Genomic DNA, 72,089 nt, shown 5'->3' with positions numbered 1-72,089 from the left:
AGTCAGGTTTTCAAGATCTCTCCAGATTCCTTGGATTGTCTGTCCCACTGTTTGACTGTCCTCAAGAGTCTTACCTCCAGACGGAATCTCTTCTGATTCAGTTTATGGTATCACTCACCCTTCCACCATACACAGCTACAAAGGCCACTGTTATATCTTCTTGATGACCCTCCCATAGACCCTGTGAAGCTGCTGTCCTGTCCCCTGAAAGTCAGCTCTTCTCCAAACTGAACAAGCCCCAGTTCCTCAGCTGCTCTCACAGGACACTGCTCCAGCCCCACAACCACCCAGTGATCACTGGCCTGTTGGTAAAATAGTATTTGAATATTTGTACCTGCTTAGACAACAAAACAAGCTGTAGGTGAACAAAGTTCCAAGTAGTTTAGATATTCTAGGCCATTCAGATTTCCAAACTCATTGAAGAAGGTTGTTGATGTCAAAATTTGCTCTGATGCCTCTACTGTATAACTATAGCATCAGCTGGACAAAAATAGGGATTCAGGAAGAGGCTTACTAATCCTAGTGTTCTGAAATCTATCCTTTCTTAAATGTTTTATCTTAAGGGAAAAATCTTTCAACATATATAGAAAAAAACACATTTCACAATATGCTGGGTTTTTTTTTTAATGAACGAGATTTTCTGCTTTATAGTCAGGTCTACCTATAAATATTGCTACATTGTTTTGATTGCTTTAGCTCCTCAATTCCCCCTGTTTCCCAGATTGCCTGCCGAAATGATGTGGTATGTGTACCACAGAACAGAAAATAATTGATATAATCTGATTGATATTGTTTTAGCTGATTTTGAAAATCAGCACATATTAATTTACTGTGATTATTTCTAGTAAAATAGATTAAATAGATTAATCTCTTTTCCCCTAACACTTAATTTCCCTGAAGAGACCATCTGGGACTGAGAAAATAATTTAACATATTTAAAGAGATGTTCAAATGACTATATTATTTATTTCTCCTCCATTGTGCTAATGAACTATTTCTTATGTAAATGTAAGATGCTGGAGCTTCATTGGAAACCCTCTAAATCTTTGTCTTTCCTTTGGATGGAGGGTATGAGGGATTTTGCTATTTCTTCAGAGATTTGGTTCATGGATTTTTGAAATGCAAGACAGACAGCGATCTTCACTCTGGTGCAAATGCACATAGCTCCTGCCAAGGCTTAATACAACATTGCTTTCTGAGAGTTTTACAAGTTGCAAGCTGCTGGACTTGAGGGAGAAAGAGAAGTCTGATGGAAATACGCATGAGAGGTGAAATTCTGTACCAATCACAAGTCCTCCTATGCTGACTGAGGAACTCTGCATAGAAATATGCCAGCACCCACTTTTAATCCAGCAAAATGTAGGGCTACTTGTACTAACAAACCCATGGGTCTGATCTCAGCTAACAGGAAATGTTTAAGAAATACCCTCAGAGAAGTATTTGGAGATTATGATTGTGATTTGAATTTACAAAGTGGTCAATATTGCAAATAGCTGGAAATAGCTGGAAAACTAAATAACCTAAAATAGAAACCTAATTTTTAAATTACTGAAGGTGCTTGAGCAACTCATAGCCGTATCTCTTTTCTACCCATATAAACATCTGCTGAGCCATGAACAGCACAACTTGTGGCGAGCTTAAACCTATTTTTAATTGAAATTAGATATGATTTTTAGAGATTACCGTTTGTTAATTGGACTTTACGAATTCTCCTAAGACTCTCTCCTTTTTTTTTTTTTCTTCCCCAAGGTACAACCAGAGGAATGGCACTGCCATGATGACCTTGACTTTACACCATGCTCATCATGACACACTGTATTAGCTTGCATGGTAGAATTAATGCAACATGACCTTACGCCATACTGAATGTCACAGAAATATCTTTTTGTCCCCTTTCATTCTGGGAATAACTGTCAGAAATAATTTTTTATTGTGTCAACTACTCAAACACTTACATCCACAATGGTTTGCTTTATAAACCACCTTATCTTCAAACAGTCTGGCACTTGACTCCAGGAGTATTTTCTCTAACCTTTAGATGCTTGCAGTGTTTTCCCAAATGGCTGTATTTTATTTACCTCACTAAGTTGCAACATTCAGTGCCAGTAACAAGCTCCCCTGATTATTTAACCAATCTTTATAATACAATAGACTTCTGTGTTGTGCTTTCAGTTTTTTCCTGGCCAGTCCAGAGATTCAGAATACTGTTTTCAGGCAGATCATGATTTCAGAGTGCTTGTTCTCCAGATCAAGAGAATGTTTAAAAGCAAATTTCTTTTTCAGTATCCATATGGCTGATTTGCTTTAGCATGTAGGAAATTGTTGACAATTCTATGAGATTCTAAATGGCTAAGAAGAGCAGTACATGGACTCGAGAGCAATCCTACAGGTCTCCAAGGAGAATTTGAATGAAACATGATTAAAGGAAGGAAAAAAGCCTGCCATTTAAAAGTAAACCTTTCACTGAAAGAAGTTTTGTGGATTTTTTGTCAGATATCAGTATGAAATACTACAGTCAGTGAAATGTCAGTGGTTTTCTGTCCCCCTGTCCTGCTGTACTGTGCTCAAGCAAACTGCTCACATGAATATTAGACAACTGATGATTACCTAATTTTTGTGTTGCAAATAATTTCTTTTCCAGCAACTGATTTGTTAAATACTTGCAGCAAATATTTAGCTTTTGTCACTCCACTGAAATAATGTCCCTCACTGCAAAAATATTCCTACTTTGGGACCCACTGCAACTCCCATTAGAGCCACCTATTGAATTAGAGGAGAAGTTAAGTAATATCCTCATGGTGACCTTTTGCTCTGGAGTACACTGAGCTTATGTCTGTCACTTCAATTAATTTACTACTAAGATGGTCCTATTGAGTTTGCTTCAGTGTTTTTAGCATAAAAGAGCTTGCAGCTTACTCAAGAATTAGTCCATTCAGAGTATAAGAAATTATCCCTTCATTGTATAAGTGAAAGAGTTTGGGAAGCTTAAGAACATATTTGGTTCATTTTTGAACTAGGAAAGAAAAAAAAATCAATTTTTCGTAATTAAAATGATGAAGATTGATGTTAACAAGTTCATCTTTGATATAAAGAAAGGTGAAGGGATTTTACCATGCTGCCCAGCTTTGGAAACCTTGAATTATTTTCCTTAGTTAAGACAAGAGTCTTCTCAGTCTTTCTGGATAGTCACAGGAGAAAGATGGATTCCCCCTTAAGTATGATGACTTGTGAATTATTATTTTCCATGTTTTCAGTCAGCCTTTGGATGAACCCTTTTTCTTTTTCTCTTGACACTGCTAATAACCCCATAAAAAAGAAAAAAAAAAAAAAAGAAGAAGAAAGAAAAAAAATGTATAAGAAATACTGGAGGCAGTCCAGCTCCTTGCAGTAGCATATAAGGTAGTTGCTGAAGTGGATTTTCAGTGTGTCCCACTAAAAGAGTCTGAAATAGTTATAGACATTGGTTTTGCTTTCCTATTTATTTATTTATTTATATTAGCTTTTTTAGTGTTGGTTTATTCTTTAAGAAATATTGTGTAGAGGGCTCAGGATGCAGCTGCACACAGTGTAAATACAAAGTTTTCTGTTTTGCTCACAATTTCTTTGTTAAAAATTTCTTAACTTTATACTTCCTTTTTGACTTCTGTTAAGCAGGCATTTCCTTAAGAAGTATCTACAACGACTCCAGAAATCTATCCTCTAACTGATAACAGCTAATTTAGAACCTATCATTCTATATAGTTTTCTCCATGTTTATTACTTTGCATTTTTCAACACTGACTCTTTTATATCTTTTATTACTCATTCACTCCTGTAACTCTGTAATCAGCATTAGCATTGACTTTTTTCCTCTATGATTTTATTTTTGTTGTTTTCTTGAAATAATTTTCTTATTTTAAACACTTACTTATCTGTAAGTCAAGCCTATTTCTGACCAATGATAATTCATTTTTCTAAGAACCTTTTTTATGAAGTATGTTGTGAGAAGCTTATAAGAACCTTGTGTATAAAAGTCTGAATGGTCTGAATGGATCACCTATGTCATGTGGTCTTTCACTTCACCACAAACTTAATAGCTCTGTGAGGCACAGCTTCCTCTGGAAGAAAAATATCGAATTATTGATATTGAACTCTGTATGTCATATTTATCCATATATATATTTTCTTAGTTTTTCAACTGTCTGACTCTGTAGCAGCCCACAAACCTTTTCTTAAAGGTATTTTTTTCATTCTATTACCAAATTCAGCTACCAGCAAGTAATAGTTACCAATCACCATTAAAACTTCACATGTCTAAATATGAAGTATGTAATCATAATTAAGTTAATTTAGAACTCTTGAGTGATTCCATGTGGCCCTTGAAACTTGTTTATCTTCAATTTATTAATTGATTCTGAATTCAGCTCTACATTCATTTTTGCCCACATATAAACAAACTCCAATCTGTCAAATTCTCTTAATTATTTTTAGTGTATACTGGTCTGAAAATATCTATATATTTAATTTTAGCAAAAGATCTAGTGAATGCTTTTTCTATTCTTGATCCCCTATTTGTGCTACAGACCCTATATCAGGCTTCATATTTTGTTATTAAATTCTAAGTAATTGATAGAATGCATCTCAAAATCTTTACATTATATTTTCCAAATTATACATTTTTTTTTAACATCAGACCCTAATTTAGGCAGTTATCTTCAGTTTCCTACATTGGGCTGAATAACTGCCATCTACAAAGTAATTAGAAGCCAGAAGCAGCAGGAGTGGATCCAAGTGCTTTGGATTGGACCAGCTCAGCAGAAGTAACTTTCTGTTTGCTCAAGGCAATCAGAATCATCAAGTGCATAAAGGCTTATGCACTGGTGTTATAAACACTAAATTTAGGATTCAGTTACAGCTGTATATGTTATTTCCTTGATCAAAAGTACAGTTTCTGCATTTTTTTGCACAATAGAAAAGTAGAAAATAAAGTTGTTGCTGAACTCAAACTCATTTACTAAAAGCAGGAAGCAAACACTTGGAAATCTTTCAGTGATGCTTCATAATCTGATTTTGAGGCCTCAGTGATCACAGCCTTGATCTATGAAATGTAATATTGACAGTGTCAAGTCAAATATTTCATACTGTGGAATTTATTTAGATCTTTGTTTAATAAGGGAAGGAAAAGTAATTTGCAGAACAATAGCTAAGACAAAGACAAATCTGTACTAACTGAGAAATCATAAGTAAAAAATGAAGAGAGTGTATTACAACTTTAAAGTCATTGTATGCAAGAATTATAATGCACTTATAATGAAATATATATACCTTCATGTGTACATAGCAGATAAAAATGGATCCCAAAACGATCTTTACAGTGCAGTTTCTTCTTATTTAAGTTAGGAAATTTCAACACTATCCAGGTGTAGAATGTTATTTTTTTTTTAACTCCAAATCCAACTTACTTATCCAACAACTTATTCTTTAAAAGGCCTTAAATAATCCTATTTTAAGTTTATTCAAGAATTTAAATGTGAGATCAAAATTGTGTTTATGGATGGCTAATATATTTCAGCAAATAAGGAAGAGGCTGCTATCATTGTGCTGTAATCAACATTTCTGATGTTTACTCAGGCAGAATAATTGTGATTTATTGTCTTGTTATTTCTGTCATGTCATCTCTTGAAAGTGAAAATAATGTGTCTGGTGCCTGAATTTGGCAGTGAATGACCATAAAGAGGACATTACAATGCTCCTCAAAAACATAATTTCAACACAAAAACCAACCTGCTACTGTACAGAACACAAATATGGCATTTTTCCAGATATCTACAACATACATATTGAGGAGTGGCAGCTGTTAAACAAACAAGCAGCAAATGTGTGAAGTGTCATTTATCACTAATTGGAAAGCATTCGCAGAGCAATGAATTTGAATTATTAGCAACAAGCTACAACTGAACATTAAACAAAAAAACAAAGGGGGGAAGGGAAGAGACAGAGAGAAAAAAAGGACAAAGAATGAGAGCAAATAAGAAAGAACAATTTACTGTTTTATAGGAGCAGTATATAAGAGTTCCAAAGGATAGATATGGGGACATTCTTCCATTTTTTTTTTCTTTAGGGGAAAAAAAAAAAAAAAACAAACAAAAAACACCACAACAAAAGAAAGCCTCTTGCCAGTGTGGTCTTCTTGGTTACTCTGTGCATTGCCTTGCTATTGTCATGACTTGTAATCCTTCATTCAAGGACTGCCACAGACTGATGTTGGTCAGCTGTACAGGAATGTGCTGCTTCTTGTCTGAGATGAGACTGTAAATTCCTCAGGACTCCTTCCTCACGCTTCATATTTTGTGTCAGCATAGAAAGGCTCTGGGCCATCTGTGAATATGAGTGTTATTGAGGCAATGAGTGAGAATAAAGGATCCAGATAGAGAAAATTAGGAAGGGATAAATCATATTCTCCATCATAGCTTGATGGTTAAGGCAGGAGAAATAGATTAATTCACCCTTGCTGGAGCAGGCTCCTGAACAAGTTGACAGTAGAGGGGATCAAGAGCATCATGGCTCAGGCTTACAGGTTCTGCTGCTCCTCAGAGTGGTGTCTACATAAAACATACATTGTATTTGCACTTTCCTGAAGTAGCTCATGCTTTTATTCTGTCAAAAAAAGCCTATATATGATTCTGTTCTTGCTCTCTATTAATAAAATAGCTTCCAAAAGAATTCTAAACGTAGACTCATTGAGAAGATCCCTAATGTGAACAATCCTAAATTGCAGTTTTCAGAGTAAAAAAATATTCCAGAAAAAATCCTGTTATCTTTGTGTATTATTTTATGTACACTTTTTTGTTTACGTTCACTTCCAACAAAACATTAAAAGACACATTGAAATCATAGCATTCAATTCATTTAGATAGATCACAAGAAGGTCTTAAAAAAGAGTACTTTTACTGTGCCATCTCTGATTTATTGGCAGAAGCAAAAATTAAATGCAGGGCCAAAAAACATATGTTGGGTAATATCTTACCCTGTGGTCAGTTTGATTGAAGTCAGTATGCCTATGATGGGTATGGTTCAACTTTCCATCAGTGAGGGTAAAAATATCACCCTAAGAAATGAAGATTGTAATTTGTTGATTTTGAGATGTGAAATATTTTAAACTTCCACTTGGGTTCTTTTTTTCTTTCACAAAGCTGAGTGTGTAGAATATAAAATCACCCTTTTGGGTGGAAAATTACCAGAGAACACATTAGCACAGGGAGCTTTATCCTCCTATATCATTAATGAACTCAGTTTAACTTTCCATGCTTTGTGTTTGCAAGCTTTGTGTGACAGCTGAACTCTTGGTTAATACAGAAGGGACTGAACCAGGAACCTCAAGAGCTAAGAACATGAAATGCAACAGCTTGAGCTCAGAAAGCAGCCCTTTGTAGCTGGGGGCTGTAACACTTGTGTTGTCTGTGAATAGCTCAATAGTATGCTGCAATTGCTTTGACTATTCAGTTCTGTTTTACTTTGAATAATTTCAAACTAAACTTCTTGTTCAAATATTTATACTCAAATACCTTATTCATTTTTGCTTGGAGTTTAGATCTTTGTAAATGGCAGGCAAGCTTTTCAGATATAAATGGCAGATGCACATAAATAATTTCCTCTGATTTCCAGAAAGGCTTACTTTAAGGACATGAGGCACCATGTAACTTTAGCAACGTGAAAAAACCCAAAAGTAACTCAAGAGTCAGCTAGGCTACGTTCACAGCCAGTGGAGAGAAGCAATGTCACTATTTTATTTGCCCGTTCTAGTGGAACGGGAAAATTCTAGAAATTAGAATTCTAGATTCCCTCTCCTTTGGGTGAGAGTCCTTTCCCCATGCAATGAATTTTAGGTTCTGAAATATGGGTGTTCAGTGCTGTTTGAGATACCATTTCCACTTGGCTTCCAGCCATCACTCCAGAAGACAGTGGATTTTTGCATAATGCTTTTGTTATGTCTGCCAACTGTAGGCTGATGTCTCAGATACACTGCAACATTTCAAATAGCAGTGCACAACTATGGTTAGATACCTGAATTATTCCCCTGACTATAGGCAATGAGGACTGGCAAGGGAATTATATATTTTAAATCCTAATTTCATTGACATCACTAGCAAGACTGATTTAATTTTAGTTGTGCAGGTGCAGACCATTACCTCCCATGAGTCTCAGATTAACAAAAAGTACACCTGAGCAAACATTTTAGGCATATAGCAGGGAGTTTTTGCAAATAATTTTCATCTCCTTTGCTGGAAAACAGTAAGCATCAAATATAGTTTTGCATGATTATTTTTCAGCAGTAAAAAATGACTCCTGAGTAAGTCTACCAGCTGGGCTTGAGCATTATGTGTGTTAAATAACCAAAAGAAGAAAAGGAATGAAAGACAAAACAGTTGGCTCAGAAGATGAGTGAGTAGTGAATTGGGCAATTTTTACATTTCAAGTTTTACTGCTAGGAATATCTTTACTCATAATCAACAGAACAAAATCATATAGTCTTAAAAAGAAATGTGCATGATTGCATTATACAATCTTTGCCTCTGGAGTATTATTATGGAAAGTTGTTTGCTTTGTCTATTAAGAAACTGTAAAGTGCCTGATTCAAGTAGAATGAATAGAAGTCTGACAGATAGTGGAGGGACTGAAATCTCAGAGCTGTTCTCTACTTTGAGTTTAAGTCCCTTTTGGAAGAGGTTATGTCTACATAGACTTTTAATTTTTTTTTACATTCTCCATAATATGATACTTGTTAGTATTTTATATAAAAATTCTTTGAGGCTAAAGAAGGAAAAACTCATGTATGTAAGGTACACATTATAGCAAAACCAAAATGTTTCACAGATTAATAAAAAGATTTATGAAAATATTTTGATGTTGGCAGCTTTGTGACAACTTTAAGACCATGATCGTAAGCCCTTCTGAGGGTAAAGGTGGCTTCTGCAGCATCTTAGCTGAGTGACAACAATGCAGCAAGGCACGGTGATTCACATAGTTCCAGTGGCAGATGAAAACCATAAATAAATGGAATTCGCTTGGAGAATCGTTGTGTAAATAGTAATCACATATAATTACAAACAAAAGTTCTCAAATATCTCAATAGATCTATTTCCATCCTCCTAGAAAAAATATGAGACAGAAAGTGGTTTACTTCTAAGTTCTACTGGTTTCATTAAAAAGCCCAGTCTTCTCTGTAGATTAATAAGCCATTTCATTGAAAAATAGTCAGTGTATTCCAAAATTACAAAGGCTAAAAACACCCACCAGATTCACACAGGAAAAACAGCAGGTTTGCAGAAGAGAAGCCTTCAAGCATTTAATTTAAACAGTGAATGTGTGTGTTGCTTTGCCTGTCACCAGAATCTGTTGTTTTTATGATGATACTTTCCATATTCAAACAGTTTTAAAATATTGGATATTCATCTTTTCCCTTCCACTGCATTTTTATGGGGTTTTTTGTTATATTAGTTACACAGAGAGGATTCTTTCTCAACATGCAGTAATGATATTAAATCTTCATAAATGCAGAGAAGAAGAAACAGGACATCAATAAAAAGTACCTGAAGGGGAAAGAGTTTTGACAATAAGCAAATTTTTAAAATTAAAACTAAACCACCAGTCTCTAGCCAGACACTAACATGAATCGTTGATCAGACACACAACTCTCTATGTAATTGTTTTCCCTTTAAATTCTGCAGACATAATTCAAGTTTGGAAGAAAAACACTTAGATATGATTCCCTACTGGGCTACCAAGGCTACTTCAAAGTCTCAGAGTGTTTAAGAAGAGACATATCTGTTGAATTATTGTCATGCGAGATGCAGAAACCCCCTTTGCAACCAAGATGAAGACTCAGGTCTCTAAAAGTTGTGGATCTCTGCACACTCAGAGGCTCTGGTAGTGGCCAGTGTAAGCTACTTCCCACAGGTCCAGATGTTTGTGACTCTCACCCACCAGTCTGCCTTCTGACACCAGACTGGGAGGAATGATGAGGAAAATAGTTACAATAATGATTTTACAGTCATTGTTGTCTTACTGATCCCATATGGATTTACAGAAGATCTAGATTTTCCATCTTCTTCACAGTCTGCAACTGATATTTAACATCTTCATAGGCTAAATATTAAAATCCTGCACTGAATAATGTTTCTGCCTAATTCTTGCTTCATGACTTAGAGCTGTCTCTATGAACCTCTCCCTTTCTGAGATGTTTGCCCCTCTAAACATTCTGGCAGCAGATCAAGGCTGACACTTGCCTGGAAAAACAAGAACTATGTAACTCCCAAAATGGGCAGTTCTGTGAGCACAGATGGATGAACAAAGTATAAAGGAAGTCAGCACTGAACATTACAAACTTCACAGCCTGGCATATTCTTTAACTTCAGTGAAAACACAAGCTGATTCCTCTGCTGACAGGGAAACATTTTACCTACACCAGATTCAATGACTGGAGACAGGAGTGTCACATTTTAGTGATGTTCAGCCTGTGTGTAGAGCAGCTCACACGCTCTCTGATGGCTTTTTAGCCACTACCTCTGACAGCATCACTCCCACTAAAGCATAAAAGTAAGTTGTCAGCTTTTGCATGTTGTGGGCTGAGCTCTTTCAGTTCTCTAGCCATTAGTAATGCCATTACGACTTTTAAAAAAACTTCCTGTGTAATTGGGGATAATGCTGATCACAACAAGTCTTTATAAAATGAAGTCCTACTTCTGTTTACCTCCCTTATGACTGAATTTCACATTATTCTTGTGCTGTCATTTTTCTCCTTAGAAGACTGTGGTTTTATTTATTTATTTAATAGTTTTCATGAGTGCTTAAGACAGTCTGATTCAATTGTCAGTCCTTTAGCAATAATTACATGTTAGATACTATAAATGGACACAAAAAATATATTTCCCTAAGAATCCAGAAGAAGAGGAAAAAGAATAAAAAAGAGCAGGCTTTAGAAATACTTGTAAGCCACTTGTCTATTCGTACCAGCTGTTTGACACTAGCACTCTCCTTGAAATAATTTTTAAACTGAAATCACACAGTGATGCTACTTCTGAAATGTTAATGTTTTCATGTCTGAGGCAAGACTAGATTATTCTCCCCTGAAGTTTTTTAGCAGTTATGTCCTTGCCAGCACCACCAACATTTTGAACCCCTACTAATGATAGACCAAAAAAACTGCTTTCTGTCTCATTTCTTTCAAGGAATAAATGTTCCTTGTGATTCACATGGTCTTATTCCTCTTGAATGCAGCTGTCTTTTTCTCATCAGAGTTCAAGTAAATTTACAAGGGTGCTTTAGCGAGGGAAAACTGAAAAGCTGCTTATTCTCCAAGCTCACTATGTTGTCCTTTTTCTGAGAAACACTCATTGTTCAATAATGATATTCCCCGCTGAACTCACAAATTATATCTGGGGGAGAGAGAGGGAGGATGTTTCGAAGGTTAAATTGAATGAAAAGTTTTATCAGTGTGATACATAAAGATCATAATGTGCTATTTGTTAAGGTTTTTGCTGGGACAAAATGTGGAATGTTCTCTCTGAAATATATGCAAGATCTTTACTGTGTTTGGAGCCTAAGAACTCCAGAAACCTGCTGTGGAGAGCCTGTAGCTTTCTGGTGATCCAAAAGTGTAATGAAAAAGTCATTATATATGACTAATATGGGCTTGGCTACTTTTCACCAAGCAAGGGGTCTTATCATCTCTTGATTTGGCATCACATCTCTATCCTTGTCTGACAAAGAAAGCCGAATTTAATTACAGCTGTGTGTTTGTTCCTGGTGGGATTGCTGTAGATATCCTGAATGTGTGTCTGGAGTGGTGACCCTATGGATCATCAACAGAAGAGCAAAGACAAAATAACAGGAAAAGTAGGAAAGAACCAAACACTGACTCTATGCCACTCCTTTACCAGCCCTGGGTGGGGTTTATTGTAAGCTCACATGAGCAGAAGTGGCCAAGGTTGTGCTTTTCCTGCTTTGGCCACATGCTGGATGCCCCATTGTGCCAGTCAGTAACAGTTGGAGGAGCAGTAAAGGAGCAGCTTTGCTCCATCTTTCTCAGCAAACATGCTTAATGATAGTTCAAAACTTATGCTGCCTTTATCCCATGGCCAGCCTGCTCCCTCAGAGCACCACAGGATCATCCACACATGAATCATATGTATATGAGCATTTGAAAGAAGAAAATAAAAACGCATTGGCTTAAGTGAACCTGTAGAAAACCAGCCTAGATCAAAAGAATTGCAAGTAAAAATTTTAGATGCACTCTTGGGAGGCAGAGAAACATGGAAGAAAGAAACAGCAGATATTAAAATACTGTATGCAATGTTTTGCAAACAAAAAACCTGACATTTCAGACAGTTTTGCAGTAGATCTGATAGAGTGTTAGGTAGTTGATTACAGAAAATCTTTCAAATTAACGTGGCAAGTTTGCTTCACTCTTATTTATGAGTTTTTAGTATTTTAATTGCTCTGTAACACTGAATTATTGCAGCCATTAGAGATTGAGGCCAAACAGCTTATTTAAACATCTAACAATTGAAAACCTGCAATTCATTTATTGCTTTTCTCTAAAAATGCAACTTATATTTTGAACTGATGTGTCAGGAAAAAAAATCTTTATCTGGAAACAATTTGAAAGTTCATCTGTATTTTGCTAAGTTTTTGAGTTTAAAGTTTTACACCATGATGTGGCAGATAGACTCTGAGGAAAAGAAATAATTTGCTTAGAGTAAGTGTGTAAGATACCTCTCTAAAACACTTAATCTGTCCTTACTGGCCCTAAATTTGTGTCAGATAGTGTGGAAATCTTGCCAAAAGTCTTTATAATCTATAGGAAAAAAGTCAAACCTGGGAGTCTTAATAGCTATCTTAAGAATTTTAGAGTTATTAAGAATTTGCTTTAAGAAAGCAAACTTGTTTGTAAACCAAGGAAGCTATTAAGAGGTACAAAAAAATATCATAGAGTATACAGGGAGCTTTACAATGTCTTTCTACAAACCTGTGTCCCAAATTAGCAAGGGATATTTGGAACCTTGTATCAGGTATCCTGAAGGCACAATAAAAGTTTTACTAAATGGAAGGATTCAGAAGACAGCCATAAAATTTGGGCCTAGAAAAACTCATAAAAAAGCCACCGTGTTTCACTTCCTTTGCATGGTAAAAAAAAAATAAAAAATTAGGATAGAAAATCATTACTAATATATTGAAAGTATATTGGGAAATTCTTCTATCATAGAACAAGAATTGATTTTACATGAGAAATGGAAGCAAGATAACAAAAACCAGTAAATGCTGAGACAGGAATTTGATAAAAAACAAATCGGAAATGAGTGTTTGTAAGTTTTCCAGTGTTCAGAATTATAATCAATTGTAATTAATATTGTGGAAAGCATATTGTGCCTTTTTTTAAAATTGGAAGAGAAAAAGATAAATATCTGCATATTCTCTTACAGCCTCTAGTGTTGGTCACTGTAAAAAGATGCCTTAGTGAGTTAGAAAAACACATGGATTAATCCAGTAAGAAAAAATATGCATTCAAAATTTAATGTAAATAATATAAAATTTGGGGTTTAAGGTCTGAAATTTTAAACTCAATGTACAGACTCAAAATTCATTGATCAAAGGAAGAGGAAGCCCACTTTAGGGAATACACTTGAACAAAGTATAAAAACTAATAACCTAGGGAAATACCTAGTGCTTGTTTGTTGATTTGCATTGTGTTCCTACAGAAGGAAACTGAAAAGATAAATTCCTAAGACTTTAATCTCCCTGCCCTGAATAGTTTCTACCTTTCAGTTACATGGATATATAAAATTTATATTAAGCCATTGGTGTCACCAAATAATGAATAATTGCTACGGTCAAGCTAAGACTCTAATTCTCAGTACTCTACAGTGGCTGATATAGTCATGCTGAAATTTTCAGCTGACATTAACTTTAAAATGACCCTGAGAGAGTGCACTGTTTTATTTCTTCAGTAGAGGATGGGATTTAATTTCCCTTTTTATTTTCTCCAACAACCACTTCACCCAGTGCTGCCTGATTCCCATCTGCTGTCAGTGTCTGAGGTAGCCTGTAAGAGTTGAGAACCGGCAAGAATTCCAGAGTAGTAAATTTATTAAAAATTCCTTTGTTTTTCCATTAGATGACTCTCTGATCTATTGGACTTTAGCAGGAAAAGACGTAGACCCTAGGAATAAAAAAATGGATGCCAGGGTGGGGTGGAGAAGGTGGGGCAGAGGGCTGGGCTTGGGCTGTTTTTACATTTGCTGTTGATTTCGGTACTTCAGTATATATCCTTCAGCAGCACTGGAACAGTCTACCCAAGGATCAAGACAAAAGTCAAGCTTATTTTTACAGCCAGCCCTTTTTTTTTTCGTTTGGGGATTTTTTCCTTCTAGAGTTTTCTAGAACTTAAAGATAAGCAATCATACACATGCACACAGAGAAGGAGAAAATAGGCAGCCTTGGCAAACTTAATTGGCAAAAGTGAGTCTCCAGGGTTAACATCATCACATGAAAAAAATAGGCATTGATAGGAAACAGTATCTGATGGCCATTCCACTTATGTTATTTGGTCTCAAAAGCTCCATAAAGTTTCAATTCATTCCTTCAGTAATTTTGGTCTCTTCATTAGAACTGATATTGTTATTCCACCACTTCTACCAAGAAAATCTTCAGGATTGTGTAGCATAAAAGTTAGTTACTCTGCTTCTAACTTCTCTCCCTCCTGCCTCTTTCAGTCCTCCAGTAGAGAAATACTATGGTTCCTAATAAGAAGAACTTGAATGCAGGTGTGTATGGAAGTAAAAAATTCAGCTCTAATTTGACATTCCACAATGGAGCAATGTCTTGATGTAAGTCACTCTGAATCTTGAATTGTAAGGCTGACTGAAGAGCTGACATCTGCAGCATTTCAGAGCCTGAGATGCCAAGTGAGCTGACCAGGTAGATTATGCAGACCTCTGAAGAGAACTATTGGATGAGGACTTAGAATAAATCCCAAAATGTAGTCTGCTCTCATGGTCTCTGCTGAATCAAAGAGCAGATGGTATGGCTGCCTCAGAATCTTAAGCAGACACTGTGCTGTTCACTGCTATACGTTAAACTGGATGGCAATAGGCAACTTAAATAATTTTTTAACAAGTACTTCTACTTGTTTATGAAGAGTCCAGGAACTAGTATTACTACAGCAGATATTTGTCCTTTATTTTTTTGGATGTAAATGTAATGCTGATTATTGTCATGTATAACATACTCGAAAATCTAAATAGATTTGACTGTGCCATTGGTTGCAAAGTCTGATGGAATAAAAGATACAAATTTAAAGATCATGTGTGAATATTTACATAGTTTAGTTATTGATACCATGACCAGAATCACCAACCAACCATCATTATTTGTCCAGATCAAGAGATGATCATATTTTCAGAGGAACTTATGAAAAGACAATTTGATTAGCAGAAGTTTAATGCTATATCTAAAAGTATGAGAAAAGAGATTTATTTTAGTTACCTGTTGAAATGTTCTAATTTTCAAATGCAAGCTGGAAATAAAATTAATTATATTTACTTACAACTGAAAAAGTGTTTTCATAAAAGTAATAAGGATTTCTGAAGTATTTGGATTTTTATGCATTTTCAAATCTTATTCTAAAGTGTACTCATGAGTGAATTAATGAATAACTGGTTTAATTTAATAAACCAAATTCTAATTACTACATCTTTCCAAGAATAGATATTATCACTTCTTGTTTCAAGATGGGGTTATTTAAATATATTTGTACACTTTTCCAGTAATAAAAAACTCCAGTAATGTTCAAGCCTGTAAATAAAGACCTGGTGCAAATTATATTACTGTAAATTATATTTCAGTTTCAATCATGGCTTTATCTCTGATCCTTTTTCTATCCTTCCTGAGAAATAGCTGAAGCAGGGACTATAGAGTGGTGTTGAAATTTCTCAGACAGCCATTTTCACTTGATAATTTTCAGTCAACTCTGAAATTCATGAAGGGAGCATTTCAGATTTCTGCATATCAGTTTTTAATCTGGATATACTTTATTCATCTGTCTTTCTGGATAGGAAATGTCATTACTTGATGGGATTTGATAAAGTGATTTATGGCATCTGATCAATCAGAGCATATACAATCACAATAAACTTGAAAAAAGTACAGTTGAGCAGTGAAGTAAGGATATATAAATGCTTCCTGTCATTGTCTTGCATTGGTTAGCTATGAACAAAAATTCAATACTGAGAAATCAGGACGTGAAGAAAAGAACTTGCAGAGAGGTAGCTAGAATTTTTATTACTTAAATTCACCTTTGATACTTTGAACTGTGCAGCATTAGCACTTCAATATCTTCCTCATTTTAAGTAGCTTCATGTTCTGTACCATGGCAACTACAGGCAGACTATAGCCATGAACAAATTGAGTCTAGAGAAAGCTTCAGAAGCAAGTCTGGCCCTCATTCAAAACCTTTTGAAACAGATGAAAGAGTGTCTATTGACTTTGATGGGCTTTGGCTTGAACTCTTCCAGCTTCTACAGGCAGGCTTGGTTCTGATTACAGCTCCAGATGATGTCCATGTATTTCATTCAATTGCTCCTTAATTATTTGTATTGAACAGCACTGGGAAAAGGTCCAGGAATATAGGACATTTGCCTTCAAGGATGGTGTTATAAATGAATGCAAGAACATCATCCTTTTTGTAATGCTACTGAATTTTCTGTGATTCCCTGCACAGTGACACAAATTTTGCATTTGGGATATCATCCATCACACTATACCAGGGGTGGGTGACTGTACAGGTGAGGTAAGTTGGAATGCTGATGGACAGGAAATACTGTCCACATCAGAATTGCTTCTGTACCATTCAGGCCTGGCTCAAAATTGCACTTATCAAGTTGCAACAAAAAAACATTTTTAATTGCATTTTCATCAGAGTCAAAGCTGCATGACAGTGGGAAAAGGCAGGACTTAATGCATATCAAGCATTATAAATAATTTATAATGAAATACACGTATTATATGTTATAATTATATATTATAAGGAATTGTGTGTATTATAAGGGACCAAGAACAAGGTACCTGAGAAATAACAGCTTTTCTGCTTTAGAAAAGACAAACATATGACTATTTCTGTGACTTTACAAAGCAAGACTGTCTTTGAAACTTTGTGGCCTTTCTCTCCACTTCTGTGAGTGGAATGTGCTGATCTGAGAGCATGACAAGGAGGACAAATGGTTTACCACCTGCTGCCTGAGCACTCACCCACAGGTCACCAGTCTTGTCAAAGAGATTTGCGTTGACAGAATATGAAATGGCATTGCCATCAAAACATATCAGATTATCTTTCCTTTGAAGAAAAGCAACAGCTACTGTAACTTTGAAGTTTGAGGACAGGAAGGCAATTAGTTTAAAAGTACTAGACACAAATGGGGAAATGAATTTGACGTTGCATCTAATAGAAACTGACAGTTTCAAACCCTGAAAGATGGACTTCTTATAGCACTTTTCAATGACAAGTCCCAGCTAGTGAACTGATTTTGAACCATAAGAGTGAAGTCACTTAAATAACCATGTCCAAACCTCAAAAAAGTTAGTACTTTTGCTATATGTAAATGGATTTCACAGAACATCCACTCTTTGTGCCACCATACCCTCATGAGCCACAGACATCTCCAATAATCTACATGTCACAGAAATAAAGCAGAGGAGATTGTGGGAGCTGCATGCGTTCTTTTTAATAAAACTTTTGAGATGATGTAAGAAAGTGGACTACACTATATGCTACAGAAGAGCAAACTACTTCCTTTGCTTGCAAATGACTAAACAAGAATCTGGTTAATGAATAAATCACTGAACATATGAGCAAAATGCAGCAATTAATCCCTTGAGGAATTAGTGTTATTAAGGGTATCAAACTTGGGTCTTCTGCCTGCCTTTAATTCTGTCTTAATTTCATCTCTCTTCAGCTTACATTAGCTTAACATCAGACCTCAGCTCTAGAATCTGAGATTTCTCAGAGCTTTGGTAAAATATCTTACATCACTTTCAAATTTTTTTTTTCATTGTTTTGAGTAATAATTAAGGTAAGTTATTAATCTTAATGTGTGCTAACTCAATCACAAGTGGTTACATTAATTTCTTTCACTTCAGTCTCCTGAAAGCAAACTGTTCTCTCCTTCTTGTACTATCACTAACACTATTGAACTGAGTTTTGATGAAGATAAGCGAATATATATCTGGCTGACTGGACTTCCTGTCATCTGTGGAAATACAGAGTATAATAAAGTCTTTATTAGTAAGGTTACCTAGCTGATATTCTAGAGGGCTATGAGTTTCTTTTTTCTAGCTCAAAGCATCCTTTCAAATGCAATCTGCATTATTTATCCATGTCTTCTCTGTCTGTCTCCACATATGCTACCTGAGATTAAGGTAAGACCAATGCCAATAATCACTTGGAGTTTTCTGCAAATACAGAATGTATCTGTCCTGTTTTTGTTTTTTTTTTTTTTTTTTTTTTTTTAGGGACCCTGCTGTAATTAGCATAAAACAGGAATTTATAAATATGTGCTTATAATTTTTTTCTCAGACATGCTTGAAGATTTCATTAAAAATATTTAAAACTTCAAGTGTTATGGAAACCATCTCTCATATCATTACATTATATACATTACAACACCTTTCACATTGTATCAACCCAGAAAAGTTATAATCTCATAGAGCCATCAGATTAACATTTGCTAAAATATCAGTTCTGGGTTCTCACAGCGAAAAACTCTTCCTCTGGCAGGCCACCAGAATTTAAATTTGGCAGGCTGTAGTGTAGTGTAAGGTTTACTTGTTCAATCAAGCATTCAATTAACTAACGTGTCAGTATGTTGGTCCTTTGTGAGACAAATAAATGGCAGCTAAAGTGCATTGAGCCATCTGAATGGATAGTTGTGTAATTAATATTTGCTTTTAATTTATTGTAAGATGTCCAGATGCTCTGGCAATCAGTTCCTGGGAAATCTTTAAAATAATTGACTGAGTTCTCTAAACTTACTAGGGGGCAGCAGGTTTTCCTGTCTCTCTCTCTCTCTATGTGATTAGAATTGGGAAATTGATTCAGCAGACCTTTTAAAATTCTTAAAGTATTTTTTTTATTAATATATTGCTTATTGTTCCAACATATTTTTTGTGTTGTAATTTAATGTTTGTTTAATAACAGATTTATCTATTATCTATAATCTATCTCATCTCTATATCTGTCATTGTTTTGGGATCATACAGCTTCTCCAACTCAGTAGACCAAGATTTATTGGTTTGACAGAGAAGAAATAAAAAAGAAAAAATTTCAGGACAATTATTTTCTCAGTTACTCTCATCTTTGTGATCTACTCCAGCAGCTAATCTTAGTTGTGTAAACACTGAACAGGGAGAGAGAAAGGCATTTGCAGTGTGTGATTTTATTACATACATGTTGATGTAGGAGGAGTTACCTTCTGAGCATGGTCCAGATGAGTAGCTTAGGCTCATATACAACTTTTATGTGCAAAACTGGAGGAGGAGGGGAGATCAGAGCCTTATAGTGTGTTTTTATCCTACTTCACTACAATACGTAGACTAAAATTATAGCTATGATAAACTAAGATTGTAGCTATGTTAAACATTTCCTTTAGCCATTGGAGATCCAGGCATCTTCAGAGAATGACAGCTCAGACATCCCATTCCCATTAACTACTGAAAAAGCCTAAGCTAATATTGGTAATTAAAATCAGGTGAATCAGATATTTATGTGGCAACACTGCATTTCACCAAGCTCTGAGAGAACACGGGGTGCTTCTCAGCAACCAGATGAGAGCTAGATTGATTGGTTATAGTGCATGTTAACACCTGATGACACTGACACCATGGGAATGGCAAGGACATTTCTAAATGTCATTGCATTGGTGATCATTTGTCAGTTTTGTATGATATTACAAGCCCTGGTGGAAGGTCCATTATGTGTTCCACTGTGTCATTTCCAACACTATTTTTTATGTCTGGTAAGTCTTAGAATTGATTTTTATCTCTACTCTCTGGTGCATTTGCATCATGCGTTGCCCTCACTCAGACATTGGACAAAATGTCATTTGTAGAAGGCTCATTCCCACAACTATCAGCCCTAGCTTATTTTTCCTCTGACCAAAGTTGTATTGATTTTTCTACTGCTGTCTTCCTGGCTAGCAGTTAATGATCACACTCAATGTACAGATAATAGAGATGCCAGTATCCTTGTAGGGGTTAGCTGTGATCACACAGAGCCATTCTTCTGCAAGAGTACAAAAAAAATAAAAAAAAAATAAATATATATATATGAAAGAGATCCCACAAACATTGATCTACATAGAAACATTTATTTGTATGATAATGAAACCTCAGCCAGAGGGGGTACATTAGTTCATAAATCAGATTTAAAGAATACCTCTTCAACCTTTACATCTTGCATTCAAGACACAGAGGGTTCATTTTTAAGATAAACTGCTTAGCAGTTACCTTTTTTTACATGTAGTACACTATGATAACTTGTATGTTTAGAAATCCTAATATATTTAATATTTAGGAGGACAGAATATTGAATTCTCTGTTTTGTAAGACTTATTTTACATAAATGAAAGCTTTTAAAAATACATGAGTAATATTTTCCAAGCTCTATATAATCAGTGTTCAGTTTCTTACTGAGGTCTGCTTGGGGGTTTTATTTTTAGAAGGCAGAGGTTCGACAATATTTGGAAAAAATAACCAGTTTGACAGGTCTTCAGTGAAATACTGAGAAGCTGAGGTACCACAAATGACTGGTCATATTTGTAAAACACTGAACATTTTGAACAACACCAATGAACAACTCTTTCATGTTTTTGAGCTATTCAGTCTGGAACTAGTTCATATAAGGATTGGAATAGTTAAAGAACATGAATTGAGTCTTCCTGCCAATATAACAACTCTTTTAAATTTGAAAAGGTCTGTATTCCTTTTCCTTAGCATTGTTTGCTTCAGTAAAGCACACCTGACTTTTTTTTAAGTATATGAAGGCTGCAAACTGAACAGTTCTCTAAATATCAACAGGAATCTTATTCCTATCTGAAGGAAAAAAGAAATATATGACAGTCCACAGATGAACATGAAACAAATTATTTCTCTGACATTTTTTGTTCCTACTTTATTTCCTTTCTCATTATCTTCGATATTATTCTTAGGAAAGTCATTAAAAGTTCAAAGGTATGTATGAGATTAAGGCTTTCAGGAGAATGAAACTGAAGATTGGTTTTCAGTACTGAGATCGCTTGCAGTATGCAAAAATGTGACATTTCTATTGCTCTTGGAGTACCTTATCAGCAGACAGTGAACTCTGGGTTCCTACAGATTAAGAAAAGTTACTAAAAGTTACTAGCATGCTGTGAAATGGAAAAGCAAAAGATTATCCTCTTTATTCAGTGTACATATGCAAGCTTCTTGCATGGCAAAATTTCAAGGGTATCATTTCTATAATTGGTGCTACTAACACAGAGAAGTTTTATCTGCATGTTTCTATCTGTATACAAAGCACAAGCATAAAAGATCAGCCCAAGGTTTCTGCTGAGTGTGACTTTTCTTTATAGAATCTTTTTCTTCTACCAGTCTTTTTTTTCCTATTTCTTGAGCTTGAGAGATAAAGTAGGAAGCTCTTCTATAGCCCTTAGTTAGAGTTAATGGGATCCAGGCAGTATGACTGCCAGGATGAATCTGCATATTATCTAATCCTTGGTGTACGGGTCTAGCACCTGACACTCTTTTATATTGCCGTAATTAAAATGAGTCGATGGGTCAATTAAAGTGAACTTTTCACTATTAATGACCTCTGATTACCCCTAACTGAAGAATCAATGGTATGAAGTCAGAACAGGCTGGAAATACTAATCCAGAAAGCCTGCCAGGCAGGCTGACATATCATGTAACGAGGTCTGAGTCCAATGCTAAAGTAGGCTCTGTCATATTAAATTGTATCAGATAGTCTCTGATAAACATAAATAGGTCTTTGCATTCATCTAAGGTACTTCTATCAGTGATGTCATACCTCAATATGCAATTTAAATTTCTTAAAAGAAGCTATTGCTGATGCTTTGTCCAATGTTTCAAATACCAGCAATTTTATGGTGGTCCATGATCTGTTAGACTGAATTGACTTTTAGTGGCAATATATTTATTTATTTATTTCAATAAAATATTTTTATAAAGGGCTTCAGCTCAATAGATTCTCTTACTTCCCACAGCCTCTGGGAATGACAGAAATCTCTGGGCAAGGATTCAGTTCCAATAGTCTATGTAACAGTGATTTCTAGTCATGGGCTTGTACATGGAAAAGGGCCTCATATCACCCACAGGTGGTTTGATGAAGACACAGAATTTTGTCTAAGTAAAAGATCCATAGTCTTTTACCAGATGCAAGAAAATCTTTGTGGATGAGGACACAGAAAAACAGGGCTATTCTATTTCTTGAAATGAAATTTCCCTTTTCAAGGTCTCAGAAGTACAACTCTCAGCAATCCAGTCCACAAAAACCATCAAGTAAAGCTTCTAAAAGAGGTTAGTATAAGCCCAACTGTGGTCCAAATAACTTTTGTGAAAAATCACTAATGAATTCAATGGAGAGTGTCCAATCAATAGTAAGTGCTTTCAAAGTCACACCATCTAGCCTTTGAAATAAGCTTATAAATTCAAAGAAAGGTGAGAAAAATTAAGAAATATCAATGCCAGCCACCCTTTACTTTAGAACAACTACACAATGATAGTTGAGCATGTCTGAACAACACTACTAATTTCAGTGATATGATTCCAAAATATTACTCTGAGTGGAAGTGCATTCAAATTATGAAAAAAACCCTTGTGGCACTATCCATTTAAAGATGCCAAAGAGAAAGATAGATGGATTCTTCATTGGATCATTCTTTTATTTATAAATACACAAGTCAGTAGCAGCATAGTTCGTTCTAAAAGGGTACTTCATTATTGCAAAGTGTAGTGTTTCTTGATATTTTTCCTCCAGTAAGTAGCAATATGTTAAACCCCACATATTTAACTCACTTCTCTCGATATCAGAAGACCATGGCATACCCTAAAGAACAAATATTCGAATAGTGCTAAAATTCTGTCAGCAAAGTCTTGGGTACCCATCTGTTACACAGATAATATACATACTGAAATGACTGACATTTGTTACCAATACTAACAAAATAACCAAGACTTGTCGTGTGTGTGTATGCATAATACACGGTATGCAAATCTGGATGTATACACAAGTATATCTATTAGTTATATGTCAATATGCATATAAATTTCTGCCTAAATATTTACAATCAATTAGTATATTTTTCAGGCTTAGTTTTTATATTGCTTTCAGCTGACAGAAAGGGCATATGGAAACAATAGGAACATATGGAAGAAAAGATCTGCTTTGAGACCAGATTGTGGTATGTTTACTCATATTGAATAACATACAAGGAATATTCCTTCTGTGGCATAAAACACTCTGCTGTGAAGTGTCACAATACAGAAGTTTGTATTTATTCACACTGTTAGGTATTTGCCATTTATTTACCTGCAGTAGTAATGGTGTCACATCAGAATTAATCTGGAGTTGGATTGCTTAATTTATTTCCAAATTCTACCCCATGATAATTTTCTTGAATCAGGGTTACTCTTTTATTTACACAAACTGGGAACAAGCTCTTACCTCTGCTGCATAGAGATTAACAAGAAGGCTTATTGAGGTTTCTCATTTATAAACATTATGCTGTTTAGTTTATCAGCTTAAAAATGGAACTCTTTAAAATGGATTGCCAATGCCACACTGTATTCAAATAGTGTTCAAACTGAAAAATTGTTTGCTTCTTAAGACTGATGAGACACTGAATATTTTACTCACCCTATTTCGCCTAGGCAGTAGCACAGATCTCCAAAGTGTGAATGGTTTTGTGTGTTAGAGGTGCAGTTACTCACCCTTGCACCTTGGAGAAGAGAAAGAATGGAATTTCAAGCTTAGCTCTGAATATCTTCCTTGAACATACTGAAGTTTAACTGCAAATTCTTCCACCCTTTCCTGCTGCAGCCACACTGGTTCCAAATTCCACGTAAGTTCCTGTCAAAACAGCTGAAGATATTGGCTCTGCAGCATTAAACTCCAATTTTTTTATTTGTGCCCAACATATGTATCCACACAGACACACAAGAGAAAATACAAGGGATGTTTGAAAAGCATTAACCCACTTTACCTAGGAAAATGCCAATTTGCATAGATGATTACTATATGTACAAGTAAGAAAATGTAATTAAGGCCCTTATGGTAGACATCACACACATGAGCCTTCCATTAAATTCCATAGGAGGTTGTTGCTGAGGTCTTGATCCTGGCTAAGTCCTACTCCTTGATTTTAGCCCAAAGTTAATGCCACATAAAGGGGAGACATCTTTTATTTTAAAAATCCTGATCCTGCAAACAGTTTTACATACATGTATCATCTGCAGAATCAGAAATGCCCAAGGTTCCATAATTAAAATATGAAAAAAACCCCAAAAATATGTTCTTAATCTAAATGGACTCTCCTAATGGAAGTTCTATCATTCCTCCGAACATATCAACTTAAATACATTTATACTTGATGCAAAATATTTAAAATTAAGAAATGAAAGTGCATATCATTAACTGCTTAATTATAAATCCTTTAACAAAAAACTTCTAGCTTATTTCTCAAAGGCAAATATGAATAAAGTAACTGTTAACTTCAATTGAATTTCAATGTAAAAAAATAGAACTTCACTGGGGATTTGGATTATTTAGACAGATAATATTTTGTGAAAGAGAGAATGTAGAATGCCACAACCACTTTAGAAAAATACAGCACTGGCAGTTTATATCTGTATACATTCTATCTATATAATCTGGTGCAAAACTGTGGATATGCCCAGTAACAGAAGATTCTTAGTTCATTCCCTTTTTTCAACCTAACGTCTACACTACTCTCTTTTTGATTTACTAGCAGTTCAGTAAAGTCTCTGTTCCCAGTCAGTATTCATTAATTTTCTTGACAATAAACTTGTAAAAAACCCTGACAGATCAAACTAATACTGAGTCAGAAGATCCATGAACATAGGGCAGCTTCACATATCAAATTTGAACTCATAGAACAGGAAAGTTTAATATTTCATAATAATAAGGTAAGCAAATAAATTCCACACTTGTCATGGAAACAGACACTCAAACTAACAGCAGCACTTGATCACACTCTAGTCATGTAATGTTATCCTTTAGACCCTAATTCTGCAGTGAAACTCCCTCAGCATTGTAGCCCAATCATACCTCCTTAAGCATTTCTGGATTACTTCTTTGTCACTGGGACTTCTATCTTTCTCCTGGGTTATAAAGCAGGAAGCAGAGTGTTTTCACAGCATAGGCAGCGGCACATAGAATGTTTTAGTCACATCCAAGTATAATTATGGGCAGGATTCTGTCCATACACTACTCTAGTAGAAATCTTTCACAGAAAATAACTAAGTGTTGAAATTAGCAGTAGCTTCCCCAGACCACTGCTTTGTCTGTAGCTGCCGACAGAGAGTGGGGAGCTTGGCAGGCTGAGGCACCTGATCCCACCAGATGCTCTGTGTGAGACAGCGTTCCCCCAACCCCAGCAAACACGGCAGGAGTTACAGACGTTCAATACATCACATAAACAGGTCTATAAACTCTGGCAGTTTTGCACATTACTTACCTGAATATGAAAGACACTTAAGTGAAATGAGGCAAGATAATTAAGAATGTGCACATTATAGCACAGACCAAGAGTCACTTCTTCTTGTCATACCCTGCTTTTAACCTGAAATCCACTATACAGATCAATAGCATATTGCCATAAAAAGCATGCTATGAGGGTTTTGGTTTAGGCTGGTTGTTGTTTTGGGTTTTTTCCCCCCTCATTTTATACAACCATAACACTTGAAAGAAGAAAAGAATCCTAAAAAATGAAAACGAAGTCCTCTGGAGACACAAGATGAGGATGGAGAAAAAATCTTATGGTAGCAAAACCTATTTTGCTACCCATCCTTAGAGTCCTCTCCCAATACGCACAACCAATAAGCAGTAAACATTCTGGTCATGACAGGAAAACATTTCACAAACGCTGTGTTTCTAGAGGACACAAATTGAATTTTTAATAAAATGTTAAGTCTCAAAGCAATCCAAAAGACTGCATTTCAAAAAGAGAATCATATCTAAGCAAAAGAAATTCTATAGAACTGCTACTCAGATAAGTAACAGAAAGCTTGAAACGTGACATAAAAAAAAGACTGCAAAGTATCTTGACATTGCTGTCATATTACAAGTCAGTACTTCAAGAGCAATGAACAAGATGTAAATATTTACCCTAGGTAGCTGGACCAAAGAATGCAAACAGATTCCACAGATATAATGCAATTTGTCAATATCTTTAGTGCTGGAAATGGAAACGTTAACTCTGCCAGGCCCACTGATCCTGAATGATGAATACAATCAATTACATTTTTTTATTGTCAGTCATTCTTATAATTTCCTTTCTTTGCAGCTGACTGCTCCCTGTCTTCTGATTCTTGTTCCAAGGCACTGAACAACTTTTATACTTGCTATTTCATTCAGCCTTCTAAATAAATTCCCCACTGCCATCTCAGGTTAACGCTACTTGTTCCAGAACTTGCCTGTTTTCTTCCCATATTTTCTGAGTGTTGCCTGGGTCCACGGTCTCCCATCTCAGAAAGGTGACCCTTCTGGTCTCTGAAGTGTCATTTTAAATCTCACTCTTCCTCAAGCTCCACAAATTTTAACCACCTCCTAACAATCTGATCCAAAGTTCACTGGTCAGCAAGAGCCATTAAGGTCAATGGGCTATGAATAAGGACTAGATTGCTGCCAGTAGCTCTGGACTGAAATCTAGCTAAAGAAAAATAACAAAAACTATATGGGTACCTTTGTTGTTAATTACAGACTATTACGTGAAAACAGTCATGGCAGTACTATACCCTAGGTTAATACTAGTTGTTACTATTTCCAATATATTTTCTTCAGTCCTTATGCAAAGGACTAAGACCTTACATTGTTGTACCTTTATCTGTGCAAATTCAGAGTGATGCCAAAGGTCGCTGACAGAGCTTAAATAAATAAGCATACACTGACTCCTATCATTTCTTTTGCATACTACAAAATACCATTCTACATCTAGCTGGATAAGACAAGGAAAATTGTCATGTTTATGAACCAGGTTAGTAAATCATTGCCAAAAAAATCCAAACTTAAAATGGGTTTCAGAGAAAGAGTATTCAGAAAGCACTGTGAAAAGTTTAAATCTAGTATGTTTTAAATTCTCACTAGTGGGGACATAAAATTCTGTTCTTCCAAGGAACCTCTGTAATCCCATTATTAATCTAACAGCAATTTGAAGAAAAAGCATTCCAGAAATCAAAAATAACACTATGACTCTACTTTCTTCTTCTTGCCTTCATTCATAAACATTCTGGTACTTATTCCCTCTTCCTTTAATTCTCCCTGCCTCTTGCAACTTCAGGTCTCTAATGCATATTTTTCATAAGAAAAAAAAAAATAAATTGCTTTTGCCCACCTTTCCTTCTCCTATCAGTGTTTTGTAAGTGCCTTGTTGTAAAGCTAATGCCTTTCTGCAATCTCACAGTGCTCCCACCAAGTGGTACAGGGAAATCAGTTCTAACAGACGATGTAGGCAATCCAATGTGCAACAATAAGATACACAAACACCAGGCGGAAGATTCTGCTCATGTTTGGGAAAAGTTATCATCAGACAGCCACTACTGCCTATATAAAGCTAAAATATTACACATTTATTAAAAAGTATGCTGTGGTTTGAGGCTATTTCAATAGTAATTACAATTCACATTTTTACTCTGTGTTTTACTAAACAAGGTACTTTAGGGAAAGTGATAAAAGTAACACTGCCTATTACCACATAATTTTGCCACAGGTATTAGCAAGGACAAAGCCAATTAGATGACCTTCACTGAAGAGGTGCAGCTTTAGGGGTACGGATTTTGGTCTTTTTCTTATAAATATATATTAAGATGTTTGTTATAATGAAGTACACTCCACCCCAGCAGCATGAGCTATACTAGGCAAATGCTTTGTAGAAATGAAATTACTGTTGCAACAAGGTTGCTTATGACATTGTTTAATACAAAAAAAAAAAAAAAGTTGGGACCAGTACATTGATAGAGGGTGGAGTGTATCATATATATACACAAAAGAGGGCTACTACTTCTGTCATCTGACATTGATGTGGGAAGAGAGAACAAAACCAAATGCACTGAAACATGCAAAGACAAAACTACAAGTTGTATGCAGCTCAGAATAATAAAAAGAAATGCCCCAGTATACTTGTTTAGATTTTTTTAAAATATATTTAATTCTCTGATCTTTCACTTCAGAACTTAGAATTAAGCAATGAGTGAACAGGATCTGAAATACAGACAAGGCATTGCTCACATCACATTAAAAGGCATCTTTTAAATGCTGCCGTGGATTTCTAAACTTACACTGAACAGAATTTTTAGTTGCTGGGAATTTGAAATGCAAGATGAACTTGGCCACATTACATCTAAACCTTTAAGTGGAATTGTAAATATGCAATAAATTGCTGTTTCGAAGAGGCAACATGCAGAATTCAAAATTGTTTCTTGCAGGATTCTGTTGACCTGTGTATGAAGAGATATCGAAGTAGTGGTACAAAATCCACAGCTCAAGCATAAAATCCTACTGGCTGGATCTCTGAGTATACTGTTCTCCAAAATACATCACTTCCTTTTAACCACTGAATTTAGTTTTAGGAAAACAGCTGCCCACCAACTTTTTTCAAAAAAAAAAAAAAAAAAAAAAAAAAGCAGGGAAGGTGGGAGGAAGGAAGAGGTGGAAAGAGCTTATGCGTTAGGATGACATTTAGCAGAGAGCTGCAAACAGAAAGCAAAGGCAAATATTTCAAATGTGATAGATTTCAACCAGAAATGTGAGAGTATTTTTTCCCTAGTAAAGAGATCACCAGAGTTGGTTGGGACAAAATTTGGGTTGCAGCTACAGGCTGAACTAGCAGTGTGAAGAAACAAAACAAACAGGCATTTATCCTCCACCCCAACACCCCCTTTCTCTCCCAGTTAGCAAAGTATGACTGATGCTTCTGATTGGCCACAAGGTAAATATTAGCTAAAATCTCATTTAGCTACATCCACGGTCCCAGATGCTTAAAACTTATCATGGATTAAAGCCATGAAATAAAAATTTAAAAAGAAATTTCAATTTGAAATTTTATTGGCATGTTGCTAGAATGGTCAACATCAATTGACAGGAGAGACTTTGTCCACATACTCTGAGAACAGCCTTCCTGCACCTCCCCCCCTCTTTTCTTCCTCTTTCTCGCTCTTTCAGCATTAATGCTATTAAAAGCCAAACAAAATACTGGCTATGGGTGTAAAGAATGCTGGTTTTTTTTTTTTTTTGGAATGTTGCCATGGATCCTGCTTCCAGTCGCGTCCCACGGAAGGAGGGTGCAGCCTCCTACGGCAGGCTGGTCTCCCCGGGCAGGGCAGAAGGAAGATAGCCACGTACTCCTGCTCCTCCCTATTCCTTCCCATCCACTATGGCCAGGTCTTTGATCACCCTCAGTTTGCCACTGGCATCGATCCTGCGCTTCTCGCGTATTAGATCCTCCAGGCTGTGGAACCTCACCGTATGCACCTTGTTCTCTGCCAAGTGGATCTTGAGATAGTATTGCTGCTGGTGCTGGGTGCCAGCAGCCGCCTGCAGCTCCCCCCCGGCTTTGAACTCCCGTTTCCCGAAGCGGCACCAGGCGGCGAAGCTCTCGGAGTTAGTCCAGCAGATCTCGTCGCTTTTTAAGCCCAGGTGCCCGCAGGCGTTCTGCACCACCAGCTCCGCCACCAGCGGGCGGAAGCGGTACCAGCTATTCACCACCCGGCCCACGTTGCCCGCGGCCGCCTCGTACAAGCTGTCCTGGCGGATCTGCCCCTGGTGCAGGTGGATGATCTGCCCGCCGCCCACGTACACGGCCCAGTGCGGCGGCGGGTGCTCCGACGGCCCCAGGTAGAGCAGCTCCAGCAGGTCCCCCGGCTTGCAGAGGGCAGGCAGGGCTGACACCGAGTAGACGCTGAGGTCCCCAGCCTGGGGGCCGCTGCTGACCTTGGAGAAGATGCATTCCTGGCCGCGGAAAGCGGAGAACTGGGTCTCGTTCAGCACCAGCTGGTGGTGGAGGTGGTGGGTGGGCGTCTCCTGCCCAGGGCTGCCGGAGCCCTTCACGCCGTACTTGTCTGGCTGGCCTCGCTCGTCCAGGTCCTCCTCCTCATCCGAAAAGAAGTAAGCCACCCCGACGCGCAGCTCGTCCTTCTCGATCCCCGAGGGGTCCCCGGTCGGCAGCTCGCTGTAATTCAGATGGGTGATGCGATCCAGTTGATTTCCCATCAATGACAGGGCGAGGCGAGGGCAGGAATCGCCGGATCTAAAGGAAGGTGGGGTGGGCAGAGACAGAAGAACAAGAGATGGGAAGGAGAGTGCAAGCAGAAGGAAGGAAATAAAGAATGAAAGAGAAAAAAAAAAAAAATCAAGGCACATACAAAAGATTTCCGCGATCCCGCCCTAAGCCCCCATCCCTCTCCCACTCCTACCTTCCCCTTCGTGCAAGGGAGAAACTCCCAGTGCGGACCCTTCCTCCTACCCCCGGGGTGCGGGGCAGGGCAGAGCCCCGGTCCGGAGTGCCGGCTCCCAGCGCCACGGGAGGAGCCTGCTCGCCGTCCGCCGGCTCCGCGCGGGGACACGGAGTTGCCCCGGGAGTCTCTGCTCTGCGAGGGCAGAGGGCTCCGGGGGCTCAGGGAGGATCCGGCCGGGGGATCCCGAGCCCTCCCTCCGCCGGCACGCAGCCGAACCGCGCCGGGCAGCGCTGCGTGCGGGGAGGTGACTGGAGGAGCTCACGGCCCCCGAGCTACCAGCTCTTACCCGCCCGGTGCCCAAAGCTCGGCCGGGACCCCGCAAGGCACAGGCAAAGAGCAAGCGATCGGCATCCCCCGCCCGAGGGGTCCCTCCCGTCCCCTTCCGTACCCGTAGTCGCCCAGCGCCAGAACCCCCCTAAACTCCTTTAAAGTCGTCCTGTCCCCATGGGCGCCGCAGAGGAAGCACCACCCGTGCTCGCCGCCGCCACCCGCCTGCTCCGCCCGCGCCGCTCTGGGCTTCCCGGCCCCGCCGGCGAGCCTAAGTACCGGCGGCGCCGCTCCCGAGCCCGCCCCGGCCGCGCTCATTGGCCGCGCCCGGCGGCGGCGGGGCTGAACCGCGCTCTGCCCGCCCGGGCCCCGCTGCTGCCGCTGCCGACACGCGGGGCCCTGACCCCCGGGCTGCCCCGGACCGGCTCCGGCCCTCAGGCTGCTCCGACCGGCCCCGATCCCCGGGCTGCCCTCTCCCAGCCCCGACCCTCAGGCTGCTCCGACCGGCCCCGATCCCCGGGCTGCCCTCTCCCAACCCCAGCCCTCAGGCTGCTCCGACCCTCAGGCTGCTCCGGCTGGCCCTGGGGCTGCGGCAGGCGGTGCGTCCCACGGGAATGGGGCTGGAGGTCTTGCCCACCGCGTGAAGCCGCTGCCAAGCTACCCCTACACCGGGATAGAAGTAAAAAGGGAAGAAATAAAACCAAATTTTTAAAAAAGGAAAAAAAAAAATTCTATCAAGCTAACCTGCCCAGGAGGGACTCACGTGGCCAAGAGTTGCTCTGTCCCTCGAGGCTGAAGTGGGTGCCCCTCACCTCACTTCAGCAACCTCAAGTTGCACCTGTGCGGTCTGAGCTGATATCCTGGGATTCCTTTTGCTGAGGAGAGGACAGGCATTTCCAGAGGGCTGTTCCTCTCGCCTGTTGCACTTCCTATTTTAGGACGGCATGAAGTGCCTTAAGGAGGTGCCTGTCTCTCGCCGTCACCTGGATGAGAAGTTGGAATGCTTGATGGTTGGCAGTAGGTGAGATGACTCTGTCCTTCCACATCTGGACAAAGTAGCATTTGTCCTCAGGTGGGACTAGAAGACATGCTATGGTTTGTCTTAAGTAAAAAAATGAGACTGTCTGGCAGGAGCAGTCAATTTCTTCTGAAATTGAATGAAATCTAAAAATCTGTCATCTGTAGTAACTACTAACAATACACACTTTTGCACCTAATTTTGCACATTGTGGAAATTGAACTCAGAAATTATTTGTTCATTTGACCACTCTTCCCCCATGAGACTGTGTCAATGATGGGATTGTAACCTGGTTCTTCTGTGTTCTTAGTCTTGCTATATAACCGTGTGATCTTCTGAGAAGTGAGAATTTATATATTTAAGACACTTCATGAAAAAAATCTAATGACATTGTTTGGTTCAGATATGAATCATATTAAAGTGCCATTTTTAGCTGGAAGTAAATCTACTCATTTCTTTGCAGTGAAAATAGTTTTGTCATCTAGCCATAAGTATTTTTGCCTTCAGTGTTTATGGATAATATCTCTCTTCGCTGCTGTCCTTTTCCCAGTCTTCAGGTTTAGTTAACTGAGAACAATAATCCCATCACTTTATTCTCATTATAGAGAGACGCACATCCTTAAATAAAAATAGTGAATTTCGGTTTTTCAGGGTTCAAGCTGTTTATCTATGTTCATATGGATCAAATGCTGAGTTTCTTAGATGTGTTTACTTTAAATTACCCTTTTTCCATTCAAATATTCCATTCAAATATCTGTCTTTCTGAAATGGCATCTTCTTTTTCTCATTAATTTTTTTAACATATGCAAAGGCATCACATCATAGAGGGAGGAGAAAAAAAAAGGTGTGTTTAATGAAATTCAAAGACTGACATCAGTTATTTTTTCACTATGGCAGTTATACTAATCTGTTGATGGTTACAGACTTCCCATGTCTCTTAAACTCAGGGGTTACAGCCTGACACTCAGGAATTAAGCTGATTTGCAGCAGTTAAGGATGCAACATTCATGGTCTGTAGAATCAGAAAGATAATTTGAAAAAAAACAAATTAAAGATTGTTTTCTAATACATGCATTTTAAAGTTTCAGAGGACTAAACATAACAGATGGATGTTATTTATCTCTAGAATTGTGTAAATACTTTTCTAATGATTGTCAGAAATTATATGTTCTTTTACAGAATGACCTTCACCAACTGCAACATTTTAAATTAAATTATGAGGACACTAATAAGTTTAGAGCTAAGGCTGTTTAAATATTTTGATTTTTAAAAATAACTGTTAATATGCTTCATTGTTAAAGCTAGTCCAAGTTGAAAGCCATTTTCTGTAGACATTCATCGACAGTTTCTGTTTTCTAAACACTTTACATTTTTCCCGTTTAAAGTCTGCATCTTTTTAGGTTGCACTCGCACAGTTCACACTTCCCACGTTTGCCAATCATCAAGGCTATGTGGAGTAATTTTTAGATAGTTCTAAACAAACAAAACATTATTTCATCCTTTACATGCAAAACAGTGGAGAACAGACTGCTTCAGCAAACTGCAGGTGCAGAAGGATGGAGTCTGGGTATAGAAAAGGCTCTGCCCTTCGAACTAGGAGGAGTATGTCCTGCCAAATTTTAACCATTTTTGAGCAATCCCCTGTGGTTTTGCAAGCCTGCTCAATGAGAGTATTTTGTCTCTTGTTGAAACACTTACAATCCCTTACAATTCACCTCTCTTCATGACCTTCATTCACCTCCAACACCTCCAACACCCATTTCCTTGTTTCATTTCAGTTCTCTTCTCTGTACACTGTCTCATCAGTGCTTTGTGCTCTACCACTATCCCTCAGGAAGAAATTTTCTCTCAGTTTCTCTTCAGTCACGGTTTTATGATAGTGTCAAGAAGTTGACTTAAAAAAAGAAAATGCATACAAAAACTCCCATCAGTCAACAAACCAACAACCTGTGATTAAAGGACACTGCTGGAGATGCCTGTGTTGTCTGAGCTAATTTGACTAATAAGTTTATTATCTGCTTTAGATATTTAACTTCTTGATGCTTCCTTAGCAAGGCAGTGAGTGCAGGTGTGGCTTCTCTTAGATGATGGCAATGGCAGTGCAGTATCGCTCTGTTCACACTTCCATTGACCAGCTTCAGCCTCATTAACCGGGTCATAATCTCTTCTTGCACCAGCACATGGGAATTTACAATATTCCTAATGTGTTATTACTGACCCTAACGATTTTTTTCTGCATTACATACATAGGAAAGAAACCCAATAACATCATCTCTGGCTCTATCCTGGTCTACTTTGAGAGAGTGAATTTCTATTTTTCCATTGCCATTTTTTCTTTTTGTGCCTTTTTCCATGCTTGGCATTTTGTAACTGTTGCATTTATATTTAATTCAATCCAGTGAAAACCCTTAAAATATGTGGCAAAATAGATGCTCAGTAGCTTATTTTTTAAACCTTAATTTTTAAATGTTCTTTTCATCGTGTCTTGAGCTGAGCTGTGGAGCCTTGGACCCCTGTTGCTAAAAGTGGAGCTGAAACCACTGTTGATTTTAATGAGTGGAGAACATTTGTGCAGAAAAATTTAAGAACACATGTTTCAAAAAACAACGAGAGAGAAAAAAATTGACAATAAGGGTGGAAACTTTTGTATCTATTATGAACTTTAGATTGTAGAAATCTGTCCATTACAATCCTATTAGCATCAAATCTCAGAGGCCCAGAAGCTCTTATCTATTTTAGGCACACTACACTTGGTAGAAACTAAATACAGTTTCTACATCTAACTACTCTGGGAGAGTCCTGAGGTTTTGGATAGGCTGAGGGAGCTGGGCGGATTCAGCCTCGAGATTACAGAGAGAGATCTCATCAGTGTCTATCAGTATCTGAAGGGAAGATGTCGAGAGGATGGACCAGGCTCTGCTTGATGGTCCAGACAATAGGACAAAAGGCAAGGGCAGAAACGGATGCACAGGAAGTTCCACCTGAACACCAGGAAGAACTTTTTCACTGTGCAGGTGAGCAGACACTGGAATAGATTGCCCAGAGATGCTGTGGAGTCTCCCTCACTGGAGATATTCACGAACTGTCTGAACACAATCCTGAGCAAATGTGCTCTGGGATAACTCGGTTTGAGCAGGGAGGCTGGACCAGATGACCTGCTGTGGTCCTTTTTCAGATTTTGGCCCTCCAGCCTTGGACAGCTTTTGCCATTTTTATGCAGTGATGGTGAAATATAAACTGTGAAAAGAAGATAATTGTGGTCACAGTTTTTCTTTTGCCTCTTTTCTGCTCTTCTGCTGGCTTCTAGTGACTTCATGACTCTTGCATTCACAGGGCCACTTGTAAGTAAAATTGTCCAGGACCTGTTGTTTGGCCCTGAGGTGCAATATAACCACATAACTGTCCTTTTGGATGTTCTGAACTCCAAAACCAAATTACTGCATCCAAACTACCTCTTAGGAGTTATTCCTAATCCATTTTAATCCCTAAAATGTATGGAAGAATAGCATCTGACTCGTGCCAAAGCTTTTCAAAAGGCCATGCTACCAATTAATTGTATGAATAATCCTTTACTGATCCTTGGGCTGGGCCTGTGTAGCCAGCTGCTAAGACTCTACTCAGCTCCTTTTTATCAAATAACACTTGTAAGGACTCCAGACTTAATTTCTGATCAAGTGATACAATCAAAAACATACTGTAGTAGGAAAGATTTTGAGGAGTAATGAGAAGAAATACCTTCATTTAAAAGTGTTTGTCTTTGGAAGGTTGTTATGTAGATAGAATCCCAAAGGATAGTCACTTTTAAGTTCTCTGGGAGAAGCAGGTCAGGATGCTGGGTAGGGGCAGGGTTTGGGGAGCTGGAGTTGCACCCAAGTGCATCCTCCCAGTGCCATGGCAAGGGGAGAAGAGCAGGAGTGCTGGACTGGGGCCGATGGGGCCAAGCCAAGGGAGGTCATGGCAGTCATGCAGGGCCATCCCGACTCAGCAGCCTGGTCCAAGCATGGGCCAGAGCTCTGATGCAGCTCCCAAGTCAGAGCCTGAAGCCCCATCCTAGCTCCACAAAACTCTTCCTCATTAGCTTTGCTTTTCTCCTGGACATCTTATCCAAGATTCATCTTATCAGACCTGATCTTGAAAACAAATAGCAAACCCCGAGGAAGTGATGGAAGAGTTTGTAGATCTTGCACTCAGATCCCTGACAATACCATCATATTCATTCATTGGAGTATGAAAAAAAAATAGCTGAGGGACTAGATTTTCATTTAGATGTCTGTGTTTGTACACTAAATGGAAACTGAACTGAATGCATAGGCTTTTTATTCAGGGGGGAGGGAGAGGATGTTATAGCTTCTATTACTCCTATAAGCAAAGAAGCCTTCCCCATGATTACAAAAATATCCTTTATGAACTTTTGAAGAATTGGATGTTGATGACCATGAAGTTAGATCAATTAACAGTGAATTTTATTTCTTGACCCTTCTTTTTCCTGGACTATGTCTTTCTCAAAGTTATTTTGAGTGTTTCAGAATGTCACCATTTTCATATAGAGACAGAAGAAACTAAACAACAAAACCAACATCAAAACCTTCTAAGCAAACATGACCACAGTCAAATGAGAACTCACTTATTCATAGTATTCATAGTAGAATATTACACTTACGAAAGCTTTTATTTATTTTTTTATTTTTTTTTTGGAATGTAGTCTAAAAGTTCATACTATCTGTATAAATTTTATTTTTTGTCTGTGCTACACAATAATATAAAATATAGTCTAGCCTTGTGAACCTAACCAAGTGATTGTAGCCACAGAAGCAGTGGCTATGTGTTTGAAAGATCTTGGTAAAGTAAGCTTGATCTTAAATTTGCTAGTTTAATCATATAGCATGAATACCTAGCTCCAGGTAGATTCAGTATAAGAGAATTCTCTTCTTTTATTTTATTTAGCCCATTTGGGCTTGGGGTTTTTGGTTGGCTGGTTGATTTTTTTTTCTTTTAGTAACGACACAGTTTCATATTATGTTTAAAAATGAGGAAGAGGATTCCAATTGATAGCAAACTTTCACCTCAACTACCTGCTCCCTCAACTTCTTTCACAGCTTATTCTGTGATCATGTAGTTACAGGGTGAGCTTGAATCCACAGCATTGCTATAACAAGATGTTGAATATCTGCCAGAAGAAAAACATCTTTTTTAAAGGTGTTGGCACTCCAGAGCTGGTGCTCTGAAATGGAAACAGTCATGAATATTGGTCCCTTCTGAATATAGGATTTTGACATGGCTTTAATAAAGGTGGTTACATTGTTCCTCCTGTAAAGGAGAATAATAATGTCAGTCTACTAGGAAAATTTCTGCAGTCTCCTCTAACACTTGCTACAAATAACTCTAAAATAAAAATGACATTGTAATGTTTGTACAGGGAAAAAATAACGCCAGAAAGTAGTGCCACTTCAAATAATAAGCTGCCAGAAAAGAAAAATTCAAAAGTGTTTGTAATTGTCTTTTAATGCAATCTTGTTAGGTGTACTACTATCACATGGCACATCAATTTTTTGATGTCTTTCTTCAATTAACATTTTGCAGTTGCAGACAGGGCTTTCCAAAATCAGTTTTAAAATTTGGAAAACTTTTCAGAAATATCAGACCATAAGGAGTAAAGCAGTTTTCTTCACAAAAATTAAATTTTCAGTGTATGATTCTCCACTGATGATGTGTTAACATTGTCCCTAAATGACTTAATAAGAAATAGATAATAAATGTATTTCCAAGTGCACACTGGTTACTTAAGTATGATTATCTTATTACTAGCTCTTTCCCAAACTACTGAAAGCGAAAAGGTGAGATGTTTTCTTAAGTATGACATGATATTTTCTTGTATTTCCCCTTTAAAACTAGAGAGATTGTCCACTATACTTTCCTTTTTTTGCTTTTTTTAAAAATTTTAATTAGAAAGCTGTACGCAACCGAATATCTGCCTCCTTCTATTATAACAGGGTTATTTGCTTGACTTTTCCCATTTTCATATGTGCTTTGGGATCTTTTATTAAGTCATTGTTCTGTAACTGCATTCTATTATAATTTCAGTCATTTTTAATAATATGTATGATATTTCTGCTACCCTGAAGGAGTCCCATGAAAATTAAATGTTGAAATAAAATGAGTGTCCAATGCTTCTTTCTATTAGGCTAGTTAATATTTTATAAAATGTATTTTATCTGTGAGTCTTTCAATACCTGAACTCGAAAATGGCTTTCTAAATATTATAAGCACTAACAAATACCCCTTGACTGAATAGCAAAGCAGAAATTCAATCTGTGTGACACTTGCTATTCATAAACAATTCGAGCTTCACTCTCATGGTTTATGCTGTTAGCTGAACCCCTTTGACTGAGTTACAGAGCTAGATTCAGAAAGGGAATCATACCTTGCTATATATGAAAACCTTTTAGAGGGAGCTTCTATTTTTCTTTTTCAAATACAGAGCCCAGTCGTGGAGACCTAAATCATTCAAAATGCATATCAATTTTAGGGCCTGACCAGCATCATCCTGCTTACACTAAGGAAAGGCTGACAGAGATACATGTACACAGTTTTCTTTGAATCCAGTGAGATTTCTGTCTGCATTCAAAGAAAGAATACAGCCATAGATGCTTAGAAATGACAAATGCATACAATTAGAATTAATTCAATTTGCTAAGGTATATAGGTATTGAATAAAGTCATTGAGATTGCACTGTGATGCCATTAAAAATAAGTTTCTGCTCAATAAAAGTTGAGTTGCCCAAATTTGTAAACTCAATACTATTACCAGTAATAATTTCCAAGCAACATTTTCCTAGCCTCTAAACAATCTTGGGTCCATTGGGTTGTGTCTATTCATGTATATAATTCTTTCACCTAAAAGTCTGTTTCAGCTAATTGGCTCACAGGTTAACCCTGTTATCTTCACACTCTTTTTTTGCTGATTGTGTCCATACAAAACTATTGTTTACAGAAGGATTTTTAGAATTGTAGCATACTAGACTGTAACCAACTACTTTATGTATAATGCATAAATGAGTGTAGACTACAGCTCATTTTACTTAGCTGTGTTGTTCCTTCAATAATAATGGAAGAAAAAAGCCATGAAAAATTTATGTTTATCCTTAAGTTTGAAAGATGCAGCATGATTTGAAAATACTCTGGGCAAGTTGCATAAGGGATGACAGTACTACCTTAACTTCTTCCTTCACCCTTTAAAAAAAACCCAGAAATTAATTTGATTTTAGTAGAGAACAAATCTGACTGAAAGAAAAGAAAAAAATATCTGACTTGAGACAAGACCTGTTTTGTAGCTATTTTTTTTACTCTTAGCTGTGGTAAAAAGTCTTTTAGTGACCCTGGTCATATCACAAAGACCTAGTCTGGTGCCATAAATTATTATTATTATTATTATTATTATTATTATTATTATTATTATTATTATTATTATTTATTTATTTATTTATTTATTTATTTATTTAAGAACTAGATGCATTTTTCTGTTTAAAACATGGGTATATTACCCATCTTAGGTGTCAGAATTCTGGGTTTAGTTCCTTATGTAGCCATAGTGGTATAAAACTGTCAACATTCAGTGTAAGTGTGTAACTTTTCGTTAAGACATTATAGGTGATATCTGACTTTTCTCCAGGTACCGTGTTGTAACTTTGCCCTTGTTGGGAAAATTATTCAAGGAATCATTAACAAAACTTTTAACTAAGTAGTAGAGTACTCACATGAAGGCAAGGAAGCCTGGATTCCTATTTCTGTTCCTGTAATTCAAAGACTATTTAATGGAACTAGCCTTAAGATGAGGATGTTCATCCAAAAATAGGTGTTTTGTTCTTTCCTACAAAACAGAAAAATTAATTATCCTACTTTCCTGGTGTCATGATTTCGGATTTTACTGCTGATTATGGAATGGGGGTCAAGTGCATCACAATTTGTGGCAGGCATGTTTTAAAACCTCATGATTTTGTGTTGTGCTAGGGCCTGTGGTGGATGGTTGGTGTTGCATAACACAGCACGGAGGAGGATCCCCAGGGATTCAGCAGCAGTTCACAGCAGGACCCTGTTGATACGTGCTGTACTGCTTACATTCAGGAAACTTCAGGCATACCTCTAATGAGAAGCACTAACCTCTTGTAAACTCAAATCTGCAGTCTCTCCTGGGTTTAAGTGCCTCCAAGTTTAGGAGGCAGCTGATGCTTTGCTTTTTAGATTACAGTTTCTGCCTAAACATCTCCATTTTCTCTGAATCCTTCTTTAGATGTTTAAATCCATTATTGGCTCTATCCCTTAATCTCTGTTCTGCTTACCTTCTCCTATGTAAATGAGAATATTCATGCTTCTTTCACCTCACAGAAGGTATTCTGTGTTGCCTGATAGCAATTATACAGGACAAGGGCTGTCTCTATGGGAGACATCTCTCCAGGAGAGGTATAAGTGAAATACAACAAACATGGGTAATGGAGGTACAGTAAAACACAAATAAACTTCAGTAATATAACTGCATACTCATTTCACTTTCCTTAGACCATCATTGATGTTTTATAAACAGTGCTATAGCAATTATGTTGTTTTGGATGCCATCAAGTTTGGGGGGTAATAATCCACAATAGAGATGAAATTCTGTGTGTGATAATGTGGCCCATGCAGCCTCTGTGTTCTGTGTGCAGAGTATGAGAGGATTGCTAATCATAAAAGGCCTTTGAAGACTTTGATCCCTGGGATAAACTTGTAGAGATTGTTGTTCTGTGGCCATTTCATGGGGAGATTATCACCTGAGGCTGAGATGGTAACCCATGCCCAGAATATGGCGAAATTCACAATTATACAGCCGTGATGTGGCCAGTGAGTCTTTTAGTTCAGTTAAAAAAAATTAAAAAAAGACAAGACAGTGAAGTTTTTGAAACTTTACCAGACATTAGACACTGTCCCCGCTAAAAAAGAACTTATAAAAGTGTAATTTTCTATTAAGTCAATGTTTATGACCTGAAGAATGGGATTTTTTAAATATCCACTTACTGGAAAAAGGAGAGAATTATATGTGAAGCATAAGTATGTGGAAAGTGAAATTTTCTTTTGAAAGATGTTTTTTTTTTTTCTCGTTAATTATAATGACTAAATGCTAATGTCAAAACAAAATATTTAGAATCTGCAAAAATGCTGAATATTTTTGAACTCAAAAGTTTTGCTTTAACTTGAACTTCAAAAATGTTTTGTATGACTGAGTAATATATTTCTTCGTATACAGATTATTTGCCAAAAAAAAAAAAAATTAAAAAGTAACTGTTTTAAATAAAACATCCTGACAGCAGCATGTGAGCTAGGTTTATTACTGAAGTCATACATAGTATTGGACGTGTGAATACTTTTCCAGACCAGAATAAGACCCAGAGATACCTGTACAGGGAAACCAGGCTTTGATAACCTACTCACACCAAATATGATTAGGCCTTATTATGTGTGTAGTTGAGGATAGGGATAAATGAAGCTAATAAAGAGAAGAGTCTGGAAAGATCCAACTGTAATAAGTTAAACTGAAAATGGTGCAAATCACATATGTTCATCTCAGCTTTAACTGGTTCAGCTGGAGCATGATTCTTAGTGCATAATTTATTTGACACATTATTCCTTTCTTTTTTTTTTCTCCCCTTCTGTTCACAAATAGCTTATGAGAAAATAGCTATTTTATCAAATGTATTAATTGAGCAAAATTGTTTTGTTGAATAATTTTCATTAACAGAAATTGCATCTTGTTTTCTTACTCACTTTCTGCATTATTACTTGTGCTCACGATCAAAGGCTTGAAAAAGTACTAATAGTATGGAAATTTTTCTGGCACATAATTCAAACTCCTAAGTCCACTTTGTAAATGAAATAATGGGAATTTTCATATTATCAGGATAAAATTCCATCACTACAAGATAGGTGGAAGAAATCAAGTCACATCCAAAGAAGAGATAAAACACTATATTTTTTTAAAGAAAATTTTTAACCCGTCAGAAAAAAAAAGAGAGAGCAACACAATCTAATGCTAAATGTATTTTATGGAACAGGCAAATAAATTCATTGGTTTCCATATAGTCAAAGAAAAAATAAAAAGAAGCACTTCAGTATATTCATTATCTAATCTGTGAGCATTATCTAATTCGCGAGCAATGTCTCTGTGAGTATTGGTCGATCACGAACAGTCTTTCGAAGGTCTTTAGAGTTCTACAGTCCATAATCTCTCAGAAAATCTATTTCAGCACTTCACTATTCTTACCATTTTATTACTGCTTTCTAATATTGTAGTCCTAATTTTGAACATTGTTGCAGTCTAAACACATCATTTCTTGTTCCGTCTCTTAGGTAATGGAAGATAATTTATTCCTTCTCTCCTACCTGCCACCTTTTATATATTTCAAAAATTTCTGCTTTTCAGTCTTTTTGTTTTTTCCTAGGTTAAAGAATCATAATTCATTCATGTTTTTCTTTCTCTCCAGTTGTGTTTTCTAAAATCCCAGTTGTTCATACTGTTCCACTGAGCTCTCTTCATTTTTAAATCTTTCACAAACTGCAGTGTTCAAAATTGGAAAAAGAAACCCAGCTGAGGTTTAAACAGAGCAGGGTAGAACAGAAGAATTGTTTATAGGCTGTTTGACTATTTCTAACTTTTATTATGGTCTATGCCTTTTTGCATCACAGTAGCACTGTTAATTCACATTTATATTGTCATCACCCACCTACACCTTTTTCCATGAAACTGTTGCATTATCAGGTAATTTCCCACATTCCTGTTTCTGACCTTAAAATTTTGAAATCTGTGAATCTTGTGAATTGCTGCAACTTATTCCCCTGGTGATTATATTCTGAAATTCTTTCATCTTAGCAGAACTCTGTATCAGTAAGTCTCTTCTTGACAGAACAGTCCTTCTATAAAAACTGAAAGACCCTGAAGAGAAGTTAAACTCTGCAGAGGGAGATGGAATAAGATTTAAGTAAAAGATGGTCTGCTACAGAAGAAAAATTTACTTGCCGTAGCTGATGTCATTGAGTCTTTCTCCAGGTAAAATCCATTTGTGGAAATGGAGTGAAAATGAGTTTTGAACATAATAAGAGTGGACTATGGAAATTATTAGCAATGTTTGTTCAGCTGTGTTTTTATTCCTAGAGAATTCAGATTTCCTGAATTACACTATTTGGGGGGACTAAGATTTAGCAGAAGGTTTTTTTTCTGTTTTAGACTGAGAAGTGGTAGCTGGAAGGGGTATGTGGTGTTCCATGTAATACACCTCCTGTTCCAAGTGAGGCTAATGTCAATCCTGGATTAGCATCAAGTGTAGCTTTTTCTAACCTTGTCTTAGAGAGGATGATGATTTCACCACTTTATAGGCTACTTCAGTGCTGTGCTATCTGTATGGAGAAAAAGTTTTCATAATGTTTGAATTTCTCAAGCTGCCACTTGCTATAGCTGCTTATTTTAAAATTGTCTATCATTCCAAAATGTTTGGTCAGGTCATGTTTTAATGCATTTCTTCAGGAGGTAGGCTTTTAGGCTGTGCCTCAGCCTCCTCTTTTCCAGACTAACATTTACATGTTTGTCCATTTATTGTAGTATATTATTATATATACTCTAGGCTCCTGAACAGCTTGTTTGCTTTCAGATGGACTCTTTCTAATTTCCTGGCACTGCTTTTGAGCTGTGGAGCCAAAAAACTGGACGTGCCACTCCAGGTGCAGCCTGGACAATGCTGTGCAGAGTGGCATTTTAAGTACTGGCCTCACTTCTACCAGTGCAGCCTAGTATGCACTTTGTCTTATTCATGTTGGTGGTGCACTTCTGCTCACATTCAGCTTGATAATTACTGCAACCCCCAGGTCCTTTTGGTCAGGTGCCACTTAGCTAACTCTGCTTCATGAAGTCATTCCACCCCACGTGCAGAATTTAAGCTTTCTCCCACTCGACTTCTGTTGACTCAGTCTTCACTTTTCTGAATGTTTCTAGAACTGAATCTGTGTCACATGGTGTGTCAAACAGTTTTCAGCAAATTTTCTGAGAGAACATTCGACTTTATCATCCAGGAGGAAATATTAGACAGCTTTCCAGCCCTAGAGTATTTGTTTCATTACCAACTGTTACACCTCAAGCTATTGAATATTGCCTTGAAACCCAGTGCTGCAGCCACTTTTCAGCCCAGTTAAAAGACTGTCCCACCACAGTTTCTAAGCCACAAGAATGTGGGAAAAGGCATTGCTAAATGCCTTAGTGGAGTAAAAGTTACAGGAACTGTTACTTTACCTTCCCAATTCAGCATTTTGTCAACCAACCAAGATCAGCACAGATTTACAAAGGCAACATGGTTGCCTTCTTGTCTTTTGAATGCTCATAAATGGATGATATGCATCTTCAATCCCACCAGGGACTGCACTTGGTATGTCCAGCTGACAGTTCCCAGGATTGTCCTTCTTACATTTTTTTCAAGGCATGATCTGTTATTGCCATGCTTTTTTAATAGTTAGGAAACAGCTTTATAATAGCAATGACCAATCTTCCACAGTCTTAGGGCTGTTTTCAGGCTCTGTAGATTGAATAATCTATTTTTTTTCTAAATAATATCTCTGCCTGGGAGCAGAAGGCTGGGAGAAAGCTTTCCTGGTAAGGCTGAGAAAAACCCAAGGTTTTCAGTTTTTCCTTGTCATTTATTGCCAGATTATTATCCCCATCCCTCAGCATTCACTCATTTGGTTGCTGAATTAATTTTTCTCCATTACTTTTATGAAAATTGATACCCTAGGTTCATCAAGCATATTGAGTGCTGCACTATTTCTTACATTAATAATCATGTAGCATCTCCTTACCTGTAGCAGTCTTGTTATCTCCAAAAAATGGCCCTGCTGTTGTGTTTTTCTGTGGAAGAGAACTATTGTCAGTAAGCTTTATGGTACTCAGCACTTCAGAAATAAAGGAATGAGTTGCTATTTCATATTGGTTGGCTATGTTTAGTGGATACTTTTTGCAGTGATGTCTTTGAGCTTCTTTTGCCAGTGGAATATTCCTTAACCACACAGGAGATTCTGATTCTTTCCCTTCTTTGGTGCCTGGTTAACATCATCTTACTCCGTCCTTTCCCTCTAAACCATGAGCAAACCACAGCAAACGTGCAGCGTTGTGATGTGCAGGAACTACAAGGCATAAAGTGAGCTCATTCATTCATTTGTGATGACTCTTATGTGATCAAGTGATGTGCAGTGCCCTCAGACTCTTTGAAGCCTGGAACATGTGTAGTTCTATGCACAGCACTGGGAATGGTGGTAAGTCAAAACAAATTCTAGTAACATTTTGTCCACAGTATGCAGAAACGGAGTTATAGTTTTATATTCATGTTTAAAACTGGTCAAATTTATTTTTATTTTTTAAAAGATGGTACAAAAATCATCCTGAGTGCAATTGTGATGTCTGGGCTTCAAACGCGGTTTGTCTTTATAAAGTCAGGTAGCTAACACTTTTTAATGTTAATTTTCCCCTTATCAATTCTCCCAAATGGTTGAGCTGTTTGATTGAATATTGCCCACCAAAGAAACAGCCTCAGGCAGGCATCTGTCATAGAAAATTTCATCCTAATTCATTAATAATTTGCAAAATTATAAGCTATGAAAACAGAGATTTGTAATTTGAAGTGTCAGGTAGTCTCAATAGTGAATTATGTTACTACTTTCCTGCACGAGTAAGTTACTGGTATGTGATTGGGTATTTATTAAAGCTCTTGAACTATTTATATTTTCTTTTTTCATAAATGAATGCAATAATTTGGCTCAAAGATGCTCTGAATCTGTGTAGTTCTTTGTTACACACCTGGGAACAGAAGATTTGTAATAAAAGTGAAATGGCAGTCTGAATTCAGAATGCCCATGCTTCTGTGTTTTGATGTGTGAGCTTTCATGCTATTTTTATGTTGTTTCTTTCATCTTTAATTTTACCAAGAGATTCATATTAGATGCATTATTAATCCCTGTAACACTGCCTTCCCTTCTTCTGCACAGTGTGAGAGATTTCTGGCTCCAACAGAAATAATAATATGTGAGATTATTTTCTACAATTAATATACGAATAAAAAATAAACAATGTGGATTTTCTAAAATCTCCATGCACTGTAATTTTCTTCCAAAGATTTCACTGATGCATTAGGACTGAGAGGCATAAGCAATCACCAAAAGCTTTTAAGCAATGATTTTGGTTGTGTACTTTATAACCTGAGAAATCTCAGCATGCAGCATGTTATAACATACTGCACTGGAAAATAAACAGAAAAGTGAAGTATGGTAACTGGACTTTCTGTAAGGGTTTGACATAGACTGAATGAAACACATTTGCAATATGTTGACCAGCTGCAGAAGAAGCAATTAAATGTCTCACTTATGATGGTTAATGGGACCAATTACAGAATATGTTTTAAAACATGACTGCTGGTACAGTTACGATGCCTGCAACAGAGAGGGAGAGGCAGGGGAAAGAGAATAAGGGACTGTGAATATCTAATGGAAAGACATAATTTTGCAGCTGGGGTTTTTTTTGGCTATCGGGTAAAGGGAAAGCTGATTGCAAATATTATTCCACTTGTCTTAAAATGTGCATCATATTCTTTTGATTGTTTTATTTATTCTGTAAACAGTATCATAGCTGTACAAACTGGTCAAAGAGAAAGGAGCAGCATTCATGGTGAAAGTCTGGCCATAGTATACCTACATACCTACAAAAAAAAGGGAACTCATAAGGCTTCTACAATGTTCATCAATGTTAGCAAAATCAGCTGATGGTCATTGGACTTCCATTCCAGCCAGGGAGCAACAACAGTAATCCACTTAAACAGAAAATTATTACTGAAGGAGTATTTTGTGCCCAACCCAAAAGGTAATATGCTAGTAAAGGGCAATATATTTCAGTGTGAGGTAATATAGCACCTTTACACCAGACTGCATTCCTTCTATTAGAAACAACAATAATTGCATGGATTAATATTTTCTGAAATCTAAGCAATTTGAAATCTCTCCTTTGCAACAGTTCTGGAGGTCTTCTCCCACCAGCCTTCCCCAGACAGAGATGTGAATACTGCTCCTGTGATGCTGCTCCCAGATGTAGATACAAAGGCAATTCAGCTGCTCCTCTGTGAGTCAGCCTAAAGTACTGGGAGGTGTGGTGGAGCCCCAGTGAACATCCCCCTTCCACACAACACAGTTTGGATCTGGAAACAGAACTGACACATCCCCAAAGCACTCTAACTACACCAGTAATAACAGCCCCTCTATGGTTCTGGGTCAATTTTTCTGGTTCTCAACTTTCAGTTCAGATCTCTCTACTCTTGGTGTTCACAGCTAGAAGTGGGAAGGGCCCATGTTAGCAGTCCTGCTCTTCTCAGAGTAGTGCATGCCCTGAGGTCTGCCCTCCAAAAAAGACCAGTCACTAGTGCTTCAGAGCACAGCACAGAACTCTTTAAAGTGTGTTCCATGTTCCAAAAATATGAAAATCAACTTAAGTTGTACTCTTAGTGAGCATGTACTTTCATCTAAAGCCAGAAAAATTCCTGTGTTTTCTTTAGCAATGCTAATACAGAAATTAAAGTGTCCAATATGTGATTTGCTATATACATGTAATATATTGCCAGAGATATTTGACTGTTCTATTTCCAGAAAAAAGTGCCAGCATGATTTGAAAGTGGTAATTCTTCCACAGCTTGATTAGAAGCAGGCTAATAGGGGTTTAAACTGAGAAGAGCAAATGAATGTTAATTGTTTTCAAATAACATAGTTTAAGCAGCACAGTTAGTTTCAAATAACACAGAGGTAATCATTGAAGTGTGTAAACTTTTTTTTTAGTTACTAGTTATTAGAACTCCAGCTTAAATTTAAAAAATTAAAAAAAAAAAATGGGAAGAATTATGCCAATTTATAATAAGGCAGTTGTACTGAGACTGGCTAAGACTGAGTTAATTTTCTTCACAGGTGCTTATATGGCACTCTGTTTTAGATTTGTTGCCAAAACAGAACCGACAATGCACTAATTTTCCAGCAGTGTTTGCACAGCATCAGGGCTCTCTCTGGTTCTCAATGTGTCCCACTCCAGAGAGTAGACTGGGGGATGCACAATAGGATAGAAGGGGAGATAGCCTTAACCATTCAAAGAGATATTCCTTCCCATATAGCATATGCTCAGCAATAAAAGGGAAAGGAGGGGGTTTAGGGAGGTTGGCAATCTTTTGCTTGGGAAATGGCTGAGCATTGGGAGGTAGTGAGTGATTGCCTTTGCAACAGTTGGGGGTTTTGGGTTTTTTCTCTCTTCTTCCACATATCTTTCATTTATTAACCTTATTTATATACTTTTTTTATGTTGGGCCCCAATTTCTATGGCTTTTATTCTTTATCCAACTGAGAGCTGAGGAAGTGGGCAATCAGCAAATCAGATGTTTAGTAATCCACCCGTGTTAACCCAGAACAGGAAGTACAGAAAGCCTGTGACAGACCTTCCTTGTTATTAACTTGTTTCATGGACCAGTACTAAATGAGTATAAAATGTCCATGTTCTGCTTTATTTATCCATTACAAAGCAATGGAGATCAGTGCTATTGGTTTCAGTAAAGCTGCTTCTGATTCAAGCTGTTCTACCTGAGACGAGATTATTGTCTATTAAGGCTTCAATTATGTTTACTCTCATCGTACTCCTCTGTGAAAAATATTTCACAACAGAAAACAAATGTAATTGGGTATAATTCATGATTCATGGAACAACACCTGCTGTTCTAAGTTGGGACTGAAAAACACTAGATGTGTTAACACAATGTGAGACAAATGCTGAAAAGGTGTAAGTGGCTGTAGCACCATTCTTTTCCATGTGGGTACATGCATTCAGCCTTGTTTATGTGTATTTAGATTGGGATTTAGCAGACTTATTATAAAATTTTTAATAAGAAATATAAATGCGAGGCAGCTGGAGTACATTCTGCTCTTCTTTGTTTTGATGTTGTGGCTGATATTTCTCATACAGTAAACAAGCTCTGTTAGAAATAGCCTCTTCTTAAAATTTTAATAGTATTTAATCCATAAATACTTCTCTAAATACCTCCGTTTTACTAATCATAATGGAATACATTCACTCCAAGAATCATAAAACAGATGAGGCAGTGAAAACGTTTAGTGAACGTTAGAACTAATAATCATAATGATGCTAGAGCAGTTGGAGCACAGCACACAAAGACACAGCAAGATGCTACTGTAAGCTACATGCACTCTACACAGAAGCAGTGGTAATAGAAGATTGTATAAGTGGAATTACAGGCTGTACTGGAATTGGTGTCTACCTTTGGGATTGGTTTGTGTTAGCAGAGCCAAAAATGACATAAATGTTCATTTGATGTTCAGAATACTTCCTCCTTTTCTGCATTTGTTTTCTTTCCTGACCCTTTACAGTGCTTAGACTGAAGATTTTTGGTTTATCATCACTTTCTTCTTTGTCTTTATCTTCAGTCTGTGAAAGAAAGAAGGTTCATATTTTCTATCACATTTGGAGGTGCAATACTCAGTAGACCAGCAGTGTTATGTCATATCAGGTCTGAGTACATCACCCAGAGCTGCAGAGCTGTGCTACTGACTCACCTGGCTGAAGTGTTAGGTGCTTGTACAGAGAGGCACGCATGATATGCTGTCCTCTTTTGACAGGCAACTCAGAAATAAAAATAAATTTAAGTTTTTGAGTTTCTGAGAACTGAAAACTCAAAAAGCCTAAATGGAATAAACTCTTGGCATGAAAGAAACAAAACTGTCACTCAAGGCTGTATGCATTTAATTCAGAGTTGGTCATTTTGGATGACTGATTGTGTGCATTGCATGCATGAGCGTGTGTATTTAGGTGCACATGTCTTAGGAGCCCAGTGGAATTGCCACCAATTTGGGACACATTTTAGCCTGGAATAGCTCCAGAAGAACTTACTAGCTAAGCCTTGCTGGAATTTATGGACTGGAGCAACATTAAGAAAATTAGCAGCAAGACCAGTTATGCTGAAAGAGGAAAGATGGTAAAAAAATTAAATAGACTAAATCAGAAATTGAATAACTTCATTAAAACATAGAACTACAAAGGAAGTCTTCATTATGAATTAGATATGTTCCCAGTCCCAGGTGGATATCTTGAAAAATCACCATACCTACCCTATTGTTCCCCAAGTATCTGTATTTACTTTAAGCTCAGACATTTGTGCATCCACTGTGAAGTCTTTCTATACAATGTAGAAATTAATTATAGATTTGATAATACATAATTAACTAATGGTGATCTATACTTCAGAAGATTATCAATGCTGATATTGTCATAAATAATGGATAACCTGAAAAATAATACAGTATAACTTAATTAGTACACAGCATTGTATGCTTCAGGAAGAGTGTTTCAAAGACTCTGTTTTCCTTACCCTGACTGCTGATTCCTTTTGAGCTTTGTCCTAGTGTGACGTTATGGTGCTTGTATCCCCAATCGTGTGTTCTGTTTGTGCTTGGTATTATGTCCTGTGCTTTCAGGACTGAATCTGAAAGTGAAGCTTTGTTTTGTCTCCTTATCAGCCGGCTCACCTCCCCCATGCTCTGTGTTTAGGAGAGGCTTGGCTTTGCTTGCTTGCTTTCTCTCCTACTTTTTGCTTTTGCTTATTAGTTAGTTCAGCTAGGCAGTCCAATTTTTTCCTGGACTGGTTTTTTCCCCCCTCTCCCTTTCCTGGATACCATCTGAACCTGTTCCGGATGGGGACCTGGGAAACACCAAGGAACACCGGGAGTCTGCATTGTGTGACCTGCAGCAGTCATTCCCCAGTGCTGGAGACTGATAACTGGGCGACCACTCGCCAGAGAGACTCTCTGAGTTTGTCATCCCTTCAGAACGGTGAAGGAGTTTTTTGTCAGCTGGTGTTGTTTTTTTGTGCTGGGGAGTGTTTCACTTGTTAAATAAACAGGTTTTTTTCCACTCCTCTCTGAGGAAATTCTTCCCGAACCCGGTGGTGGGGGGAGGACTCGTGGGGTTTGCTTTCTGGGGGCTCCTTCCAGAGGTTTTCCCCCAAAATTTGCCCTAAACCAGGACAGCTTAATAACTGCTCAAAGCTGGGATCAAAAATTGTGTCCTTGCTAATGTCTTGAATTCATTGAATTATTTTGTAGAGTATTATAACTACTCTAAATGAATTATTGGCTATGGGTTCACCACTTTTTGAATGGGTTTTTGGGGGTTTCTTTCGTCTCAGTGATATTCTTCATCCATGCCATATGACAAAATATTTTTGAGAAATTAACTAATCAATTAAAGTGTTTCATATAATAGCAGTTCAAACGAATCAAGGAATTCTGGCAATGGAGACAATATACATGCTCAGAAGGGGCCTGTAAATAAATGGAAAGTAAATGTAAGGCATGCAGGGAAATACAAATCTAAATAATGACACAAAATAAAGGAAAACATCAAAACACACTCAGACAAGTAAAATCCAACTAGAAAATACCTTGTTTTCCAGACTGCAGTGGTAGTATTTTGTATTTTTTTTATCTTCCAGTCTCAGAAGTGACTATATTTAATGCAAGTTTCTATTCTAATCATTCAAAATATGTAAAACTACAAGGTTTCATTTTAAGTTAAATGAATCTATATTTTTCTTCTGCCTAAGGCCTTCTTCTCCACCTATTGCAATCACAAAAAAAATTCCTAAATAGCAAATCCTAGTATGCAACTGAGATTTGGAAAAAAAGTACTAAATAAAGCAGATTGAATACAATTCAAGAGTTAGTATTTTTAGCAAGTCATCTATAATGGGAAAAGGGTGAAAAGCTTCAGTGTAAGAAGAGGAACAAAATTAAGCAGAACAAAACCAATTTATCTTGTTTTTGTTATGGAAGTTGCCCCCTTCCTTCTTAAAAATACTCCAAAGAGTGGATATTACATTCTTTACTGTAAATGAGTCCAAATATGCATTTATTTTTGTGAGGTAAAAAGTACTGAACCTCTCACTCTGACTTATTGAACTGGACAGTTGAAAAGTCCTTTGCCTGTGCTTCTGTCCCCCCTAAATGTGTGCAGAGTTCCCTCGGGGGGTGATAGGTGACAGACACAAAAGCTGTACTAGTGACAGTGCTGAAAATGAATGTGGATTATGAGAATCCGGTTCCTATCTCTGTCCTCCCTGTGTTTTATTCATTCTTATAATCACAATCCTTGAGGTCAACTTTCTCTGCACAGGAAAGTGGTGAGTCAGAGAACTTTCCCAGCTGCTAACCACAGTCTGGAAGACTGCACTGGGGACAAGGCAGGAACTGGCTCGGAATAGAGGGGTAAACAACAGAGAGAAAATGTTCAAGACATCCTTCAGTCAATTTTCTGTCTGGTGGCTTCTCAGGGGGCAGTGAAGCAAACCTCAGAGTAATTGTTCGAGACCTTGCAGATGTGCTGGAAGGCCTTGATGCAGCACTGGCACAGCTGCCAGCTGCACTGTCACCAAGCGAGAGTGGTCCAGCCTCTGCTCCTCAGCCTGCACAGCCTGCAGAGCCTGCCCCAGCCCTCATGAGGCCTCAGGAGAATGATGGAGAGAAGAGGAGAGAGATGGTAACATTCTGGACACTTTGAGATGCACAAATGTAGCTCTAGCAAGAAAAAATATTTTGCTTTTCCAAACACAAGCTATTGGACGCTGATTATAACTGTGAATAGATTTCTTTTTTTTTTGGTTAGTTGTTGACCTGAAAAATTTGTCACAGAAATAGTTTAGTGTTGATCCATGGTTAAGGGCTATTAAGATGTTTGTCGCTAGTAATTTGTTGTGTCAGAATCAATATTATTTTTAAATTTAAAAAATATCATTTAGCATAACAGTTTAGCAAAACTGTTGCGTTAAAGAGGAATGTTTCCTTCAAAAGTTTTAAATTTTCAGGTGAAATTATCTGCTGTAATTTAACTAAATTGTTAAATGATTTCTTCTCTTTTCAAATTACAGTTTCTGACAAATTTTTAAGAACGAATATCATGCATTTGGACTTGAGGAAGATTATGACGTCAGCAAAGACTGAGTTACATGGCATGTAGGCACTCAAAGTAAATGCATGTAATGTAAGACTTATTACCAAAGTTAATTTAATTTTGGTACATTAAAAATAGACTGTTTTACAGATTTCAAATATCATTCTATTTGCTGTCCTGTGCAGTGTATGGCTGCTAAACCCTTCTACATGGAGATGCAGAAGAGTGGCTGCTTGCAGTTTTACTTCTGCTGTGTCTTGAAGTAAGCAATGACTTTAAGCTTGGGCTTACAAGGGCCGGAATTTGTCCTTTCAGATGACTTATGAAAGTGGTGTATTATTCCTGACCAGCAATTCAAATAGTCTGGCACAGAAAAACTATCCTATTATCAATTTTGTATTTTTCATTTTCACACAACTCTCATGTGAGGACACATGGCATGATTAGATCTGCAACATGTAATTACTATTTGTATAACAACCTGTAATTATTATTTGAATAATATGTAACTAGTATTTAAATAATATGGATATTGGCTGTTTTTCTAAACAATATTTTTTTTTTCTGGTAGATCAAGAGAAATTTTATCTAAAATATTTTGCTCATGTTAGCAGAAGGGGATTTGTAAGATGATTTCCCCATAACACACACACCCTGCCCAGTACAGAGCTTGAAAAACAGTTTCTGTCCTAGAGAAAGGATGATACATTATTTTGGCCATTAAGTTAAAAAGTTATTTTTTTTTCTTTTCCTCAGACTTCTGATAAGAGAGGCTGAAGATTCTGAAATGTCCATGGGGAAATGAACCTTTTTTCTCAACTTGTAATCCATTCTACATTCTAAAAGGCTCCTGGGTCCACTTATATTCATTTACTTACAGTCAATTTTTCCTCTTTTCAGTCTTTGATACCTCATGTGTAAGCAGAACATATGTATGCAAAAGTTGACAGTAGTGGTTTGTTAGTTCTTTTATGAAGGCAGAATGTTCACGGTAATTAAAGATAATTCAGCAGTCAAATATGAACAAAGGAAATGGTAATATGTCTGTCAAAAATTCAGTTCAAGATAAAAAAAAAAAAAAAATGAAGTAATTTCCAAGAACTTTTAAAAGATACTATAAAATTTTGAATTTCAGTGCCAGACAGTATGTGTCAGCTTTCCTTTTTAAACCTTGCTGTCATGATTTTTACTTGGTTGTGAAGATTGACTGAAGCTGGGTTAGTTTTGAAGAGCTTAATTGGGGAAAGATAATGCTTCTTCCTGGATAAGTTTTCAAGAAAGAAACCCAAAGAAACAAACAACCCACATGGCTGAGATCAACATTTCTTTTTTCTGCCACAAAGCTTTGAAAAATATTGAATTTTTTGAGTTTTGTATTACTCTCTTAGACACATTGAGAAGTGAAGAAGATTTTTTTCCATTTTCTGTCAGTAGTAATGCACCTATTAACGCATTTTAAAAGTAATATTTTTTCAGTTTTTCATACTTGTGTAAATCAAACAGGAGGGCTGCACAGCTCAAAACTGAGTGTAATAGCCATGCCTTGCTCTTGGAACACCAAGTAGTCATGGAAGTGTAATCTCTCCCTGAAGTGATGCAAGATGGCTAAAACGACTGTAATGGCTCTTCTGTTTCACTGTTTTTCTGGAATAGCATGAGGTTCTGAAGCATTTTATATTTTAACAGGCCATCCAAAAAATTGAATGACATCCAAGCAATGCACAGGACTAGATAAAAAGGAATATGGGCAGCAAGGGCAGCAAGTTAAGCCTCATTCACTGGAGATGGATCCCATTATCACCAAATGTTAGTTGTTTAGAGAAGCACCTACATTTTGGGAAGCAGCCTTACCTCCTGGTGTAGCTTGTGGGGAGAAAAAGACCCTGGAAAGGCAGAGTTTCTCATGCCTGTTTTATATACACACATCAGGAAATAATGAATGGCACCAAGAAATATCTATTTCTCTTTGCTACCAGAAGACTCTAGTTCAGATGTCAACTCCTACTCTGTTAATGTCTGCAGTTATTCCCATGTTTTTATCTTAGATTCACTTCTAAGTGGGATTTTCATTTTCCTGGATTACTTTCTGCAATTGTCTTAAGTTATAAGGATACAAATTAGGGAGTCTTAAGGTAACTTCCAAGCTTTATGGAAGCTCATTTAAGGTTGGAAGCGAAGTTAGATGAAGAGCTATAGCTGGTCATTGTGTATTATATTAGCTATATTTCCTATGATTTCAAGATGTTTGGTGGGAAGTATGAAAATGGTGTATTTTCTGTTGTCCCAGTGAGATATATGCTTTTTTTTTTTAAATTAATCCGAAGCCTACTGTCCACTGCCTCACAGGCAGAAGTTGAGCTGATCACCAAAAATACAGCTCCAATAAGAGCTCCTTCTGAGCTTTCAGAGTGAAGGAAATGCCTAGGCTATTCCTAACCCTGCAGTTTCTGCCTGTAGAGGGCCTGAGGCAATAGGTAGGAAGGAGTCAGAGCCACTCCCCATCTGATCTGTACAAGCCTGACACCAATTCAAATCCTTCCACCTTGGGAAGTTCAGGGTGCCTGCACAGTTCCCCTTCTCTGAAATGTGTCAAGTTCCTTCTCGATCAGCCACATTTTCACACAGTTCTCTGCAGTATTTCTGTGTTCCCCAGTGTTATTTATCCCACTAAGTGAAGAATTATATACAGGAAGGCTTCTAAATAATTTTTTTCACATCTTTCCTCTATCTCCATCTTCTCACTAAATGTACAGAGTTTCAGAGATTTCCTTAGGTGAGTTCAAATCATCATGCTTTCTAAATTTGTTCTTATTCCATGATTAGCAGAAGCATATTTGTTCACTGGGTTTTCATTTCTTGCCTGGGTGTGCCTGTGTTTTCCCAGGCGCAGTTATGCAACATGACAGAGGCAAATTAATGATGGACAAGGGCATGGTTACTCTATGTTAAGCAACAGCTAACTGTATGTTATTTGTCAAGTTTCCTGTTAAGACATGTAGCTCAGCTTTCATTTTGCAAAGATATGGACACATTTGGTAGTGATAGGATAGGTTACTGTCAATCAACAATTTTAAATCAAAAAATGTATTATTCAAACCCCTACTTCAATCAATATGTTTGATTTTTTTTTTTACTCTTTTCACTGAAATTGAACAGAGTCCAAATTCCCTACAAATTTGATTTTACTGTATTTCTAGTAATTTTAAGTAACAAAACTGCTAATAAAACTTCTCCACATTTTTGCTACACGTAAGTAATCTGAAGCATTCTTCCCATTGCCAAAATTATTTCCTTCCAATTTTAAATCTTATTTTAAAGACAATGGATTTTGAAAAAGTAAATCACTCCCAAGATTTTTTCCTATCAAATGAATCTCTATGTAAAGTCACTTAAATCACAGGTTTCTCCTGAGGCTAATGAGAACTGAGGGTATTTTGAGTCTTAGGTGCACAGTAGCATTAATGAAAAAAGTAGTAGCTGCTACAGTAAATATCTGTTATGGGTGAAGACCAAGAAATTTGCATAAAAAATTTCCTCGACTCTGGCACTTTAACCAGAGACTTTAAATCAACTTTCACCATTTTATTTGGGAGTGTATTAAGATTTCTCACAGTCCCAGCAATCTGGAAACTTAACTTGGCTGATGAATGAGGATGATAGGTCAAAATTATATGACTGCAGCAATTGCAGATGCTCAAGCAAGAGTAAACACATTGGCACAGACAACATTTCTGCAGTGCAAGCCCCAACAGGAATGTGCCTCTGACTCAGAGGAAAGGCAACATGTTCACTTCAAAGTTTGGAGGACTGTGGAGTGCATCTTAGCAGACGAAAATTATTCATGGGCAAAGAGTTATTAATCCCTGTCAGCTTCACTGGCTGTGAAAACCCCAGAAAGGATCTGTCAGGTTCCCCCCAAACTCTCCAAGCTGGGTGTCAGGGAAGAATAAATTGTGATGTCATACCACATGTAATTAATGAATCTAAAGCATAAAAAAGCTCTGAATGATAAAGATCAGTGATAAACAGACTTTCCAGCTGGGTAAGCTGCACTCCCTATGTTTTGTGGGGAAAGAGGCATTTTCTTCCCCTGCAAGATTGAATTGATTGTTCATGCCTACAAAATTAGCATGATGTGCAAATAGGAGGGGCTTCAGAAAAGTACAAATTAGAAAAGGATCTACTTTTCTTCATAAAGCCCAAAAGCTGGTTCCTAAAGACAAAAAAACTTTGTCTACTAAGGGCTCACTGGAATGCAGCTGGCAGGAGCCCACCACAGGGTTGCTGGTTAGGGGGAGACAACTACAACTGGTTCAGTTGCTTTTGTACTTTGTTGGATCTTAGGTATTTCCTATCACTCCTCCTGTGGAAATATAATTTAAGGGAAGCCTTGCACTGTCAGAGATTGTTTGGAGAAGAGAGGACAGATGCCCTAGCTTATATATGTACTTCTTCTTGAGCAGCTCTAACTCGATGGCAGTTCCCAGAGGCCTTTCTTTCTCCATTTTTCTTTCTCTGTGCTGCGCAATGCAGACTCTATCTGATCTTCTACTGACATCAGTGACAGCCTCATATGACATTGGAATAGGTTTTTACTGTCTGTTCAGGAAAGGAAGGGCAATCTGACATGATGTATTTGGGTATGTGGTCAACTTGTGTCATAATTTTCATGGAGAAATTAACTATTATTGCTATACTACCATGGTAATAAAGTTATGTACTTTAATTAAGACTGAAAGTTCCAATATACCTTGTAGAAAAAATATCAGAAATATAATTTTCTCCTGAAATGAACAGAAGACTTTACTGAGGTTATGTTTTTCATTGATGTGTGTGCATGCCATCTGTGTCTGCTTACTCGTTAATTCACACAGGTCAGTAACTTGGGCTGGAAGCTGAGCTGTAGCATCCAGGAATAACCCATACAAACAGGAAACTTTGGGGTTAAGGAAGAATGCCGTCAAAATGGGTATGCCCTGCTTCCTGAGCATACCTGACACGCTCAAATGCCCCTGCAGTCTGCTATGGATATCATGTAAGACCTCTGAAAATATATCCAGTCCTTTTCCTTCACTCTCTATCATGAGCTTTCAGCATGAACCAGATCATAGGGTTTTTTTCTGTTACGTAGACAAGATTTTGGATTATAAATCTTGCTGATTAAAAAACCTCCACCCTACCAATACAAATTAAAAAAACAAAAAGATCGAATTCTAGGATTATAAAGTACTTGCCTCAACTCTTCCATTCTGAAATAGTGACAGAATCAGACTGCAGGCTAATAGAAATGTTTTTGTTGTAAGTGTATACCTTACAAAGTATAAAGGCAGATAAATAATAATTTTTAGAGCTTCTAAAGTTTATATTCATATATGAAAAAAAAAATCGTTCAATATCTAAACAGGTAAATCATTCAGACAAAGCAAAAACATAGTAAATATAAACCTTAATACAACAAAGTGCAAAATTCATAATTCTCTGAGGATTAAGATGTCTCAGAGACCTTTCCATTTGCCCTTGACATTGGGCAGGTATTTCAGCCACAGCTGTAGAGTTGGCCAATTACTCCATCAAATCCAGGCTGCTGTCAAAGGAATTGCTTAGTGGAAAACCTGACAGAAGCACAATTCACACTATCCTCCAGGTCTGCATCAGTGTAGCCAAAACAAACCACTGGAGTTCATAGAGTGATTCATAGGGATATGAATTTGAAAAGGTTATGAAGAAAAGGAGAAATCTATGGCACTGAGATTTCTGCAGCTGTGAAAAACGTATTGTTTTTAAATATAAACTTGTATCTGCTGAGAGAAGTAATGCATTTCCATGTTTGACACCCCATGAAAATGTTTTATTATACTTCTAATTAAAACCAGGAAATTGTACATTTAGATGTTCACAACAGGCACCAAAAACCTTTGCATTGTGCTAGCTAATTTATGATACATCATTAAAAAATTTAAAACCACGCTTTTCATCACGTAGGCTTCCTTGTATTAATTATCTAATCACAACAGACTCAATTAATAGTCCTTGTAAAATGTGGTTCCAGGCGGTTGGAAAGGTCCATCTGGTTAGAAAATTTGTCCTTATTATGGGAATTGTTGTGAGGAGGTCTACATATATTAATTGCTAGTAGAGTTTTTAGAAAGGGTGTATATAGACTTGTTGTGGAGGGTGACAAGACAACCATGAAGAAAATGAGACCTTTCCACTTCTTTTTTGCATGCACCACATCTCTGAGGCTCCAGGTACACTATCACAGAATAAATGTTTGAATGAAATAAATTTGCATTCACTGTCAGTAGTATGATGTTTTAAAAACAATCTATGTCATATATTCCTCCATGGGTTTTTCTCAAGGGTTCTGGTAGTCTGATGGATTGCAAAATGTCCACAGCACTAAAAACACAAGATTAATTAAATTTAATGGAAAGACTTGATAATAATATTGTATGATGAATTGTGAGGAACTCAAATGACTCTAGATCAAAAGACCAACACAGACAGTAATTGAGTTAAACAACTGTTTCCAAAATTAAACTAACAAACAAGCATTTTTAATAATACTGGTACTCCTGAGGATGAAATTGATTTTTTCACCTTGTCATCCATTTTATAAGATATGACATTTATAAGCATATGTGTCCATAGCTATCAAGGTAGCTAGATATAGCTTATGCATATATAAATATTTATATATTTATTCACATACATATAAAATCCATAATCTATAAACTGACAATTATATCTATCATGCATTAGGATATGAACAATCAGATATTCACAGATATGATTCATGTAGCACCATCATAACCTGCTTCTTATGAGACAGTGATGGTGCCTCGAGACTTCAAGCCACAGCCACTGGAATCAAATCTGCTTTTATTTGATAAAGTAAGTTTCTCTCCCTAGGAAACAAGAATTTAGGAAGGGGATCGTTGTCACAACACATTGGGTTAGTAGCATTTTTTAACATCTGGACTGAAGTGATATTTATGGATATCTCTTTCCTTTGTTTTTGGCTCATTCAGTGATTAACCATGGTTTTGGAAACCTTAATGTACATCACCTGATTCCATTTTACCTTGGTTCAGATTCGAACTTGAATTTCAAATTCAGTTTCTATAAAATCAGGAGGCTTGGAGTCTTCACACTGCTTGATTTAAGACACCCTACATCGTGAGATTCTCAGTAAAATCACTGAAGCTAGCAATTTTGTAAAGAGAAGGCCAAATTATATCAGAAGTGAAGGTTAATTAAATTAACAGTGCAACTTCAGTGCTTATTCTCAAAAACACTTTGTTTTCCATCCATACCCAAAATGCAATTAACAGAAATTGGTACAATATCCCTCCAATTTAGAGAACAAATAATTATCGTAAATTCATAACACTTTGTTGGAGTTTAAAATTAATTTCAAAGTATCTGATTCTTTTAAAAAGTGAGAATATGCTGATTTGAGATAACATTTCTTTCCAAGATATTAGAAAAATCTATTCTGATCAGCACAACGAGGACATTGAGATGATTTCTGACACTACTAGATGAGACACTCGATGCTGAACAGAGCTTAATGGAAAAAAATACTCTGTACAGTAGTGTAGAATATCAATTGTTCATCTCATTTATTTCTTCCTATTGGGTATATGTGGAGTGGCATCCTAACTGAGTGTTAATGAGGAATTAATTAGAATTAAGTGCTTCAGTAGCAGTTGGTGATTATTAGCTTTTTTTAGGATCAGGCAAATTAATTTTGAAACAGTTGCCTCACATTTCAAGAATGGGTATAAAATGAATAGAAAGGCTGATCTCCCTTCTCCCCTCAAGCCTTGAATTTGCATTTCTTTCATACAGTGACATTTTTAGGGTGATTTTTAATGGCGGTATTAGAAACCTGCCCCTCCTGCCTCTCCAAAGACATAAGAGTGTCCAGGTTTTCAGTAAGCATTTTATACATAGCTTCCATCACCACATTTCACCTCTGCTGTGAAGAAGCCATTTCTAGCAGAGCAGAGGTGTTCAGTGCCTGTGCTCACTCAATTCTCAGCCTGTCTGCTTGGCTGTCAAGCCTTGCATCAGGGACATGGATATATAGGAAATGCAGCATTTTATAGGAGCTGAAGTCTGAAAACAAAGCGATTTCCCATAGGTCGGAAGACATCTGCCAGGTGATAATGACTTAAGGTCATGGTGGAACTAAGCTAGATGTGACCCAGAGACCACAGCTGAGACTTTTGGTATTCCTTCAGCCTGAAAAAGATTAGAATTTCTGTGAGAAGCATCTCTATGCATTTTCAGACAACACTGAGACTGGTCGCTTTAATTTAGTCCTTATCAATCTGATATGAGAAAATAAGCAGGAACGCCTTCTTAAAGAAGAAATTTCAGTATGTTCTGGCAAATACAAGAAAAATTACAATATATAACTCAAAAGCAACAGTAGAAATTACAAAGAGGGAAATGTCTACAATCTTGTTTTCCTTTATTTTTTTAATGGCTACAGTTTCTTTTGGGAAGCTTGCAGTTGGATGCAATGTCTGATATTTTTCTTCCTTCAAGGTATTTTGTGGATATTATTGTTAGGGAAGTAGGAAGATGATGACCCTCTCATATGAAAACAAGAAAAGGTAAAAGCAAGTTGCAATGCTTTATCACCTTTCCAGTTACTCAGTTTCCCTCATGAGGATGCTGTGTGAGGTTCTCATGGCAAGCCAGAGCTGCAGGTGTGTCACAGGATTTAGAGCTTGCACTCTGCTCTGGGTGGTACTGTGGGGCAGACAGGGCCCTCTTTAGAAATGCTGCTAAATGTGCATATGCAAATGGAAACTTGCTTAAAAAAATTAGGATTTTTAAGTTGGCCAAGTTGGAAACCTAATCCTAAAATATAATTTGAATTTCACTAATTTCACATCACTAAGAAGTGAAAAAATGTCTACAACAATATTTGAAATAACAAATGGGATATACATGTATCCCAGGCAACATAACATGAACATGTACTGGACACAAAGTGAAAGGAAGAGTGGCCAACATGGGCTTATGAAAGATGAGATGACAAACATGATTAATTGAAGCAACAGGGTTTAAATAACTTACAATTTTGTGAGTTTTTCACCTCTGTTGGGCATTGCATTCTATACAAAATTTACATGGCACTCATAATATTAAAATCTGGCTAATTAACAAGACCAGCTTTGAGCTGAACTTGACAGTCTCCAAAGCTCCTTTCCAAGCTTTGTGATTCTGTCATGAAAGGGAAAAAGTAGTCTTTATCTTGGACACTAGTGTGACTAACTAGAGTGGAAATGAGTCTACTCATGCTGAAGTATTGAAGACAGAGATAAAAATCCAGCAAGGTTCTTCTAAAAGAAGAACCCTTCTTTCATTTAACTTAGGCATTGCTGCCTTAGCTGCTGCAACATGCTATTCAAGCTTAACAAGGAAGACCCAGTAATGTCATGTTATATCCACACAGAGTTCAGGATTACTGCTAACAATATCATTTCTTCTTATTTTTAATTAGCATGTATCAGCAGGAGTAAAGACCAGTGTCTCCTACTAATGTCTGCAATTCTACATGGTAATTACCACTCATCTTGCTAGCTTTTAAGAATATGCAAGTTACTTAAAATTTAAAAGGTCTCTGTATGAAATAAGAAATGTTTGCAGCACTGACTGAAGGCAGTATGACTGTGTTGACTCAGGCTTGAAAAGAAAAGAGCAAAGTATATAAAGTATATTGCATACTAATAAATATGCAGTCTCTAAAATGGAGCTTGAATTTGGTCAGAGGTTGAAAAGTCCTGTGTATAAAATTTTTTAAGCTCTATCTCAAGTTTTGTTCATCTTAGTGAACCAGAATGCTTATGAATCATCAGAAAAATTACTGTTGAAAATCTGTACCATCATAGCAGTTTCATGCACACATACAGTAGACCTTTATTTGTGCATTTATATATATATCAGGTCTTTACTGATAGATGACAAGTAGAAAATATTTAGTTCTAGCTAATCATCTTACTAAAAGAGAAAAGATCTCTGTATGTGTAGAAAAGATCATCCAGCTCAAAGGAGTGTCATCTTTGTAACATTTACCTTCACTAATCAAATTAACAGTTAATTTATTCGTGAACTAAAGGAATTTTTAAAAATTCTTAACCCAAACATGCATTTAACTCAGAGAATTACATAGACATTTTAATTAACACAGGAATTAAAAAAAAAAAAAAAAAAAAAAAAAGAAGAAAATAAAAAGAAAAAATAAAGAGAATGGAAAAGGAGAAAGAAGTCTGGAAAGATGGTGGTCAATTATGCTGAATTGTGTCAGAAGTAGAGAATTAACTGTTTTAAATAATGGACAATGTCAAATTGAGGCCAACAAGCAATTTTATTAGCAGCCAAAATAAAAAATTATGGGTCTTTTATGGACAAACTGTCAAAGCAAAATTCATCTGAAGATGGAAAATGAAGGAATTCTTGCTGAAAGCCTGTTTTGTTGAAAGAGTAATGGCATGTCATGATCCTGTGAGAATATGTTCCTGTGGCAAGGACATCAGTGGGGAAAAAAGGACAAGTTCCATAGGTGCCTGAAATAACTTTTAACTGTTCCTGATACGTGGCTGAATAAATGTCACATAGAGTTAAAGCCACGAAGGAAGAGGGATTATCCCTTTTTGAAGACCTGCATAAGCAAAGGTTTGGTTTTCAAGATCTGAAGTATAAGGGACCACTATGAAACATTTGTCCAATGCTGAGACAGCCCTTGAAGAGCACATGCAGTGAGTAATATATATATTTTTATTATAGGACAGGATCTTACTTTGAGGTATTAAAAATAAAAATGATTTATTTGTGAAAGCAAGCATAGCACCATGGGGTCAGACTCAGAATCTACCAATATCCGTCTTTGACAACAGTCAGAAACTGATGCTTAGTAAAAAATTGTAAGAATAGAGTGAACACACTATAATGCTTTACTGTAATAACCTCTCACCTTCCAGAACTCTGGGGCACAGCCACATAAACTGCAACTCTATGGTTATAGCAAAGTGAAATATTAACACACATAACACTAATGTATACAGATATATATATATATTCATATGCATCTATACATAAGTACATGAAAAATTGTGTATACATGTAAATACATATACATGCATATACATCCAGCTTTATGTTATTATCCCCACATATAAATGTATGGTATAGATCCACTTAACATTTTTTTTTCTGGTTTTACCACGAATTGATGTTACTTTATTAAATATCAGGTATATTCTGTTGCAAAAGACATATCACATAGCAGATCATCAGTCCAATTTGATTCACTAGAATAGCTTGTTCTTGCCTTTCTTCCTTCTTATGTGTTCATGAGAACATCTTTGACTTAAGAATGTTATTATTTTATCAATTTTCAATAAGCTTTTTGTTGAGGGGATTTTACAGCTGGTTAAAAGCCCAGTGGGTGAGCTGTAAGTATGACCAAGATGTAGCTCTTCCCCTCTTCAGTGGCTGGGTTTTGCTTTATTTTTCTTTTTAATTTTTTTTTTAATGGAGAAAAAAAGAGATAAATTTTGAAGTTTTTCATTTTTTATTTCTCTGGAGAATGAAACCGAATGTGTTAAATTTGTGAATTAGATGTTTATCAAAATGAGCCTTCTAGTTTATAAAAAAATGAATCATGCAGTCATAAAACATCTCCATGCCAAATATTCATAGCTGCAAGGGTCAGTGTTGGCTGAGCATGTGGGTATATGTGTAGGAGTGCATACAAAAGCAATGCTTTATAAAGCCACAAAACTGGAGCATGCATAAAATCATTCACAATACCAGTAGCTATACAATCAGAAAAAAAAATTCACTGAAATCCATTCTTTAATCTTATAGCCCCCAAATCAACAACACTAAGCATTTTACATTTAAGAGAACAGAGTCGAACATATTAAAATCAGTACATAATGTGCTTGACAAATTGCTATTCATAATCAACTATATATGCCTTTTTTCCAAGTGGTTTTGATTCATTTATCAATAGACTTTCCATGGCTCAATATCTGATAAACAACAATCAGTGAGGAAGTCTCCTACAGCAAGATTTTTCAGCAACACTTGGAGAACACTGGGTAGAAAGCAAAGTAGTTACTAAATGTTTTTCATTTGTAATAAAAGGTCTTTTTCCTAATCCAACTGGTGCTGAAGGGATGGCAAATAATGGCATGAAAAACAGAGCTAATGCCAGACTTTCTTAGCACACCTCAACAGAAGAAAATTCAGTATCTTTATGAGCTCCATATACCATGAGACTTCATTGGCAATGCTTTGCTATTGGGATGGACTTAATAATATTTGAAGATACATGAAGCAAAAATATAAACAAAAATTGGTGCCACCTTACCTAACCTCATAAGGGGGCTTCTGAGCTCATGTTTTAGTAATGCTAGCAAGTGGATAATTCTTCTCTTTCTTCAATTTCAGAATGGGATTCTGACACTAGAATAATAGTTGGCCAAACATACCCCAAGAATTTGACACCTGTTTCATTTCACTTCGAAGGTCCTAGTGCTGAACTCAGCACAGGGGATCGATGGTCCCCTGTAAGAAAAGTAGAGTAAGAGAGGGAGGATGGATGAGAAAAAAAGTTGAAGGAAATACTTTTTTTAAGAGATTTTGAAATTTTGAGAAATCTCAGTTCATGCCATGGATGCTTTTTGTAGAAAAACTGCACAGCTCAATAAACAGCTGTCTACTCAAACTATTGCTTGCAGGAACATACTGCTTTTTTTAACTGCAGCACAGATTGTGTGGGGGAAAACTCCTACAGATCAAAGAAATAAAGGAAAGGTGGAGCATAACTTCATACCCTGATACTGTTGACACCTGTAATGTCCATCTTGCTGTAATTCCACTACAGGGCTTTTAACTAATTTTAGAGTAGAGATTCATTTATTCTTATATACTTCCATTTTGTGTTTTAATTTAAAATGTGGCTTTGCTTTTGTCAGCTGCAGATGATTAGGACCTTTTTTCCCAAGCATGTGAATGACAAAAGAAGTTGAAATGTCCCAAGGAATTCGAAGTGAATTGAAACTGATTTGTATGACAGAAAATATATGGCTAGTATCTACAAAACACACACAAAAAAGATCCTTTGAGATTAGGAAAAGGCTCGGTTCTAATTATTGTTCAGTTTTGGTTTTTTGGTTGTTGACTTCACTCTGATAAAAATTCTATTTATTTGAATATTAACATGTGCACAGACACACTGGAGTAGAATTTCCCAAAGTACATGAACAACTTGGGAGTACATAATTTTAATTTTGCTCAGATAAATGGTGCTAAGTGTGGTGTTTTCTTAAACCTTAATTTATATTTTTTTTCCCTCTTAGAGTATTTGTCCAGCCTGTACCATCTCTCTGAACATCTACTTTTAGTCACGTTTCTTCTATCTGATTAATACTGCTTACAGTGCACCTCATATATTCCTTATCTCACTATACTTAATATCTATGAATGAATTTGTTTCAGCACTGCTGTATGCCAAAGATGAGCTCACAGACATACCAGTTTTAAAGGAGTCCTTCCTCAGCATTTTCACAGTGTCATAAGCAGTGGGTGGAAAACAGGTTCCAGAAGATTCGCCACATCTGAGAGTATTTTTCTATAGTATTGAGCCAGGAAGGTTTAATTCATAAAGAAACTCTGCTCTATAAAGTAATCACTCCCAGAGACTGAATTTGCAGTTAGTATATTCCCATTTAAAGCTGTGTTGGTTGGATTTTGGTAGGTTTTGTTGTTGGGGTTTTTTGGGGGCAATGTGGAATGCTAATAGCAGTGCACACATATGGCTGTAAAGAGATGAAGAGTTCATCTTCTTTTCTCTGACACATACCCTGCTCCTCCAGGTATACCAGTATTTCTAAAACTCAGATTATAACCTCTCTTTTAATATGTTTTAGTGCCTGCTTTCTACCTTTCTTCACAGAATTCCTCCAATTTCCCAGTGTCCTTTCCGGATAATAAAACTTCTCCTTTCCTCTCGTGATCCAGGGAGCCACTCGAGGCCCATCCATAACCTCAGCTGAGTTTCTGTCTGTTTGCTCCCTTAAGTCCCAGGTGCAAAATATGAGAAATTGAATACTGCCTATTTTACACTATACCCCCATGAGCTGGGGCAGTCAAAAAAGCATTGCCAGGAAGGCTACAGGAAGCACAAAGGAGTTATAAATATCAGGAGACATCTTTATTTACATTCTTTGGACCTTTTTCTGGCATCAGATATTTGTTATTTTTGACTACATTTCAAAATCTTGCTCATTATTTATCAAACATAATTTTGTTTATTAATAAGTGTTTCTAATTGCAAACAAATGTGGGGTTTCTGAATGCTGAAAAAACTGTGAAGTCCACTTGAAAAGCAGAAAATAATTCAGCTTACCTGCTGCACTGCAGTGCTAAACCTTGTAGACACATTCCTTAAATGAGTGGCTTTTTGAGCAAAGCTTGGCCTGTGCTGGGGGTCATTCCTTGAGTAATTAGTTAACCTGTCAGCCAGACCACTTCCAGAGACGAGAGTGAGCCCAGACCTAGGCTGCACACTCAATGGGCTGCTTGTTGGGACAGGGATCCAATTTCAGGGAAAGGCCTGGCACAGACACTGGAACTGTGGCACAGACACTTTGTGACTATGGCTGTGCTGAATGATGTGGATTGGTTTCTACAGTTGAAGTCTGTTGCTTGGGCAAATGGTTCTATTTTTAATTACTATTACCTAATCTGGAATTTGACTAAGAGGCAAAAAATCCCATTCTCAAACATCCCAAATACAGAAGAATCCAATATTTCCTATTGGTTCCATTATTCTCCGTTATTATTCCATTATTCCTTCTCAGGAAGGAGTGGATATATATATATACAGAGATTTCTGATAAAAAGGGGAAAGAGCACAAACTGGGGTGTGAGATTCCTCCTTCTTTCAGCAGTTTCTTTCTCCATCTGTTGAGAATATGATAGGGAGACTGGAACATCAAACCCAACTCACCTTCAAGACAGGCACCTCATTTTGTAAGACACCATGCCAGTCAGGTGTCCGAATTACCTGGGGGCTGAGTTCTACCCAAAGTCTAATCTTCTTTTGAGTGGAGTAGATTTTAATATAAATAGGATTCTGTTACCTGTAGTATTTATTTTCACTTCTTTCCTCCTTGAAAATGTGTTTATCTGCTGTTGTTTCCATTTGCTGTGATAATTAAGAATATTTTATTAACAATAAACAATAATTAATAATTAACAATACTTTAACATGTATTTTAAGTATTTCTCCTTAATGGTCCCAAACACTGGGACCTATTAAGTCCTGATATTTTTTTAAATTTTATTAATGTTCTCTAGAGTTAGATAATCCATATGACCCTCCTGTCTAAAACTGCTCTGGAACACATTCCTGATGAATTGCAAACAATAAAAAGGCCAGTACTTTAGCTAAATTCCTGATCTATCTTCTGTTTAAAATTCATGAATTTGCTTTGCACATTTTCCAGCTTCCTGATTTAAGAGTGTGAGAAAAAAAGAAGCAAGATTGAAAACTCCATGTTAATATGCTGTGAGACTCTAAGTTAAATGTGAATGAAAAATAAACTATTGAAGATTGTAGTTTCTGCTGACTTCTGTATTTTTGTAATCCAAATTCTAGGTGAAAAACAAAAAGTAGTCATTTTTAAAATCATTCTGAATTATGCATTGTTCAGAATACTTTCATCCAAATATACTTGAGAAGGTCCCATATTTAATTACACTTTACTCTTTAGACCATCATTAACCAAACAGTTGTTTAACTAATTGTTTAATTGTTTAACCAAGCAACATATGTTTAACTGGATGTAAAGGAACTGCTGTTCATATCCTTAGTTTGTAATGATGATTGATCCGTCTCAGTAAGTATTAGTCCATATTGAATGGCTATGTCTAATATAGCAAATTACTAAATGCAGCTCTAAAACTTAAAAATTAAATAAAATTTGATTATTTTTTATTAATTAAAAGTAATTAATATTAAATAAAAGTTGAATTTCAAGACTGCTAAATGTTGGGCTTCATTTCAGTTGCTGATAATTTTGCCAAGCTTGAAATGCTTGGGATAAAATTACCCAGAGGTGTTCATGCAGCCAGTGTTGTTTTATTTGGTTTGGTTTGGTTTGTTCCACTAGAAGAAGGGAATGCTTTTATTTTTGTTTTTTAAACCAGAGTATTTTGCTCAGGATTGCTGCCCATGAAGCACTCAAAGAAATGGCAGTGCTATTTTAACTTGTCTTCTTAGTAACTAGATTTTTTGATACAGTTGCATAATTACATGCTAGTTCTTTTCCACTCGGCATTGCATAAGGGTACAGTAAGGAGGCCCCTCAGGGAATAGTCCAGGACCGTGCAATTACAAAAATCCCTCCTTGTCATTGTCACAGGCCCTCTGGAGTCATTTGCTGCAGAAGACATCAGGTGAACAATGAGTGAGGCAGGAGGCCATGAGTTGGGGTGAGAAGGTCTTGGGAGGAAAGCAGCAAAATGATGCAGCAGACTTGAAATTCTACTTCTCAGAGCTAAATAGTTAATTTAGAATGTTGTATAAGCACAACTATGCTGCCTGTTGTATCCAAATTGTTCATTGCTGCCCCAGATATCTCTCAAATATCTGCAGCATACCATATAGACACACATAATTGTGTTATCCTTATTTTCTAACTTCCTCTATTGAAGCTCTAGAGTCTGATTTGCAGAAATTGTGTACACTCACAGCTGCCATGACTGTCTGTGGGATGCTGCTTTGAACATCTGAACTGCTGTGTAATTCTTAGTACTTCAAAAAATCAGGTTCTGTGTGTCTTTGATTGAATGAGAAAATTAGTGGGCACTTTGGACGTTTCTATCTGTGTGCCTCAGTTCTCAATCTGTAAAATGGGGAAGATAATTTCATGAAATGGTTGTGGAAGTAGTCATTAGTCTAAGAAGAGCACTCAGATACTGAGTGAGATACACTGAGAAGTAGCAAGAAAAAAAGCCACAGGAAATGAATAACTCTGTATTCAGGGCATGTTTAAATAACATGCAGTAAGTAATCTGTTGAACCACTCATTGGGCATAAATGAGACAACAGCAATTGAATAGTTGCTCATTACATGGACAGTTGCCATTCTCTGCCCTGACAGCAACAGTAAAGAAAAAAGCTCCATGTGAACCTGTAATTAAAGGCTGCATCAAAATCTGAATGCAAAAAGGCATCTCACTATATTTCCTTTAGAATCTATAAAACCGATAGTTATGCACTTCTGACTGCGTCACTCCTTGTTCTTCCTCTCTTTGTTTCTTTTCCTATTAAAAATTTGGGCTACAAAAACTACTATGACTTTTTGGCTGATATTTATATCTCCCTAAGAAGCAGGAAAATAACATTTGAAATTGCTTATGTAATGTTTACCTGGTCTCTTGACTGCTTTATTTAACTTGGAAGAGTCATACGAGCAAAACGTGGACAAAATATGTTTCCAATTCATTGAGTCCTATGCCTATTTTTTCATAATCCATTTAGCATGAGAGATGTATTTCATTTCCTGTGATCCTAATTTTGCTCGTGCAATCCAGTGTAGGCTCTCTATCCATCTTTTTCCTGAGACTAAAACAGAATTTGTGGAAAATAGCTCTGTGTACTCAATATACAGTATGGATATCTCAGTGAATATACCTATGGACACCAAATGAAATTCTGGTTTTCACTCTGAGGTTTATTTAAGTGCTGTTGACATAACATTTGGGAATATAGTCAACAAATTGCTATAGAAACATTTTGTTGGTATAGTTACAACAGTTATAGGCTGTAGAACAGTTTTCACTGAAATAGGAGACCATAAACTACTCTTTTGACAGTGACGTGTCACTGCAACTGTGTTATACCCTGGTCAGTGGGAATAGAAGGGATTGCCTTACAAATCATTGACAGGGACCTCCTAAAGTCCAGCAATGCTTTTTTTTTCTGAGCTTTTTTGCCATTTTATTTCATTCCATCACATGTGATAGAATAAAAGTATAGCTTTCACATTGATTTATTCCCAACAGACAGCTTATCTAAATTCAGCATGTTTAAATACATTAAACAATGCAAATAAGCAAAGCTTTTCCCTCAAACTTCCCAGAATTAGCAAAAAAATGTTCATGATCTCATACAGTTTCTTTCCAACTCTGAATGAACTGAAGAGTGGGTGATATCATATATCCAGAATAGGATTAATTCCACTGCAGTTTAGAGATCTGCTGTGTATATTTTGACTTTCTGACACCCAACTTCATCTCCCTTTTTATTCAAAGAAAGCATTTTAGAACTTGATCTATTTAGCACATTAGTAAGTCTATTTCCAGATAAGATGCACAACACAAAGAAATTATTGCTTGATTTAATATGAGAAGCTCAGGGAATCTGGACAAAAAAATGCTCTTTTGCTGATAATGTTCCAAATTGAGGTTAAATCCATAGCTGTGGTATTAATAAATTAAACTAGTGATCTGCATGAAATACCCACATTTAGACAGCCAAATTACTTGAACAGTCCTTACCATGGGTAGGACCGGGGCAAGTTGGCATTATCCAGTTTGTCCTTTGGTACAAAGTGGGAGTCAGCATGCAGCCTGGAGGAAGGGCAAGACTACAAATGCAGGATTGTTTAATTTACAAGTGTGGATGTGCTTTATATCTACATTGAATCCCAGTACATGTATGCCAGTGAGAGAAAGGCATGCATTCTGCTCTTCAAGGGGACTTTATTAGCTGGAGACAAGTGCAAACATGGCAATAACAAGTGCACAGCTCTAAGTCTCTGGAGTTATAATGAATTTTAGTATTCCTCTTCTAGTAACACCATGCTATATTCCTCTTCTTAGTTGGGATTTGAGTCTTTAAACATATTTTTAATGAGCCCTGCTCTTGCAAGTAAATGTTTATTGTTAGGCATA

The 72,089-nt window shown here is 37.0% G+C and overlaps 1 protein-coding gene across 1 annotated transcript; it reads right to left on the bottom strand.

Moving 5' to 3' along the window:
• Window positions 1–29,347: 29,347 nt before the first annotated feature.
• LRATD1 (LRAT domain containing 1) lies at window positions 29,348–31,308 on the bottom strand. The gene is made up of 2 exons (XM_014894917.2): window positions 31,163–31,308; window positions 29,348–30,566 (listed from the first exon to the last, which is right to left on the bottom strand). The coding sequence occupies exon 2, from the start codon at window positions 30,527–30,529 to the stop codon at window positions 29,675–29,677; it is 855 nt and encodes a 284-aa protein (XP_014750403.1). The 5' UTR covers window positions 30,530–30,566; window positions 31,163–31,308; the 3' UTR covers window positions 29,348–29,674.
• Between the last annotated feature and the right edge of the window lie 40,781 nt (window positions 31,309–72,089).

This window comes from Sturnus vulgaris, chromosome 3, assembly GCF_052056855.1.
Source record: "Sturnus vulgaris isolate bStuVul1 chromosome 3, bStuVul1.hap1, whole genome shotgun sequence".
Taxonomy (NCBI): domain Eukaryota; kingdom Metazoa; phylum Chordata; class Aves; order Passeriformes; family Sturnidae; genus Sturnus; species Sturnus vulgaris.
Note: the sequence above shows the minus strand (reverse complement) of the source record. Positions and strands in the feature narration are given on the sequence as shown.

Bases quoted from the DNA above. Each gene is read 5' to 3' on its own strand.
- LRATD1 (XM_014894917.2), bottom strand. From the start codon at position 30,529: ATGGGAAATCAACTGGATCGCATCACCCATCTGAATTACAGCGAGCTG.